The sequence below is a fragment of the Chenopodium album genome, chromosome 23 (genome assembly GCF_948465745.1).
Source record: "Chenopodium album chromosome 23, dcCheAlbu1.1, whole genome shotgun sequence".
Lineage (NCBI taxonomy): Eukaryota > Viridiplantae > Streptophyta > Magnoliopsida > Caryophyllales > Amaranthaceae > Chenopodium > Chenopodium album.
The window spans coordinates 28,687,804-28,759,892 of NC_137856.1; the positions used below are offsets into that span (position 1 = coordinate 28,687,804).

The window sequence follows — 72,089 nt, forward strand, 5'->3', positions numbered from 1 at the left end:
ATATATTGGTAGGGAACTTTTTTTTTTTTTTTCGTCTTATATAAAGTGTTGTCCAAGTATTTAATAATTCACATATTGGCCTTATTCTGATGATTAACCCATCATTAAACACTCAAACCTATACCTGCACCTACTTAACCCGTAATTTGGCTGATTTTGGCATGTAATTCGAGATATTTTTGGCATTTTCCTCATTTTTGACCTTATTTTGAGTCATAAGAGCTAAAATTACCCCAAATCGATCAAATTTCTTAGCATGCAAATCAAACTAATATTCGAGCACGCAAAAAACTGAGCCATTAATTATAACGAAAGTAGGATTATTGTTAAGTCCTTGAAGGTCATTTTAATTCTTAAGGGGGTCAAATTTAACTAAACATCTAGAAATACCTCACTTTATGTGCAATTAAAGAAATAAAGAAAGTGGGAGAAATGTTCCAAAGGTGTGCAATTATAAAAGCCTAGAGAGATCAAGTTCAAAGGACACATGACATTGCAAAGCAATGTCAAATTACTCTCACTGATTTTATGTTTAGTAGCTAGTGCATGGTTCGGTCTTTGTTTTTGTAGAAGAAAAAAAAAAAAAAAATCTCATTTTACATGCCATTATTTTTAAGCACGATAAAATTATTTATTGGTCATTTTAGCTCTTATGATCTTATGGATTGAATTTTGAGGTCAAAATTTGGAAAAATATCATAAATATCTCGTTTAACGTGACAAAATCAGCTAGATTTGTGATTAACTAGAGGTAAGTTGGTTTAATGCTTGGTTAGCCATCAAAGTAGCTAAAAAATTATCAAAAACTTGGATATCACTGCATATGGAAAAAAGGTTTAGTCCGACACCATATGACTGCATAAGGAAAAAAAAAGGTTTAGTCCGACACCATATGAAATTTCTATATGTTGAAGGTAGCCGAATTAAAACTTTCAATATTTATCCGAGTGTATAATAATCATGTCGATATATTGTTATATAGATACAAAACAGAGGAAAAACAAGCAAAAGAAAAAGTTAAAACTCAAGAGAAGTTTATGCACGTAGCCATTGAGGAACATAGGATATATAATATGAGATGAAATAATAATTACGGCGGGATATAATATAATAATAGGGATTCTCTTGAGATTTATGCCATTAGAATTAAAAATTGGTAAGAGCATCTTTTAGTGATAAATAAATGTCAGCCTTGACTTGAGGGATTTGGTTTTCATTTCACTTTACAGTATCTAAATCTAAATTCTATAAAAATACGAGTAGTAAATCCATCTTATAAAAAAACAAGTAAAAAAAAAAAAAATTGAAAAAAAAAATAAATTAAAAAATCCAAGTGTAATTCTTGGTCCAAGTCCACTTCCAGCTAAGTGGTTACCCACCATAAGTTATTTAAGGAAGTTTGTAATTATGTCTCTTCATATGAATATGAGTGTGTCTAAAAAAGTATTTTTAATGCCTTGATTAGGGGTGAACATGGTCTGGTTTGGTGCGGTTTGAGTCTAAACCAAATCAAACCGCAAAATACGGTTTGGCCAATTTTCCAAACCAAACCAAACCATATTAGTATTGAAACTAAACCAAACCAAACCAAACCGTAATAATGCAGTTTGGTGCGGTTTGGTTTACGGTTTATGATGAGACGGCATTTTTTCCTAAAAGTTGTCAAATATTAATAAATTTATAAAAAAAAGTTCAAATAATTAGCCCAAAGGGATTAAATTATACTACAAAGTTTTAATAAAAATAACAACCAACTAATCAAGTGTTAAGTACTAACACAATAACACACAATAAAAATAATACATAACAAATAAACAGTGGAAAAAAACATAATACATTTGTCCAAAAAAAAAATCATACTACATTATAGTTTTAATAATTGGCAGCAACATGTGACAAGTTTAGTTATATGACCTATTAAATTTTAAGTATTGATATTTGAGAATGAGTAATGAGTATAGAGTATAGTAGTATACTGATCGTATAGTCTTCTAATGATTTTTTTTTTTATTATCTTTTTTATAATATGTAATAACTATTTTAATTTATTTAAAAATTATATAAATTTTAAAATGCGGTTTACTGGTTTACGGTTTGGTTTGGTTTATAATTATGAAAAACCAAACCAAACCGCAAAACCGTATTTCCTAAAAAATCGAAACCAAACCGTATTTTTCCATACCGTAAACTAAACCAAACCAAACCGCTAAAATGCGGTTTGGTCTGGTTTGATTACGGTCCAGACCAAACTGTGTACAGCCCTAGCCTTGATTCAGCCAAAGTGATTATCTTAATCTTCTGATTTTTTTTTTTTTTTTGAAACATTAATCTTCTGAATTAAAGTACAAGTATTTTTCTAAGAAAAAAGATGTCATTTGAATGTTTTATAAATTGTGAAGCAAGTCTAATTTTTTTTTTTTTTTTTTTTTTTTTAAAAAAGGTATTGTTTGGGCTAAGTCCATTGTCTTAAGCCCAATATCCTAAAATTACAAATATACCCTCCATGGTCTATCCATCATTAATGGTTGCAAAGTACAGATTTACTCTTAATCTGCCTAGTTAAGTACAACTCATGCGACCTGAAAATACAACTATAAATAGCTCTTCAATCATTAATGAAGGGGATTTTTCTCTCTCTCTCTCTCATTTCTCTCCCTAATTACTCTTTCTCTCACTACTTTCTCTTTCTAAAAAGGACATTCGCTAACTTTAGTATCGGAGGGGCTTTCCGGGTCCCACCGCGGGGCAGCTAACCTTCTCAGTTTTGCAGGCCTGGCTCTCAGACTTGCAAGCGGAGCACTCAGAGTTACTCAAGCCAAGCGGAGCTAAGTGGTACTTAGGCATTTCGAACAGTAGCTCTAGGGTACCTTGATATTCCTTGTAATACCCAAAGATTCCTAGGTTTACTTCTGTTTCCAGAAACAAGTATGTTTCTATTTACATGGTTAAGAGTATGTAAATAGTGTAAAGTTACAAAGTTTTGAGATTAAATTTGTGTCAAAAAGTATTAAGTTTCAATAATAAAGTTATACCTGGCAAAGGCAATGGCATGACGGTTTGGGCAAGCTTACAAGGAACGATAGATAGTAATGTTAGTAAAAGTGAGGGCCTGATCACATTTACTGAATTGAGATGAACTGAACTAAACTGATTGGAGTTGAACTGAACTGAACTGAATAGAGCTGAAATAAATATTTTATGAGAGAAAGAAATTAGGAGCTGAACTGAATAAAGCTGAAATGAATATTTTATGAGAGAAAGAAACTAGGAGCTGTCGAGCTGATCTGAACTGAAATTAAGCTGAAGTGAACAGGCCCTGAGGCAGTAAAGAATAAGAGGAGTAAAACTTTAAGGTGGTCAAATATTGATGATACTCTAGCAAAAATTGTGATTCTTAGACATAATTTTTGAACTTGCCTAGCATTGATGATGATCTAGCAAAATTGTGAATCTTATACAATGCTTTCAAATAATCATTAATTTCTTCTAGTAAGGTCCTGTTCTTTTGAGCTTCTACGCAGATCAGAGCAGATTTCAACAGAGCAGAGCAGGTATCAGCAGAGCATATTGAGTTAGCAAAATGGAGCAAAATTCAGCAAAGTAGAGTACATCAAAACAGAGCAGAGCGACTCTAAAAAACAGGCTCTAAAGAACAGGCCTTAGTGTACAATTGAAGTATTATGAAACTTAAACAAAATCTTCAAAATAATTCAAGTTGAAGACTCATCAAAGCATATGGGAAACATGGCTAAAACTTAAAAGGATTACAGTAGTAGAAAGACTTTGATTTACTTAAGTTGGGCCTACAATTGGGCTCAATGCACCGCCTTTGATTAATGTCTTTTTGATGTAATTAGTGGTTAACAGTTGAGGAGGAAAGGGATTTTGTGTATTATTGTCTTTAAACTAATTTAATGGTGAACAGTTGAGAAAGGCAATCTGTGTTTTATTGTCTTTAATTTTATTCCTTGAAGGTTAGAAGTTGATGTAGGGTATATAGTATTATTGTGTACTCTTTCCAGCTCTAATTGTTATTCTTGTTTCGAACATGATTATCAATACAAACATTTTACCATTAATATTTCTAAGTATGTATTAATAATTCTTTATAATGATTTCGATATTCTTAAAGAGCTTTTAGATATGAAGGGAATATTACACCATATGTGCAAGCACAAGACTTTATACTTTATGAGTTTATTATATCTTTCATTCTCCAATGACACTTCCCACGGGTGTGGTTGAGATGGGGAAGTCTACGTTTTATTTCTATTGTTATAATGATGGATTTATTGAAAAATAAATGGTGTGTCTATTCCTATAAGAATAGAACAAAAATAAAAAAATTATATAAATATAAGAACTTGAAAATGTAAATGCAAGTATGATTAAAAATAATATTAATCGGAAAGATGATGCACATTATGCTCTTGAGTGCACAAAATACTGATCAAATTGTCCTATAACAATGCGATCATGAAGCAAATTCACTAATCATCTATGTAAGATATTGACCTCAACCAAAATAGTGAACATAAATGCAAACGTATTTGTGCATTTTTAAGTAGAATCAATGGAGAGGTTTTCAAATTCTCGAATTTCTTGATTTGCAGCTTTCTTGAGCTCTAGAGCCCTTTTATAAGGTGGGGCAATCGGAGGTTGTACAGGATCTAAACTCTTGTAAGTCCCTTCAGCAACTTGAGGTAATGGGTATGACCGATCCGAGTCGTATCCGCTTAGATCTCCACAAGCCAAAAATGGAATATATACCTTATTTGGCCCTTCTAACCACGCACTGCTGCAATCTGTTGTAACAAGACATTGAAGAAAAACATAAACAACAATTTCATTAAATACAGAAAACAGGTAATGCTTGTGATTCATTCTGCCCCAAGGTATAAGAGAGAACGGGAGGTGATGCTCTCCTAATCCTATGTTCACAGGATAAAGATAAGAAAAGAGAAACAAGTTGCGGGCATTAAACTAGTTGTGCACTTGGCTAGGCAGAGACAAGCAGCTTTCCGCGTACTAAAAAATAAATAATAATAATAATAATAAAATAAAAAAACCGCGAATGGCCCAATTATATGCTCGTAAGCATAAGCTAGTTCATTGCCATTGAGCTGTGAGATTTCAATACTTTTAAGAAACATTAGACAAATATTATGCTTTGTATCATTTATTACGTAGTATTAATAATTGGCACATAGAAGGCTAGTTAGTTTTCTTGACAATTTTCAAAACTAAATAGTAGCAGTGCTATCAGAAAGGCCCTAAAAATACGCACAAGTTAAACATAAAAAAAATATTAAGATTGATGATGAGCCTGCAAATAAATTGAAGATAAGAAACATCTCCATGAGATGAATTTTCCACAAAGCAAGTCTCCAGATTTTTTTTTATATCACGTTTACAATGGTTTCTACATCTGTATGTCACGGTCAAAATGTGTAGTACAGTATGGATAACAGGATATGGCAGTATCTTACTATCAGAAAAATGGATAAGAATGCCAAAAGTAGATTGTTTTTCTCATCTTCAATATTGAACAGGGATAGAAAATGGGTCTACTATGTTTTAAAGGACTATTATTGGATAAAGGAGCTCTTGTTGGAGGTAAGATAGGTACGGAGTGTGGGCACCTTGTAATTAAATCACCTTTTGTACACTCCAACCACTGGTGGACCAACTAATTTTCTAAAAAATCAAAACTATTAGTTATCTTGTCTATATCATGTAGCAGACTTGACTTTGCCATGTCAAGGATAGACATTTAAGAGATAGCAATAATATTTCTGAAGGGATGTTATGTTATGGCACTGATAGAGGGAATACAATCATGGTAATGACAAATCAGAAGAGCCGAAATTGACAGATAATGTCAGGCATCTAATCATGTACAGATAAGTAGGTCATGATGAAGATCAGCGAAGTTAACAGCTTTTAATGAAGAGAATTAGACTAATGGATTAAGGTTTTGGGAAGAGAGTGATGGTCGCGGTTAGCCACTATCAGCAATCAAGGCAAGTTGCTCTTATGTCTGCTCGTTAGTTCATCTCAAAGACCGTATAATTATGGTTTAGAATAGATATAATTGATTCAAGTCATACCCGGAGGACACAAGATTGAAAATTTGCTTCAAAACTCAAGTCGGCCACAGGACTGGTGCCGTTTTGAAAAAACAAACAACCCACTTGTTAGCTGTAACAGTCCAAGACAGATTTGGTTTGGGATGTGACAGGGCCTAACTAAGCGGGCTCAGGTTATCCACTAAGATCTCCATAAACCAATAGAGAAAAGAAAAGTATTACCCTTTGTTGGGCCTGCTAAATCACCCACTGCAGTCTGCAGCAGTCTATAGCAATAAGGTATGAAGCAAACAGGTGCAAGTTCATCTATCAATTAAAAGCTCATAAAGGGGCAACAGAGTGTTATGCTTGCACAATTATTGTTACCTAAAAATGGTGTGAATTGGTCCCTCACTATTAGTTGACTTATATGCATGCTTGCCTGCTTGAACAGAGGAAAGATACTATAAGTACTAAATTTGCCAAATTGTTTAAATTGCTTATACCATTCAACTATTGTACAATTGTTTAGTGATTAGTAGATAACCTGAGTTACAGATAGGATTCCGTGCAAATTTATTAAAAAGCAAATGAACCAATGAATGTGATAAGTCCTAAAACATATACTTCCTCTATCCTTTTTTAATTGCAACGTTCATAGTTTCACCCTTTCACGCTTGTCAATGCATATATAATACCATATGATAATCTATAATTATCTTTTAATAAAAAGTAGATATCGAGACTAATTTAATAAAATCCATCATGAATATTTTTCCTAGCATATAAAAAACAAAAGACGATCAAATAAGCGTTTGAATAGGGTAAAATTACATATGTTGGATAAACAATGAGCAGAAATGGTACATACAAAAGGCATATCCCACCATCGTTCAACATACCTTGGACATATCAGTTCCAATAGCACCAGTTGGCAATATAGTTATTCACATCAAAGAGTAACTTTATCCACGCACATATTTTTTCAAAAAGATCAGGTAATACAAAGATAAAAAGCTACAAGAACTGCTTACCTAGATTATCCACTCCCGAGGGACTGCCAACCTCCTTCAGAAGACGATATAAATCCTTCTCACTAAAACCTTCTGGAGGAGAGTAATCCTCGCAAACTGCAAATGCCTCTGCAAAAAAATTATTTGTGGATAGTTAGTTCTTCGATATCTTAAGCACCAGAATATCTTAAGTATTTTTGTACAGAAAAAATCAAGATCAAGTCATACAAATCAATACTTCATTCTTATTTAATCGCAACTTTAGAAAATTTATACTATGCACACACACTCCTTTGACTGTCTTTTGTGATTTATACGTTACAAAAAACATACTCAAGTGAGGTCTTGTTAGATTCGTTTCAACATATACTTTCACAGTATTAACCTCTTATAATTTTTACTAAAGTATAATTAAGGATATTAATGATAGAAAATGTGCAATGGCAAGCGTGATAACTCTAATGTTAAAATTGAAAAACGAATGGAGGAAGTATTATAATTCGAATACTCTCTATACAAAAGGGAACAAAGCATCACATCTAAGGTAAATGTGTGAAATTGCCAGAATATATATCCTGATGAAACATAACCCTTTTATTTAATTATAAATATAAATATTAACTATAGACACCAATCCACCATCATCTGATCATGCCAATAACATCCAGAAAAGTCCAACATCTAAACTGTTCTCATGCTCACCAGAGTCACCACTTACTATTACAAACATCCATGTAAATGACAAGTGAAGAAGCTGGAAACACAGTAGTATTTCCAATGCTGATTTCATGGATTGGTTAAAACGATGTCAGCAAAACAGGTAATCACATCTAAATTTTTCAACAAAATTGAATTAATCCTTGATTTACAAGGACGGGTATGCTAGTCAAATGCTAAAGGCCTTAGTGTATATAAGATTATATGCAATACCAAAAGAGGCAAGCAAATCACCAATGACATGAATGATAAAATAAACTAAAAATGAATCAGATAAATTTCCTTACCAATACTTGAATTACGGCTGCTTTTTGGTTTTGCAAATGTCACTTTTGGGAAAAAAAGTTTCAGCTGCAGCACAGAAACAAGAGCACAGAAAAATTCAGAGGTCAGACCTCAGACCATAATTCTCAATAAAAGCATTCGGCGAGCATATTATGCCACAATCGTTGTTGAACTATTGTACTTCAGTTTCTTTTACCCATCAAATTTCACACTTCCAACAAGATCGATGAAAACAGAAAGTTAAAACATGCTTTCAGAGATATTTCACATACAACACTTACCATATATGACTTAACATAATACTAAGGAGCAAGCTTGTGTGCTACTCATTGGATGAGGCATACAAGACAGTCGCAAGTCTACCCATCACCGAGTGAGGGAGAACCTATGTTCACCCAATATTGTTGTGGACAAGAGATGTCCACAAAACCATAAATTATTGTTGAGAAGCTTCTGATTACACATCTGATGCACAGAAACAAATGCATAACTTCTTACCTGTTTTCAATAATTATACGGTGTGCACAGCTCCATTATTCTTTACTCTTGATATATGTCACGTTAAAATATGTATGCAGTCTAATACGACGTATAAATATTGACTTTCATTATTTACACAATTATGGTTGTGCACTTGTGCTGGTCTTTACAAAACAAAGTGCAAGTTAGAACTACACAACCTCACCATAAAGCAATAATTATTTATGTAACTTACTAATATTCTTTACACTTACAATTTGCATGGAAATTAAGTCATTGAGTGTGTAAGGTGGGGTAGCAAAAGGGGAAAGAAGGGGATAAATTGCCCAACAATGCAAAGAACATTAAGGAACAAACTTATGGGGAAAGCATATAGAACATGCAAACTCAGATAGTACAATTTAGATTATTGCATTACTAAACAAAGTAATGTGAAGGCACAATTTATTAGGATTGGAGATCCCAAAGAAATTATCCAACAATTACTCCGTAAAATGATAGAGAAAGTTATGACTAATCTATCAACAGAATCTTGTGGACAATACTGCAGCATATGATAACGAGAAAAATATAAAGAACTACCTTATGTCACAAAAACAGAAGATAGTTTCACTGAGATATTCTCTCATCCGTCCTATTACTCTATCAACTTGAAAAGTGATTAATCTCTGTCCCAAACTATCCAATGAAGGGTTGTGGTTCAAATAATGGTTTTAAGGACAGATAGCATGAGACATTATGTGAAAATTACAAAAGGAAGGCAATTGTAAAAACTGAGTCAAAAGCTCAAAGTGAGCTCTAGTCTCCTAAAGTACTCATGGAGGTTAGAACTTAGAAATCAAAAGCAGTAAAGCCTGGCTAATGATGGATTCTATAAACTTTAGAGGGTCAAACTAATTGGGTAAGCTGTAACCAGTAACAGTTGATAAACTACTGGACTTTGACAACCCCTCTTAAAGACAGATTTAACACATAAGTTAGACATGAAGTAACCAATATTTAGCCATATTCTAAGTATCAACATATATGCGTATGCAACCATATTCATGGTACAAAAAATCCTCTGGCATCTGAAGTACAATGATAGCTAATTGAAACTTAAAAGACATGCTTCAATACCCTAGACGACCTAGAGTCCTAGACACTTTAATAAACAGTTAAAATAATTTCTTTTAAGTTCTCACCTGGCAATATAGGAGACTTGTGTCTTTGCCATGGAATATCTTTGCAATGAATTTCCCTCCCTTCCTCAATATGTGAGTGACAATTGTCAAACCCTAAAAGCAAAGTATCAATGATAGTCAATTCCCACATCCAAAAGAGCTAACACAAACAAAATACACCAAAAGGATGCAAATCCATAACACATGTCCCATTTCCGCCCAAACATTCCAAAGCAGAAATGAAAATTATCTATAAAACTTTGTGAAGCTTCAGCTTTTCTTAGTAAGCTCAAAGCTGACAAACAACTGACATAACATTTAGCAGAATTTTAATTTTCTTTGAAAAGCTATTTAATGGTACGCTGTACTTGCAGATATGAAAATTGGTGTATAAGCAGTCTAATCAAAATAAAGCTGGCTGAAGAATTCACATCTACACCAGCAAGTCACTAACTAATTATCTTTGACAATGCAGCGGCTGTTGGTAAGAAAGCTACTTACCGCCAGTATGAGCTGAGATTGAACAAACTCATCCATGTCATGAAGTTCAGTAACTGTGCATCACAAAGACTACATATATCAACATCAAAGATCCAGTAACAGTAATTACAAAATCATTTTCTTTTTATACAGAATATGAAATTAAACTAGGATATTAAAATCGACTTGTATAGCTTAAATAGCAAATGATTAGTGAAATAAGCTAACCGTCGGGTGCACCATCACAAACAACCAAGTCAGCCTTACACCCATCAAAATGTCGAATGACCTGGCATATAATAGAGGATAAGTTAGCTGAAAGATGGCCAACCAATAATTCAAACAATGTATTGACAGAAAACTTTTATTGATACCCATAATATCGTAAACAATTATTGAAAGGATGCCTGAAGGAGAAACTGGTTGGTCAATGGCTATTTTGGTGCCATTGCACAGCAGTGATTGGATAATATCAAGCCAGCATCTCTAGAACTATAACCAGGCCATTGACTCCTGAACTTTACCTCTATGTACAGCTATTCAGAGGGTGACTTCCTTTTGAAACCAAATAGCTATCATTATCATATAGCATATGCAAGCTTGACTACCAAGACCAAGATCAATTATTTATCAATGCAAAGGAATGAGAAGCATATATGGAAATTTTCCAGTCCCAATTCAGCGCATAACCAGACATATAACTGATAATATACTTGTTAAAAGTGCAACTTTTGAGAAATGAATGCAATACATTCCAATCAGCACTTGTCAACTTCTAGAGTAGCCACACCCCTTAATATTATAATAATCTTCAAGCTCAAAACTTCATGGGCAACACAACATCAAAACATACATAACCTGACTGAAGAAAATTGGAGACCGGCTTCATAAGTATGATCTTTTACAAGATACCCAGATAGAGCACATTGATATAAGATATAACATCAAAGGACTGCAATTCTTACTTCAATTTAAATTAACATCGTGTGTAAAAAGACTATAAACCCAAGAACACAATAATCCTACCACTTCAGCTGTTCTAGCATTCGTTATGTCACCTTGCACTTGAATCACTCCTTCTATAGGAGCCATTGGTTGCAAATCAACAGCCACTATAAGAGGAGGGTTGGATTCCCTGTAAAACAATTATTGATTACAGGAGTGTCATAATCTGGAGTTTAAGAAGATGAATAAATCACACTTTGCAATATTTTTACAACTGAAGTTAGCATCCACCTTTCTCAAGCTATTACATGTACAGGGCTTTAATCTAGAGGGGAAAGATCATTAATAAATGGTACGACGTACGAGAAACCTCTTAGGCAATTCAAGTTTATAACTCTAACATCAAACCAGTTCAAAAGATTATTTGGAGATTCATACACGATACACTCTATATTTGGCCAATAATTGGCAAAAGACAAAAAAAAAAAAAAAAAAAAAAAAGAAGCCACCTTTAGTCTGGGCATGGATGAGCCAACACCATTCTCAAAATTGGCTTTAGGTCAAACTTTGTGTGTACATGACAGAAAATTTGGTTTACAAAGACATGTACGCTAAGACAGTACTCTTCTTATTTAATTAACTCATTTTGACCCGCACATAGTTTTAGGCAAGTTAATTGATTCAGTTTTGTATTGTGTGGAGATTAGTAGTAAAGTTTTTTTTAAAACTTGTAGAAAATAGATAATGGATAGTGGGATTTTTATTTACTCTCTCTATTCCCAAATAAAAGCTCAATTGCCTTTTGCACACATTATAAGAAAATTGAATGAAAAATGAAAAGAGGTTTGGTTCATTACAAAAACAAATTTAATAGTAGGGCTTGGTTGATTAAAGGTGGACATAAAAACACAAGATAATGAGATTTTTGCTTATTAAAAGTGAATTAAAAACCAAATTGCATTACCCATGCATATTAGTAAAAAGTATTTAAGCGTAGAATTTTGGAAAACCTGAATCTCCAAAGTCACCAACTTCATCAACAAGACATTTATCATTACTTGGGCCATTTTATTTCATTTACTTGTTTCATCTATGATGCAAAGCATGTAATTTCCATGTGAAGATCATCATGACATGTTTAAGCCTAAAGGTTTTCAATTAGTAATGGACTGCAGCAATATGCAATACCCTTCCACTCCAAATCTCACCGACAGATATGTGAGGCATGAAGGAAAAGCAAAATGAGCCACATATCATAAGCTACATGAGATACCGTAACAAAAAGCAGAGTATTTAAAACTTAAAGTGTAAACTCCAATTACGATTGCTTTCATTGACAAAGATGAAGAAGCTAATCAAAAGCAGCCATGGACAAAATTTGATGTAAACTCGTCCATTTGTGAAAGAGACACTAAGAGTTGATTAAGATTTGAGAAAAAAGGGTCACAAGACCATCTAACTCCCCAGTCAAACAATTGATAGTTGCAACAACCATACATATGTGCCCCAAAAAAAAAACTCAAATTTAGACAAGGAAACACACCCAGAATCCGGTGATAGCTTTGCTGGGAGATACAACTTCCGACTCAAAACCTACATAGCAGAATCCAAACAATAGACTTTAAGTATGTAAATTCTCACAGGATTCACACAAATTTTTATCAGACTTGAATAGTTTAAATCTGTAAGCCTTAACACTAAAGAGTCACTTAGATAAAACGTACATATTTCCAGATATTAGAAGTGCAATGAACAAGTTTTAGTTAAGATATACACAGGAGCCTACCATTACTTTCAGCGATATGCCCAGTGAGTATATTAGGAATTTTAAATTAAATAGCAGCCAGGAAGCCAGAAAATTTGGCCATGTTCACACAAGTTTTTTTGCATACTATGTGTTAGAGAGGACAAAATCAAATGCATACCAAGCTAGGATATCCTTGCACTATTAATTTAATTTTTGCATCACCTTATGATTACCAACATAGACGAAGTGAAGTAAAAATAGATAAGAGAAATTGAGCAACAAATTATAACCTGACTCCAGCTACCGGGAGCTGCACAAAGATCCACCACCCTCTTCACCCCTGCAAATTCCAAATCAAATTTTTACAGCCAAATGTAAGCAGATACGCTAATAAAGGTACATTATACGGAGTACATAATCAAGTAAGGGTTACAACACACCTTCAAAAATATTGAATTCCTCATCAATTTGAAGCAGCTTAAAGGCACTTCGAGCTCGCCATCCTTCTTCTTTTGCTTTTCTGTAGTAAATATCCTGCAAGATTAAAACAACTACCTTCAACGAATACAAAAACCAAACGAAGAACACCTGAATTCATTCACATTCCATGGGAAAAAGATCAAAGGAAATGTACAAACCCTCTTATCCCTTGAAGCTTTACCCATTGTTCACTCGAAAACCCGGAAATCTGAAAATTCAGATAAGCTGTTATGTCAAATAATCAATAGAACACGATATCAACCCGAAATAATATCACATTACCAATTTCTGTACAAGCATTTTGAGTTTTTGACACATTAGTACATTACTAAAACAGGAAAACCCCATCACAATGGAGGTCCTGGGTGATCAAATGCCGCCCTCGGCCCGGGAAAACAGGTTCATTTTCACAGTTCCGTACTAATATTCAAGAGTTATAAAGAAAACCCTGCAATACATTTGCAAATTGCTACCAAATTTGACTCAAAAATCAAATAAAGCTCGGATTTTTCTTGCTTAAGAATATGAATAGCATAATTGTAGCAACGAAATCGTTCGTTGGTTATAATCTTTGATAACTTGAGTAATTATAACTGCTAGTTGAATAATCCATCTTAGAAAAATTAAAATTGATTGTACTGAAAATAAAATTAAGCACAGTGTGAAATGAAACCCTAAGTTAATAAATTGATAGATTAAGATAAATCCTACCTTATAAGCTGGTTCAATGGAGAGAGAAAACTAAGGAGAAGCTTTAATGGAGAGCTTAGAGTACGCTTTAATGGAGGAGAGAAAAGAGTGAAGGAAGGGAGGGTAGACTGGTAGACTGGTAGTGCAGTACTGGTGGTGGGTTAATAGTGTGATTGTATGGGTAAATTCTTTGTTTTTATACATGAGGGTAAATTCGTAAACATGTTTTATTTTGCGGGCGTTAATTAGATATTCGAGGGCGGTATTTAATAACCCAAACGTAATAAAATTTGCTTAATGTCAACCGCCAAAATTAATAAGTAATACTTGTATGAACTTATCAAGTGTTCGAAATCATTTAGGAAATTCTACATGGTAGCTCATACTAATGCAAATTTTAATGGGTGAAAATTGTTTTTTTGTTTTCTTATAATTTAAGTGGCCATGAGAGTGAGGGATATCTCAAGTAGGTAGAGCTCCCCTACTGGTTCCAAGAGATCTTGGGAATTGGGATCGTTTCTCATCACCTGCCCTTGTGGCTCTCTAAACACCAAAAAAATAAATAAATAAATAATCTAAGTGACCATTTATTTTTGGGCAAGTGTTACTTTTATTGCCGGTTTGGTTAGAGGTTGTAAATGATGGTAATGGGAATGAATTTATATGTAAATTTGTAAGAAATAAAAAGATTTTTTCCGTGGTGATGCTAGCTCATTCTAAGGGGTTAGTCATTTTTCTTTAGAATTTTTCAATTTTATCTAATACCTCAACTCAAGTGATAATGGGTGGAAAACTGGAAATGAAAAAATATAAAGAAAAGACATGCTCGGAGATGAGAGTGCATTAATATGAGGATTAAAATGCTGATTTTCCTCTTAATTTACACTTAAAAATTCATTCTCATTACTATTATTTATTATCGGCTACCAAACGGGTGATAGAGTTATGAGAAAGAGAATGTTGGAAAGCTTGATTATATTGATGAATATACAGGAGTATATATAGTACAAGATTAGAATATTGAACATACCAAACTATGACTAGATACAATATGTGACTAGGTACGTTAGCTAATTATAAGGGATATATTTTGACTATCAAAACTAAAGAGTAAATCAAGGGATTTACATATTCTAAACAATAACTAATAATGATGATGATATAATCATCTTTATCCTTCATACGCCCCCGCAAGACAGCCGTTCAGAATGAGAGACCGATCTTGGATATAACATCTCAAATCTTGTTCAATGTAGGAATTGAAGTGGTGGTGAGATAGGTTGCATTGCATTGTGATTCTCCAATAAGGTTTGGAGGGAGTGGAGCATTAGAAGGTTTTTTTTTTCTTTTTTTTAAAGAAGAAAAAGAAAAGGAAGTGTATTAAAGGAGCTTTCTTTTTTTTTTTTGGATGGAGGAGTTGCGTGAAGAAGAAGAAGTAAAAAGATAGTATATATATAGAGAGAGAATAAGAAGTTGTTTAATGGGTGTTTTTCACGGTTTTTCAACACATGAACCATGATTGTAAAAATTTTAAAAAATAAAAATAAAGAAATTTGCTAGCGTATGCTTGCAACAAATGGGAGGAAAAAAATATAGAGGTTCCTTCACCACCATTGAAGGCGAGATAGAAAAATTATAATGGTGGTGATGGTGGTTTAGAATGGAATGTTATGTTTCTCCATAATGGTTTTGGAGAGAATTTTGTATATGGTAACACAAGGTAGGTAAACTACGGGATATCGAAAAAGGTTTGCATGTTTATCCGTGTAAGGGGTTTGGAGGAAAAATATATATATCAATGACATCTCTTGGTATATGGAATACGGGGTGCCAAAAGAGTTGAGCGAAAAGTGTGATTTTGGTTTGAAGCTATCCGAGACGAAAGTTTGATATGGTCACCATCATTTGTCGGCGTCGGCAAAGGGTTTTGATCGATAGTGTAACCATGGTAGTAGCGGAAGCAAGAAAAGATGGATCAAAAGCTCATGATACCGTGATAGAGTTATGAGAAAGAGAATGTTGGAAAGCTTGATTATATTGATGAATATACATGAGTATATATAGTACAAGATTAGAACATTGAACATATCAAACTATGAATAGATACAATATGTGACTAGGTATGTTAGCTAATTATAAGGGATATACTTTGACTATCAAAATTAAGGAGTAAATCAAGGGATTTACATATTCTAAACAATAACTAATAATGATGATGATATAATCATCTTTATCCTTCATAACGGGTGCTGGTATTTTATGACTAATCTTTAGTTTAAATAAATAATTTTTAATTTGCCTTCTTAGGTCCAACTACTCGTAACGATTAACCCCTACACTTCATCTATGGTGTTGTGTGTGGTAGGGTTGCAGATATGGATGATACTGGTTGGTTTATGTGGGGGAGATGAGTAGTGCACACAAGAGTGGGCGAAACTATGCAAAAGTTGTCATATCTATACTTATATATTAAAAAGCGTTCCTAAAACAGAATATGTTCCACGTGTCATCTTTTTTAAGTTCAACATATCAGTAATATGTGCCACATGTCACTATAAACATGACATGTCACCTTCACAACATGGTTTGCATCTAAAAATGCTTATAACAAGACTTGAACTCAAGACCAACAAGTCTTAAGTTACAAGTCTTACCTAGGGGTGGCAATTCGGGTCGGTGGGTCGGGTTCGGGTCAGATTTCGGGTTATGTTTAGAAACAATAAAAAATAGTGTAAAACTTAATATTATTACGAAATATGAAATTTTGGTCAAATCGGGTCGAATTCGGGTTATTCGGGTTCGGATCGGGTCGGGTTCGGGTTTCTCTCAGTAACTTCGGGTCGGGTTCGTTCGGGTTATCGGGTCGGGTCAGGGACTCTTACCATCTTAACCATTTAATAATTGTGTTTTTTTATCCAACAAAATTATAGTTAACTTAGATAAGTTAATTGGTATTTTATTATACTAATTGTTTCCATTATATAATGATTGAGTTTGACAACCAAAAAAATGTTTATAGCAAGACTTAAACTCGAAACCAACATGTACAAACTAGCAACCCGGGGAATCGCCCGGGCCACACACTAGTTGTGGTTTATAACTACATAAGTAGTGTTACTAGGAGTTAGTTTAAATTGATTTCTAAATTAAAAGTTGGTTATTTAATGCTAAGTTAGCCATGGTAGTTACTAAAAACACTACCAAATGGATTTTTCAATAATAACTAGTCAAGTAGTCAACATATAGAATTTTTTTTAACTCATTTTCATTCAGTTTTGTTTTTATATAAATGGTATGACTAAGATTTTTTTTTTTTCTTCATGATTTGTATTCGTATCTAGTTTTCGGGCCTTATAAATGTAAGGCAAATTTGTTAAAAAAAACCTTTTAAATTGACCATTTTGCGAAAAAACCCTTTTAAAAGCTTTTTGGCAAAAGAAAACCCGAAGATAATTTTTTTTTGTTGAAGACAACTTGTGCCTCTAATTCACTTAATTAAGCTCTAATATTTTCCTAATTACCCCATAACTCTCTCTTATCCATTTAATAATTAAATTAATTTACAAACAAAAATAAAAACTCAACCCACCATCCCTACCACCACTCCACCAGCCAGCACCACCCTCTCCTTTTCCCCCTCCCATGGCGGCAGCCCCCCTCCCCCCAACTGAGCCGCCCTGAACCGCCGGCCAGCCTCTCCTTTTCCTCCTTACCATCCCCCGCTGCAACCCTCCCCCTTCAACCCTAACCCCGACCATCTACCCAAACACCAACGATTTCTTCTTCAATTAGAGAATCAATTGAGACAACAATTAGAGCATCAACATCAAGTGGCGGAGGATCCTTAGAGTGGTCGGGATGTGGCGGCAAGGGCGAGAAAGAGGAAAGAGAGAGAGTGAGTCAAGGAGAACAAGAAAGAGGGGGAAGAAGCGTGAGGGAACCTGCTCGAAGTTGATAATTAGGAGGGTCGGCTGGTGGTCGAGGAGGATCGCCGGAAGTTGGAGGTTTAAGGCGGCGGTATAGTTGGGGGTGGGGCTGCTGCATGCTGCCATGGGAGGGGGAAAAAAGGAGGGAGTGGGGTGGTGGGAGTGGTGGTCTTTGGGTTTTTTACTTATTTATAAATTAAGTTGATTAATAAATAGTTAAGTGAGAGTTATAAGATAATTAGAAGAAATTAGAACTTAATTAAGTGAATTAGTCGCATTAAGTTGTCTTCAACAAAAAAATTTAACAATCGGGTTTCCTTTTGCTAAAATGTTAAAATTCGGGTTTTCTTTTGCAAAAAAGCTTTTAAAAGGTTTTTTTCGCAAAATGGTGCATTTAAAAGGTTTTTTTTTTGACAAATTTACCTAAATGTAAATGATGCAAAATTTTAGTTTAACCTAGTGCACACCTAACAAGCTAACATACAATAAAATAGGTGAAAAATAAAAAAGTAACATAATTATTATCTAAACCAATAAAATTAGCTCAATCGAATTCTATTTTTTCTTTTTTTTTTCTAAAAAGTTGTATTTTTACTCTTCTCAATCAAATTATCTCTATTCTTGATCAAATCCTCTCTTCTTTAAGCTTTTTTCACTCTTTGCCATCAAATTATAAATTTTTGAGTTTTTCTTTTTCTTCTCAATACAATGTCTCATTTTTTGATTGCTAAAACCAATTGTAAACTAAAATGATAGAGAAAATTGATTTTATTTATTTCTTCGTATTTAGTTATTAAAGAAGGGTAGAGCATAATGTAAATCATTATGAAGGCATATGTTACGTCTCGATAGTTTCCCTGATATCCCGACACAACAAATCCCACATGAGGCAACCTCCTTATGCCTATGTGCTATACTAAGCATCTGTTACGGTACAAGTTAGAATCATTATGTGTTATTTCCTCTATTATTATAGCGTGTTACACATATGGAAAAGACTAGTCTTGATCGAGATTTTTTTAATCGACTTGAACTCAAACCCGACCTACAGAGCATTTCTCAAGTCGTGTTTTCTTATCGGACCTTTCAAGTAAAACGAGAATGGGCTGATCCGTTGATGGGCCTAAATAGTACTAGTATTTCCAATAACCTAACTCCATTTTATTTTACTTTTTAATTAATTTTTTTCTATCATTCCTTTAAAACCTCACATCACACCAAATCTCAAACCCTAGAAACCCTAGCCGGCAAACTCGAGGAGAGAGAAAAATCGCAGCAGCAGCAGAACAACAACAACAACAAAATCAACAACAATGGGTAATCTTCAATTCTTCTTCTCCTTCAAAAGCTTCAAAATTTTCCAGATTTTGATTGAAAATCTCGATTAATTTGATCTTAAGAATGGTGGATATCTTCTTCTTCAAAATCTTCGAAAATTTCCAGATTTTGATTGATAATCTCGATTAATTTGAGCTTAAAAATGTTGGGCATCTTCTTCTTCTTCAAAACCTTCGAAATTTTCCTGATTTTGATTGAAATCTTGATTAATATGAGCTTAAAAATGGTGAATAATTTGATGATGATAACTGGATTTTACAGGTAAGGTTCACGGATCATTGGCACGTGCCGGTAAGGTGAGAGGGCAAACCCCGAAAGTTGCTTCTCAAGATAAGAAGAAGAAGCCCCGTGGTCGCGCTCACAAGCGCTTGCAGTACAATCGCCGTTTCGTTACTGCTGGTACTCTTTTCTCTCTCCTCCATTTTTTTGATTTTTGTTGAATTTTACTGGAATTTGTGATTATTGTTAGAATATTGAGATTGATTTGTTTGTGGAAATGTTGATTAGTGGAGTGAGTGAATTTTGTTGAAGTTTATAGTTAATGCTGAATTTGATTTTTGGGGAGTAGGGTTTTGGGTGGATTTGTTTGTTAAACGTGGGTTGTGAATTGCTGCTAATTTGAAGAATAAGGTATTGAATTTTGAATCTTGCATTGAAGGTTGGCATTACGAAACCTAGGATTTACTTCGTGCATTGTGATCTATGTTATATCATTGAAGGATGGCATTTCGTGTCACCTACGGCCTTGAATCATTTGTTATAATTTGTACATTTTCTATTTTGATTAATTTAGCTGGTCTTTAATGTTCTTTGGAGCATTAAAATTAAGATATACTTTTGTAAGTGTTATATCATGTATACTTTAGCAAAAGTTATATCATGGGTGTTGTGTTCATTGCTATTGGTTGGAAATGGCTAGTCTTTGAATTTGGCCCCTGAAACTTAGGATGGTTTTTCTTGCCTTTGGAACTCTGTTCTTGTCTATTGTGATCTTAAACAAATCACTTCATTGTTTCTTTTTCTTCTAAGTTTGTAGGTTATTTTTAGGAGTGTATGTGTTCTTTATTTGCAATTAGAAATTGGCAATTAGCAGAGCAAGGGCATTGTATTTATAACTCTTCGCATGTTGATTGTGGCCTTGAACAAAACGCTACATTCTTTCTGTTTCTTTTCACCTAAGTTCATACTTGTTTCAACTTTTAAATTGTTAGTTTCATCCCCTTGAAACAAATTACCTTTGAGTGGGGAGCTTTTGAGGAATGATATGTGTTCTTTATCTTGAATTAGAAGTTGCCAATTAGCAGAGAATGACGCTATATTTATGACTTTTCTCATATTGATTGTGGACTCGAACGAACCGCTACACTCTTTCTGTTTCAAGTTCTTACTTTCTTCAACTGTCAAATTGTTGGTTCCACCTCCTTGAAACAAATTGCCTTGAGTGTGGAGCATGTATTGTACCAAGTAGGATCTTGGAGCTTTTGGGGAATGCTATGTCAAGTATTCTATTAAGTGGAGATTGATTTTTGTTTAGTGCTGGGCTGGAAATTATTATAGGTGTAATTGTCTTATATTCTAAAGGACTTAGTAGTTTAAAATTGTATTTTCAGCGACAGAACTCATTGTCAACTTGTTTTTTCGAATGTATTGTTGGAGGAATGCAAAAAAATAGTTCTTTAGTTTAATTAAATGTCTTTGTTAATACTAGTATAGAGTATAATTTTATCAGCTTTGTGCTGTAAGACTTGGGTCTTTTGGTCTTGCATTAATTATAATTTTAGAATGCCGTTCTTTTGTTCTTTGGCCTTTCCCTGCAATTCTGCGAAAACAGAAGAGTATCATACCTTGTGCTGTCAAGTTTTCTAATTCATTTAGGCCTTTTTGTTATCAAAATGGTAACACAATGAGCTGATTTGTGCTTGATTATCCTGTTCTCGTTTTAATTATGGTACTTTTGATTTCAGTTGTTGGATTCGGCAAGAAGAGGGGACCTAATTCCTCAGAGAAGTAAGCGAATGGATAGCAAAATGTGAAGTCGTGCATCAACAATATCATAATGCTTAGGATATTCTAGTATCACTTTAGATCCTTTTGTCTTTTGATATTAATGGCTTCTCAAGTAATGTATTTTGCGTATTCATAAATCACTATTGTTTTGTGAGCTATTGAGCTTTCTATGTAGTTGGTACCTTCATTTTCTATGATAGTTAAAATTTTGGTCTCATTGCATACTTGCACAAAAGCTTGGATTTATCTTACTGGCAATGGATGTATTTAACTTTGTATCCTGCATGATTTTAGCCCCTTGTTCCTGATTTCCCAGTCCATTGTTCTCTACTTCGCATTTCGCATTTCCTACTGTGCTTGTGGCGGTGCTCCAAAGTGTTTGTGCTTACTAAATACTACTACGTACTACCTACTCATACAAAGTAAGAGCAATATGGTTCCCCTTACTTTACAATGCATATAAGTACAGTATTTTAACAAGGGTAAATATTTTTGAGCCCTAATAAGGTATATAATGATTGATTCTCCATATCTAGTCATGCTTGATAATTATTTCACCAATGATGGTTGTTGTGCGTGTACACCTGCAACCTCACCCTGATGGACTTGTGAGAGGTTCAGGTTCAGGCTCATTAGGGTCATTACCAACCCATAAAAAAAAAAAAAACCAAACTACTTCTCCCTACTTTTCCTGACGCTCTCTCCCATCTACACTTGCCAATAGCCTTCCATTCGTTGCCCTTTTTCTGTTCAGCTCAGTTGATAAGGTGGATAATGAAAGGGGAGACGAATAGGCTGAGGAAGAGGCTGTGTAGATGTGTTATGATGAAGGGGTTGTGAATGTATGGCTGGAACTAGGTAAGGACAAGGGAATAGGATACGAGAAGAGGCAGCGGTTCTTCATGATGTGGTTGGGAACTTGGGGTGCAATGGAAATGAGGGTGGGGAATGGTAGGTGTTGAAGGCGGTAATTGTATTGGGGGTGGACGTGGTGTGGATGAATATAACGCGAAGGAAGAGTTGTGATGGTTGTGCGCCTAAGTAAGGGGAGTTGATGAATAGCTTTGCAAGGAGAAGATGGTTGATAAAAGGAATGGAAATTGATTACATGGAAGACTCATTTTATAGTAAGAATTATTTTCTAATGCTAGGTAGTTTCAATTATTTAAAAGCAACAAGATGTAATTGAGATTATTCTTATCAAAATTTTCATCATCTTTACATCACAAGTCTTTTTAAGAATTTGATATCCAAAAACTAAGAAATCAATAGAATTGGATGCATTTAGTCAAGAACTACCTAATTGTTGCAAAGTACTAATATTGAAACATATACTACATTGAAAGAGGTAAAGGATAAAGTACTAAGCTTGTATCTGTTCACTGGCTTGGAATAGTAGAATCCTCACTACTGGATCAGCAGACAGTAGAATCATCAACAATGATGTGAGAGCTAGGAGTCATATAGTTGAAACTTACAGAGGACACCGGCGTGAAGTTTGTGGGTTAAAATGGTCATCATCAGGCCGATATCTAGCCAGTGGAGGCAACGACAACTTAGTGCATATCTGGGATCGGTCAATGGCCAGAATTAATTCATCTACTCAGTGGCTGCACAGGATTCAAAACCACACTGCTGCAGTCAAAGCCCTTGCTTGGTGTCCCTTTCAGAGTAGTATGCTGGCTTCTGGAGGAGGCATGAACGATCAATGCATAAAATTCTGGAACATTAGTACTGGTGCATGCTTGAACTCAGTAAACACTGGATCCCAGGTTTCAGGTTTAATATGGAGCAATAATGAACGCGAGCTGCTGAGCTCACACGGGCTTCCTGGCAACAGTTTAGTACTGTGGACATATCCAGCAATGTCGCAGATGGCAGAGCTTACTGGGCATACATCCAGAGTACTTTACATGTCTCAGGTAATTTTCTTGGTTTATTGACAACTGCAGCTTCTATTTCTCAAGTAACCTCATGATTTGTATTTTACTGATTTTCTCAAGTAACCTCATTATTTGTATTTTACAGAGCCCTGATGGCTTGGCAGTAGCCTCTGCAGGGGACGAGACCCTGCACATCTGGAACGTATTTGGTGATCCAGCTCAGGCGAAGACCACGTTAGGAGCTACTCGTGAGCCATTTGCTCATGTAAGTCGCATCCGTTGATACAGGATATTATCAGTTATCTAAAATGTTTCTGTCTATATCTTTTATAATTACTGGATATACATTCTTAGTTTGTTATTATAGTTAGTCCATGTATATACCATTGTAGTCCTAGGATTAAGCTTAGGTTAGTTGTTACCATTGTACTTCGTAGTTATTTTTTGTATAACTGATACATTGCAATATACTTATGCTTTCCAACTATTCTGTTCACAACATGGTATCAAAAATTTTGGTTGTATTTTTACTTGGTCCTGAAATGCGTAAAGCACAAATCAACCACAAAAATGAACAAATAGATTTGAAACTTTTCAAAATTTCTTAATTAGGGGGCAATAAACTTAGGGGGAAATCACACCTTGATTAACACGGTTAGCTAATGAAATCGAGTCCTTTTACCTCCTATTTCCCTCTGTTTCGCTCTCCTAAATCACTGCCATTCACCACCGTTATCAACTTACCCAGCATATTGGTAACTCTGACTCATATTACATTAGCACATTGGTACCTTCCTTGTGTTTTTGAGAAAAATCTCACTCCTAGCCTCTCCATGGTATACATTACATGAATCAATAAAACATCATACTAACACTCTAACAGACTGTTTATTTTAGCGTATGTTACTTCTATCAGCATGCATAAATAAATAAAACTTCATACATTTTACCAGATCATACGTTAATTTTACTCCTACTAATAGCAACTACAACTCGTTAATAGTAAAATGATTAGACATGATAACTATAATTTATTTTATAACTCCTACTAATAGCCTTGTTTCTTGTTCTAAAGCAGCATGAAATTTTAATACATTACCTCAAGTTTAGGGGAATCAAATTACAACTTGATCAACAAAGAAGTTTGAAAGAAAGAACTACAAAAGCCACACTACTTCAAAATCATATTGTTTAATTAAATGTCCATATGATTTATATGCCATATTCTTCAATATAAATTTTAATAAACCAATACTTTTACTTTTCAAAAGTAAAAGTCAAAAGACTCATCAATATTCCACAAATCTTTGTATGATTGATACTTTCATAATGATACGTACATTATTATAAAAGACTAACACTTTATTACTCATATATACATACATTTCTTCCCTCACTCAAATTCCTTGATCATTTTCTTTGTGATCTTTAAAGAAAGAAATCGAGAGATTGAGATGAGTGGGGGTGGAGTAGGAGAAACTAACTTGCAATCGACACCAACATGGGTGGTGGCAATCGTATGCATGGTTTTCGTCCTCATTTCTTTGGCTGCCGAGAGGTTAATTCACTTCACTGGCAAGGTATATATGTACATTCGATCTCTTCCTCGTTTACACTCTAACTTGTACTGTCAAAGTTTCATGATCAATTATTCAAAGAAATATAGATATGTTATTTTAAGTTTTCTTTCGAAATAACATAAAAATTCTAATATCTTTTTTCTAAGGAATAAAATTACTTGACTGTTTTAAAGATCTTATATTTGTAAGGTACTTATCATATGAATGTACAAAATTATTATTCCTTATCAATGTATAATCATAAATATTTATTGTACTTATTTGTCTACTTTAATTTTTCTTGTATTTATACTTACTTGTTTGGTGTCTAATAAATTCAAATTCAGTACTTGAAGAAGTCGAACAGGAAACCTCTCTATCAAGCCCTCCAAAAAATCAAAGAAGGTACTAATAATCATGTCTCTTGCCATTTTGTTCATAGCTAAGCTAACAAATGTTAAACTTCATATTAAAACCCGTCATTTAAAACATCACTCCGTAACACAACACATTATAAAGTTCGTATCACCATTCAATGGTATGATTTTTTTTTTTTTTTTTTTGTTACACTTGCATATCTTGCACATGTTTGTAAACGACAAGTTTTGACTACATAATTTTATTTAATTGTACGGACTACTACAAAATTTATGACTATATATTATTATGCAGAATTGATGTTGGTGGGATTTATATCATTGCTGCTGACGGTATTCCAAGGAAGAATTGGTAGACTATGCATTTCACATAATTTGGCAAATAAATGGCTTCCTTGTAAGAAGGAACCTCAAATTGTCCCTCAAACTCATGCAACTTGGCGTCATCTTCTCTCCGAGTCTACTGACACTTATTGTCAACAACAGGTACACAATAATTATATGGTTTTTTTTTCTTTTCAATATGAGACGTTCTCTTCACTTGAAATACGGTGTCTATATAATATAACCAGATTTTATGAAGGTCAAGTATGGTTTAGTTGACTCTTTTTTACACTTTTGTTAGAAATCGTCTCAAGTATTATGGAGTAGGTAATTTTCATATTTTGACAAATATGCAAATAAAGATTTTTGTGAATGATTAAACAAAAATTGAAAGTTTATGTCTGGTGTGAACTAGTCGATCTAATTCTAACAAGAAAAAGTTTTTATACTATGTATAAGTTAAGAATATATAAGTTCTTTGGGTTCGCATTACATATTTTGTGGTCAAGCCAATTAGTTAATTTTTGTTGAATATAATGTAGTCCACAACTCCAATTATATAACTAAAGTAATACAAGTATAAAATACAAAGTAATGCTAAAGTCCAATTTGACTTATTTTCATTAGTCAATGTACAACTTTGACTATTAATACCGTTAGTTGAGTCACTGCGTGTAGAATATATATCAAAACAAATCTTACAAAATATCACTATTTTGAAACATGTAATATCATCATGCATGGTTAATATTTTATAAACTTGGGACATATATTTCAAATTAAAGTTTAAAGCACATTTAAGAGCAAACTAATTAGAGGTAGTAATTGACCCAAGTTTATGACTTAACGAGAAAGAAAGCTTTGATATAGTAATTAATCATGTATATATGAATATAATTCACGATGAATGTGTAAAGCTATTAAAGAAAGCATAAACAATCATATCTTTTGAAAAGTATAGATCACAAAATCAGAATCCAATTCCTTCAATTCGTTTAATTAGGATATATCATCAACTAACACAAAATGCACAATAATATAATAACAAGATATGCATGCATGCATACGTGCAATTAAATTGTTTAATTTATAATAACCAATTAATTTATTACGAGTATTGTTATATTTCTTTTGCTTTTATAATTTCTTTACAAAATTAAATTTTTTTTGCAGGGAAAAGTTCCATTGTTATCAGTAACAGCGCTGCATCACTTGCACATATTCATATTTGTATTAGCTGTTGTTCATGTGATTATGTGCGCCCTCACTATTCTCTTTGGCGGCTTTAAGGTTAATTCCTCCTTGATCTCTTTACATTCTTCAAAGGGTTTATTATTGGAATAATCTTTTGTACGTAATATTAGTAGTTTGAGCAAATGCTTTTCATTGTATGTATTATAATGCTTTGTAAGGAAATCTTCTTAGTATCGTATCAGTCTATAACTATATTGCCTATATACTCCCTCCGTCCTAAAAAGAACGACCCGTTTGGGTTGATTACGCGGGTATTAAGGAAGTTAAGTAAAAAGAAGTAAAAGTATATTGGAAAGATAAATTTACATGGGGTTTGTAAAAAAATAGAGAGAGAAAGTAATAAAATAACATGGAAAATCAAATTTTTATATGGGGAAGCTAATTCTGCACAAATATTGTAGCAAATTGGTGGGTGTTTTAATGCAAATGGGTCATTCTTTTTGGGACAAAATTTTGGCCAAATGGGTCGTTCTTTTTGGGACGGAGGGAGTACTAACACAGTGTTCTCTAGCGTAATAAAAACACGCACACCATCAATATATGGTAAGAGTTTGACTAAAACAATATTAGTAACATGTGTTATTGAAGAAATATAGTAGATGTAGAGACAAATATTAATGGATTTAACAATTTAACATATGCTACTAGGTCTATAGGAGTCTTAATTAATTTTAGCATCACTTATTTTAATTAATTTATAAATTGTAAATGTGTAACAAAAAATTTGTCCTTTGTACTTTTAATTTTCTTTTTTTTAAAAAAAAAAATGTTGGCAGCAAAAAAATAAAACAGTACTCATATTCTTAATCATTTATCCAATATTGATATTGTAGATAAAAAGTCAATGGCAAACCTGGGAAGAGTTAATCCACAAAAAGGAGCTTGATCCTGAACATGGTATATATTCTTAATTTACTTCCTCCGCTAATTAAAATTATTCTTTATCTTTTACTCTCTCCGTCCCTTTATTTTTGCCCCATTTCCACTTTTTGAGTCAAACTTTAAAAACTTTGACCATAATTTACCGTTAGTCTATAAAAGGTAATATAGTCATGAGTGGTCTTGTTAGATTCGTCTCATTATATATATTATTAATATCATGTTTTTATAACTTTTACGTTTATGGAAATAAAGATATAGACGTTTTAATACGCGTCTTGGAGACCGCGCACAGTCAAATGGGGCAATAAAATAGGGACAGAGGGAGTAATGGATTTTACCAAATTTTTCATCATCAATATTCTTAATTGTAATTTTTTGAAAAGTTACATGCCAATAATAAGTTCTAAATACTTATTCAATAAATCATACTACATCCGTCCCCTTTTTGATAGTTTCTTATGGGCAAATTTTAGTCCCAAAATGTTCACTCCATTTGCTTTTTTCAACAACCATTAATATATATTTTTACCAAAATTTCCTCAAATTTGCAATAATACTTGTGCAAATTTGCAAATTTAACTTTCCCATGCAAATTTTGTTTTCCCATGTACTTTTATTACTTTCTCTCTCTACTTTTTTGCATACCCAATGTCAATTTATTTTTTCAATGTACTTTTTATTATTCTTATTTATGTTTACTAATTCCCGTGAAAAATGGCCATATGGGACTATCAAAAGGGTACGGAGGGAGTAGAAATATACTATTATTGTTTAAATGCTTTATATTACAAGTACTTTATTGCTTAAAGTAAATCTAATTTTAAATGTATGCACTCTATGCAGGTAGAAAAGATGAAATTACAGTCGTAGAGCAACATGATTTTATCAAAGGTCGTTCTTGGGCAGTCCATTACACTTTGCTTGGGTGGGTGGTACGTACATGATAACCCCTTGCTGCCTTAGCCTACATGGCTACGTCCCTACAAAATATACTTCCTCCGTCTCATATTATTAAATTAGTCACATCGATATTTACGTGTGCACAATTTCATTGTTTATCAGCAAGCATTTTTCAAACAATATTATGGGTCAGTAACAGAATCAGATTATATCACTATGAGAATGGGCTTCATCATGGTAACTTTCTTCACTCTTCTGCTACTTTTTTTATTTTCCAAAATTTTGATCACAAAATCTCAATGGATGTCATTTAATCCCCAATACTGTACTAATTATTACTTATTTATACACAAGTTACCTATTTATAATAGGAAAAATTACTTGTTCCTAAAATTTCAGAGTAGTAATTTTTGTTATAAAATAAAAAAAAGAAAGAATAGTAAAATACAAGAGGAAGATGGAAGTGTTAATCATAGTTCATTTCTTCATTAGGCACTACCTATATATATATATATACATGAGGACATAATAACTCTCCAAGAGTAATAAAGAGTCATTATAAGCAAGGGTTACAAATGGAATACAATAAGTTAAAAGGAGTTACGGAAGTAATAATGCCTAGGAGGTTACAATGTTATACATAATGGACATACATTATTATATTTCATAACACTCCCCCTTGGATGTCCATTATTGAAGATTGTGCCTCGTTAAAACCTTACTAGGAAAAACCCTGTGGGATAAAAACCTAGTGAAGGAAAAAGAGTACATCATTCTTCATAATACGCTTGAGATGTTACCTCGTTAAAAACCTTACTAGGAAAACCCAGTGGGACAAAACCATAGTTAAGGGAAAAAGAGTGTAGCGCGTATTTTCTCCCCCTGAATTTTATATCATTTCATATCTTCAATGCAAGCAGCAAAATCTTCACAGACAGTTGGTATTCCAAAATTTATCTTGAATTTTCAAATCTTCACTTGAATTGTTCAATTGTCTTCATTCCATCTACCTTATAAGAATAATACACATAGAATAATGTAATGATGTAAATATCTCTTTCTTAAGAGCCAATGTTTTTCTCGAAATGTCGAATACGTATATCTTGATGATAACCTCATTTTAGATTAAACAAATTTTCTCATACAAACATAGGTTACGGTTCTTATCTATATATATATATGTATTTGATTTGTACCTTCTTCTGGAGGTCATTAATAGTTAAAAGTTCATCAATATTTGATATTCATGAATATTTGATGATGCATTGTCCTCTTAAATCATACATATCTATATCATTCATATCATTGTCAAATTGGAATCGATAATATAAAGCATCGAAATCATTGCATCGTCGTTGGTTCTTGGGGACCAAGATGAAATTATACAATTAAGTATGTCATTGTACTTATGTACACATTTTATATTGAATATGAAATTGGTCTTGCAAATTCAAAAATAAGACTTTTCACGCCAACTTAGCTATGCTCAAACTCCAGGCTGAGACAACATTTACTTAGTCAAAAATAATCTTTAAGAGTTTTATTCTTTACAAAATCTCATCAATATTCAAAAGTGAATTTGAAAGACATAGATATATAAATATATGTATATAAGTTCTTCAAGAACTCTTCTTGATCACATATGCATGGTTCATAACATGCTATCAGAACATCATTATCCCAATGGATTTTGACTCTCTTTCTATAAACTCTTATAAAGCTTGCAAATTATTCATACTATAACTGGTGTGTATATTCATTCATATCAAAATTCATAATTAGGAAACAATAATAAATAATGTCTTGATGCAATATGAAATGTGGGGCTATCTAAATAAAGCAAAATTATATAATGATAAATATGCATATATGACAAATGATGAATTTATCTACTTCCTAAACATGCATATGAATGTAAGACTAAAAAAACAAAAAATGCAAAACATTGTACAACGTGGACTTTAGAATCCATATATATTGGACTTCGGGTCCATGAGCTCATTCTCATAATCATAATTATGTCGACATAAAAATGGACGTATAAGTTTTTCCTCTTCACAAGTCCATTAGTAAGTGCATATGCAAAATTATATCGGTTCCATCGTATACCGGTATCATAAAAATTCTTTCATGTAATATTAGCAAGTTTATAAGTGATTATATCTAAATGCTTACTTCTTCCATATACTTTGCTCATATTTTAGGCCGTGCATCTTATATAATTGAGATATCTATTTCACTTTTAGGGTATCCCATACAATATTATTTCATCAATGTCTTTTGCTCTTCAAAATTATCAACTGCTCTATCTTGCCATATATCATATCTTAATTAATATTGGAACCAATCATATAATCTACACTTCAGGTGTAAATATTCAAGTAAACGTTGGCAAGATTTATCTCAAAGTATGCACATAATATCACTATAACCAATATGTATATTCTACGCCTCTGAATGAGTGGTAACTGAATACAAATCAAATCATAGAGTTATGTACAACATATCTTGATAATGTATAAATAAAATTTGACATGTAATAAACTTTTCAAATTACCAATTATGGGGATCAAGTAATAATCAAATTTTGCCAACTTTTTCTAGTTTTTCTCCCCCCTAAGTTGGTAAAATATATCAAATATAGGGGCATTGAATTTTTGACCAACTTATAATATAATTTCATGTGTAATAAATTTCATCCTTTAGGAGAACCATAGACTACAAATTTTTATCTCTTCCAGAGAATAATGTAACTTTCAAGTACATTTTTGATAAATATTATATATAATTTTATTTGTTCTCTTCAGGAGATCATTTCAATATAATCAATGGGGTGCCATGAATTGTGCAGTTATTTCTTTTTGTTATTTTATTTCTTATGTGTTGACATGCTATAGCCCCGATCAAGAGATTAATTAATAAAACACTTTTATATAATACCACCATATGGTGATCTTTAGTTACTTTCAATATTCACACATACAAGCTAAGTTATTTTGTTAAGCTTTAAAACACTTAATGCTTGACTACATGTAAGATATTGTGATGAACTTCTGGTCACCTAGTTATTACTTGTTTGCATATACTTCGTTCAAATCCAATATTTATCTCTTGATTTTATATTTCAAATTCAACTATGAAAAATCACATGATTCAGATATTGTTCAATCAAAATGTTACGTCTTGCCTTTCAATTCATATTATACATGTGACATAAGACATAAAGTCAACACATTATTTCTTCACTTCAAATAAAACTTCAAGTTTTCATATTAGGTATTTTAACCCCCAATGGCCTAATTATCCAATAATTCTTCCAAATCTGATCTTTCATTATTCTTACAATGTGATCACTTTATACAAATTGTTCATTCATGGCCATGTATATGATGCGATATAAGAATGTCATATAGTTTTTCAGCAAGACATATACAATCGACTTATTATACTATATTTGATGATGTCAATGAACAACCTTGATACATATCAAATTTATTGATCAAACATATTTTACTCTTCAGGAGCATCCTATATATAATCTTGGCATATACCAATCGTTACTTGATATAATTATTCTTAACTATGCCTTATTAATATAAACAATGATATTTGTTCATATCCATCTTCAGGATGGTGTCATGGTAAATAGACCATTAATATAACACAATATTGGTCATGTGCAAGGATTATTCAAAATAAGGTAATCTCCCCCTAAACCTTACATATCAGGAGCGAAAATTCAACAACCCTTTAAAATGCCTTGCACCATTTAATTCTTTTAGTATCTTGACAACATCATGTATCAAGTAAAGTATTCATATACACAAATTATAAAACTTATTATAATAAGATTTATATGCGTGCTTAGATTTAATAATTCAAACAATTAAAACTCTTACATGTTCCTCATGTTCAATTGCATCAATCATTGAATCATTACAATTGCTTATAAGCATGGGTATAACAAATAGATTAATCAAGTTAATTTGCTATATGAGTCATATACGGACTCTCATAGTCAGTTTCTTAAAATTATAAAATAATCTATCATTATCAATCAGATAACCTTTGCTCATATTTGAATTGCTCATGACTTTCAAATAAATTGCTATTAAGAAATATCATACAACCATGCTCAATTGTTTTTCTAATTAATAATCTCACATTCACTTCTGGGAATGAGTATATACGTAATTGGTTGTAATTATGAACAAACATTCATATTTCACTATTTTGTTCATTTAACAATAGGTAACATGTCGGTTATCTAAAATAAACTTTCTTAAAATTATTTCATTAATATTATGTCTACAAGATCATAACAATTCATTCCATGAAAGCAAGAGTATATTATTGTCAATAAATTTTAGAAAATTATGTTAACATTCATAGTCATTTCTTTCTTGTACTACTCCATAGGAAATCGCATAACTTTTCCTCTGTAATAATTTCATAATTCAATAGCACTTTTTCGTACTTCACTATACACTATGACTCAATGAAACAATTTTCTACCCAACGAAAATTAGAGGCATGTATATGGTATAATCATGAAATCATCTTGATATAATTAGAGGTAGGCTCTTAAAGTTCAATTTAAAGCACAATATATATGACATAAAAACCAAACTAATACAAAATATATATGCTTCAAACAAGTAGGAGTAAAAAAAATAATTATGCAACTCATATTATATAATCTTACTGCTATATGAAGTACATGATTATATAGCAATCTAATATATGTGCCAAAACCAAATTAAACAAGAAAGCTTGTAATTAACTAGAAATACATTATAATATGCAATTCAAATATAACTTGCCGCAAATAAGAACGAAAAACTTAATAATCTATCAAAACATATGGCATCTTAAATTAATAAACAATAAACATAAAAATTGTAGGAGTGAGATGTGATTTATGGTACATAACTTACCAATGTATAGGATTCAAGAATAAATAATTGCAATAAATTAAGACTTAGATCATAATAAAAATACACATAAGACATATAGTTCAAATTGTTGATTATGCCACGTTGAAGTCCAAAGAATATGTACATGTAATAAGTCAAACAAATTCAATTGTAAATCAAAGACAATCTTTTTCTAACGCTTTTATTAGCATAATCTACGTTAGGAATATATAGTGCAAACTTTCCTTATTGATACATATATGATATTTTCAAGAGATCAAACAAATAGCGTCATGAATCAACTCGAGCAAATAGCATCATGAATCAATTGGAACAAATTACAAAGTTCCTGATCATATTTAACAAGGACGTAACTAACAAGTATTAGAAGAATCAAAGGAACTGTAAATCAACAAGTCCCACACAAACAAATAAGCCACCACACTCACCAAGGTGAGTTACTCTAACTGTCAAACCCATAATCAAATTATCAAACCCCACATAACATAACAAAACAATACGACATAAATATATAACATGTATTAAAAGGGCCTATATTTTGTGAAAATAAAATTCAATATAATTAATGAAATAAGGAACTTCCCTGTTAATCATAATGACTTCATGATACCTCCTGTCAAAACTTAGATAGCACCGCTAGAAATTCTTGATCCATTAATTTGTAGGGTGTTTCTTGCTATTCATATACCCAGGTTTTAAAAGCAATCTTATGATTTCTTTCTCTTTATGTGTCAAAAGAAATTAGACAAATCAACTTTAGAGGATTAATGGTTTCAAGAAAACTAAGAAAATAATCAAAGACCAAAATAAACTTTGGTTTATTAACAGGGGAAGGCACGAAGAGAAGCAGAGGAAATAAGAAAAGAAAAAGGGCTGCAATCTAGCCGCCGGTTTGGAAGGGCGGTGGTGCGGTGTAGAGGCGGCGGTGCCGGGATGTTAGGCGACAAAGTAGGGGGAGATTTGGGGATTTTAATCGGCTTTTCTTGGCTTATTTTTAACAATAATTTGATGCTAAATTCGTTGTAACAATATGATGATTACCTTTGATTGTAATTGAATTCTAATCTTAATCGGTGTTTAGAGCTTTGGTGCTGATAACGTGTTATAAAATAAAGAAAAGAAAGAATAGTAAAATACAAGAGGAAGATGGAAGTGTTAATCATAGTTCATTTTTTCATTAGGCACTACCTATATATATATATATATATATATATATATATATATATATATATATATATATATATATATATGAGGATATAATAACTCTCCAAGAGCAATAAAGAGTCATTATAAGCAAGGGTTATAAATGGAATACAATAAGTTAAAAGGAGTTACGGAAGTAATAATGCCTAAGAGGTTACAATGTTATACATAATGGACATACATTATTATATTTCATAACAATTTTATTTTTTTTAATTAGCTAATTTTGTTTGGCAGACACATTGCAAGGGCAATCCCAAATTTAATTTTCACAAGTACATGGTTCGTGCCTATGAAGCTGACTTCAAGAAAGTTGTTGGAATTAGGTAAGTTTATAGATTGATTTGCATATATATATATATGTATATATATATATGTATGTATACCTACTCCGTATTATATAAGCATATAAGCGTTAAATACATTTTCTTGTAATGTTTGGCAAATTTAGAGAATTAATTTAATTTTGCCATGTTTTTTTTTTCTTTTTCTTTTAACTCCATTCTTATTTACGTTTCCCTTAGCTTCTAGTAATCTATTTAACTAATCATTAATTTGATTGGTTGCAGCTGGTTTCTTTGGTTATTTGTGGTGGTCTTTTTGTTTCTAAATGTTAATGGTAAGTATATTTTTACGTACTGTATTAGTTACATAATGTTTAAGTACACTAATTAAGGCTAAAAATTCCACAAATTAACATGTTTTTTTGGCTTTCATCAATGTGCAGGTTACCATGTTTATTTCTGGATTGCTTTCATTCCACTCATAGTAAGTGATTGTATGAGGGAAAAAAAAAAATCTAAATATATAATTGCACAATAAGACTTGTATATTTGTATATGGAGGACTCTTATTTTTATTTTTTTTTTAATTATTGAAAGACGATTAATTTTAGGGTAACTTTGACAATTTTTATGGTAACTGTAACCCATATTAAAGGCTAACTTTTAATTTGTAAGATTTTGATTGTAATTTAATGTGTATTTTCTAGTAAATACATGTTATAAGGCTAATATGATTATCTAATATATTATGAGTATTTTTAAAGGGTAAATTTTATGTTAAAAGAAGGTAACTTTAAATTTTTTTAGAGTATGTTACAATAAATTAATGAAAGTTTGTCTTATTCAAGAATTTGTGTAATCGTTATAAATTTGGAGTTCCTTGTCGATAGTTGGAGTCATACCAATTGTTTTTGTTGTTATATAGTTTAAGGGCATGTTCTCATTGACTGAACTCAACTCAACTGAACTGAACTGAACTGAATTGAACTTATTAGAGCTGAGCTGAACTGAATATTTTATAAGAGAAGGAAATTAGGAGCTGAACTGAACTGAACTGAACTAAACTAAACTTATTAGAGCTGAGTTGAACTGAACTGAAAATAATCGTATGAGAACATGCCATAATAGTAATCCATGTTAACTAATTAACTTTCCTTTTGGTATAATTTACATGCAGCTATTATTTTGCGTGGGTACAAAATTGGAGCACATAATCATCCAACTTGCAAAGCAGGTTGCTCAAAGTCGAAGGCATCCTGTAATTGATGGCAATGTTGAAATCCATCCATCAGACACTCACTTCTGGTTCCACAAACCTCGACTTCTCCTTCTCTTGATTCATATCATCTTGTTCCAAAACTCGTTCGAAGTTGCATTTTTCTTCTGGATTTGGGTTCGTTACGTTCATCTCTAACATCTCTTTTGCCCACATTTCAACAAAAATTACATTTTCTATTTTATTGTGAGATCGAGGTGACTTTTCTATTTTTAAAATTAGCTTCTAACGGCTCAATGAATTAGTTATTATATATAAATCTGTCAAATATAAGACTTGCTTACCTTTTAAAAAGTTATAGATTTCAAATTAAAGAGAAATGATTTAAAAATATGCTCTTTTTTACAGGTACAATATGGTTTTGACTCGTGCATTATGGGTTCAATTGGCTATACCATACCAAGACTCGTGATTGCGTAAAGATCAATCAACTTTCACTCTAAATATATCACATTTTTTATATTGTTATGTTTCTTCTGTTCTAAAAACATTGCACCACGTTGACTTTTACACTATTCACATGCTCTCCTTTGAACACTTTTGCAGGGCATTTGTGCAATTTGTTTGCAGTTATAGCACATTACCACTCTATGCAATTGTTACCCAGGTAAAATTTCTCATGTTCATACTTAACACCTACCTATAATTGATTTATGTAGACTTTCATTGTCTCAAATTTTAATATAAATGTTATTCATACTTCAACATTGTTCTTTACCTAGCTAACTCATACAATATACATACATGTAGATGGGAAGCTCCTTCAACAAGGCGATATTCGAGGATTACATACAAGAAGGCCTAATACATTGGGCACAGAAGGCCAAAAAAACCACGACATCTTTGCATACTCCTAATACAACTAAGAAAGTAACACCCAAAAGAACTATGTCTATGCCTGCTATAAGACCATCTACAACGAGTGACAAGCTACACGATCAAGATTCGACTATAAAGGAGATACAACTAGAGAATGATCATGTTAAGTAACAATGGATCGACAATGTAGTAATTTTTGGACGTTTAGAGCTTTTGTTCTTTGTTATGGTACGGTTGATGTCTTCACAAAATAGCCTTTTACGTACCATATTATCCTTGGCGTTTTCAGGTGACGCTGCCTTGGTAGGTTGCTTGTATGTTTTTTATGCAAGGAGCGAGCCTTGCGAGTTTGAGTTGCTGGTTAGGTCTTGGATTTTTCGTGTTATCTGCCTTCCTATGTTTCATTTCTTTCTTTAGCAGTTTTCATGTACTCCCTCCGTTTCAATTTGTTAGTCCCATATACTATTTTGGGCGTTTTAAAAAGATCTACCCATGTTGAATGTATTCTACTTTTAACTTAGTTTTTATTTCCTATTTTATACATAATAAATTCTAATTGCTTAGATTAATTGATTGTGAATTAATGAAATGACTCTAAGTAAAGAAATTACTCCCATGATTTATGCAATTATGGCTAATGCTTTCCTAAAAAAATTAAATAAGGCAAAACTATTTGTGAATTGTTTTTGCTTTAATTCTAGATTCCAAATATTCCTCTTTACTTATTTTATGTGATTGATTCCATATGGGACTATCATATTGAAACGGAGGGAGTAGTAGATTTAATGTTACAATTTCAACTCTAAGTCTCTAAGATAAAGTAACTAATGGTTGTTTCTCTATGTTATAACTTATACGGGAATATATTGACAAATGTAGAAAATGATGACAATACGATTACACAAAGTATTGGGTGAGTTTGTTTCACCGTGAGTCCATGCATCCACCCAAATATAAAACAAAAACTTTTGCATTCCCCCGGTTTACAATAATTTAATTGTACGTCAAACACTTTGCGAAAAGTGATTTTTTTTGTACAAAAGTGACCCTTTCTCTTCTACAAAAGTGCTCCATATTTTCACAAAAGTGACCCTTTTTTTTTCCACAAAAGTGACCCTCTTTTTTTACAAAAGTGACCCTTTTTGTACATAAAAATAACCTTTTTTTTTCACAAAAGTGACCCTTTTTTTCACAAAAGTAACCCTTTTTTTTCATAAAAGTGGCTTTTTTCACAAAAGTAATTAAACTACATATGCAAAACAGAGTATTCAAAACTAACGAAACAAACACACAATTAACAATAGTCACGAAAAAACTATACAATCACTCAAAGTCTCAAACAAATCAAAAGTCACCGCCGGAACCATCGTTAGCGACGCCGATCGCGTTGAAACCATTGTTGATTCCAACATTTCCGACCATCTCACCGAGCAAAGCGACAAAAAATTTACAAAAAAAAAGTACAAACATTAACCTAGAGCAGAAACATCGGAGAGAGAAAAAACAAAAGAAGATGAGAACTAGAGGAGAGAGAAAAAACAGAGAAAAAGAAGATTGAAGAAGAAAGAGAATCTGTTGAATAAAGAGGAGAGAGAAAATAAGATTTCATTTTTTCCTCGCCAAAATTAGGCCACCAAACTCACGCTTCCTTTCGATTTTCACTAAAATAGTGAACACCCGATTTAATAAAAAGTTTGTGAATATAAAATACTAGATGAAGCCCGTGCGATGCACGCTTTGTTACTATTTTTTTTTTAAAAAAAAAATCATATTTATGTGATTAAAATTGTTATTATATTAGTTTTAAAATATTAGATAAAATTCCTAATCTCAAAAGATAATATTTTGTATTTAATTAATTTAAACTTTTAAATCTCATTGATCAATTTTGCTTACGTGACATTTGAATTATTTAATTGTAACTTATTTAATTGGCTACAACTCAAATTTATAATTTTACGTGGCGCCCTAACAAAATTAAATCCTACGTGGCTCTTTAAAAACTCGGGGAAAAACTCCCCTATATATATATATATATATATATATATATATATATATATATATATATATATATATATATATATATATATATATATATATATATTGGGAGAGGCTCATGTGAGAACACCTCTCTTATATGAGAACATTTTATATGTGAGAATAATTTATAACCATTGGATCAAACAAGATCCAACGCTCCACACATCTACCCTGGCCAAAATAATGGCAATATTGTAAATTTTAGATTGTATACAAGAAAAATTAAAAAAATTATCCAGCTTTTTCTCTCTCTAGAAATTGAACCAGCTCTTCTCTTTCTCTCTCTTCTTTCCCCAAAAAAATTTCTAAACGAACACTGGTTTGATCGATCTTAATGCTAAGATATCTTTGAATTTCGACTTGAATCTACAAATATTGTTAGGTATTTGCCGTTTTAACTATTTTTCCTTTGATATTTGGCTTCAATGTTCAAATTTTTGTATTGAATAAGGTTTTTATGATTTTGTTGAAACCCTAGAAATCGCAAATTCTTCATCAAATGGATTCAATCTAAGCTATTACTACTTATGAACGAAGGATGTAAGTATCAATTTATTGATTTTGGGCATTTTACTTTGTTTTTATGTGAATTTTGGTAGTATCAATTTAAATTGAAGGATAATAATATTGGTGCTCTAAAGCTAAGCTCTTGAATCTGTTAGTTTATAGGAAATTGATTGTTTATTTTGGGATGTTTACTTATTGGATTTAATGGATCAATAATATGATTATGATGTATTTCTCTCTCTTCTTCATTATCATCATTGTTTATAATCTGCAATAGTATTCTTGATGTTTGATTTTTTGCAAATTTAGAAATCACTTTTAGATGCTCATAACCTGTTCGATAAAATGCCAAACTGAAATTTAACTGCATGTTGCGTGTATGATTATGTAAATCAATATTGTTGTTTTGACTATCTTAGCTTGGATTAGCAAGTGTAACCTTGTTTTTAATCTCTGTTTTAAGCTTCCAACATACTTTTTTTTTTCAAATAGAGATGGTGATGAAGCACTTGTGAAAAAGAAAAAAAAAGTAATGGTGATGATGAAGCTGTAAAAATTGATGATCAGTGGTCTAGAAGTCCAATTGTGGAGTCATCTTTACTAGAAGCTATAAACAATGATCAAATTCTAAGGTTGGTTATCATCCATGGATATTGTTCAATTTTTTATGAATGTTAGATATGTTCTAAAATTTTACTCATATGTTTTTTTTTTTTTTTTTTTTGAGATTAAATTTTACTCATATGTTCTAAAACTTTACTTGTATGTTCTAAATTTAATTCAATTCTAATTTTAATTCTTATTTTACTCACATTTTATGTTTTCTACTAGAATTTTGTTGAGTATGCAGTATATATACATTCTAGTTCAATTGTTAATTTTTGCTACAACTTTATATATGTCTAAATTTTTTACCCATATGTTCTAAATTTTTATACATATGTTCTAAATTTAAACTCATAAGTTCCAAATTGTATAATGTAAGTAGCAGATTTAATTGAAACATGTAAGAAGTCTAATGATTTTATCTTATTATATTGCAGATCGATCAAATGAAAAAATCGAGGGTGGATTTTTGTGCTAAAATATTATCACACAAGGAAAATGAGCTACATCATGAGATTACTTCAAGATCACGGAAATGGGCGAAAGAAAATAATTTGTAATAAAATTTTAGAAATAGCATGTAGAATTTTATATAGTATAATTATACTAAAACTATTTTTCTAAAAGATTGTATTCGAATGTATAAGCTTGTCTTGTCTTTCTTGTGATCTACTTCATTGTTATGCATGCAAGAATATAAAAATACAATTTATTATATATTAATACTCATATGTTCCAAATTTTTACCCATATGCTATAAATATTAATGTGAAAATATATAATGTTATATAAATTTTTATGTTCTAAATTGCTATTTAGAAATCCCCTTAGAACAAAAATATAGTATGTTATTGTAAAATATTAGTCATATGTTCTAATTTTTTTACCCATAAGCCCATAAGTTCTAAATTTTTATAAATATGTTCTAAATTATTACTCATATGTTCTAAAATTTTAGCCTTATGTTCTAAATTATATGTTTATATATGTTTTAAATTATAACTCATATTTTTTATATTAAAACTCATATATTCCATTTTTTTACTCATATCCTCCCACCCAAATGCATCTGAATGAAATTTAAAGTCATGCAGCACACCCTCCCACCAATTTAAATCATTATGGTCTAAATTTTTAATCCCATCGAAAACATACAAAACACATGAATTAAAAAAAAGTACTCATGTATTCAAGAACTAAGAATTTAAGTGATAAATTTTAATCATATAGTCTAAATTAAAATTTTGAAATCGCATCGGAAACATACAACACACATGATTACTAATTATAACTCATATGTTCTAAATTTTTAGTCATATGTTCTAAATTTTTAGTCATATGTTCTAAATTTCAATACATACGAAGTATATATATTAAATTCAAACTATAATCATTTTATACTACAAAAAAAGTGTTATTCAATACACAAATTCAAAAAAATGTTCTAAAATCATTAAGTATCATCTAACTTTCTTTGGACAATTTTGAATATCATGGTGACTCAATTCCCCACAACATATGCTAGTAGCATTATTTTCAATATTACTTCTTGCATTCCTCTTAGCTTCCAAATTCAGCCTCAATCCTTGAAGATTAATCACAAGGTCTTTGATATCTTCATCATCGCCCTCTGCCAAACTAACACAATCATGTTTTGAACAACCACTCAAATGATTCAATATCTTCCTTTGCTATGAAACCAGCCGCAAAAGTGATGCAACTCTTGTGATGATCAACCCTTGTAAATGGAGTAAATGCCATGTTGTATTTGTTTAGAACAAGAAGATCAAATTTCATTACACACGAAATATAGCGGTACCTATTTAGAACATGTAAATAAAAATTTAGAACATATGAGTAAAAATTTAGAACACGTGATTAAATATTTAGAATATATGATTTAATATTTAGAACACATGATTAACGCAGAACAGAAGATATTATTTAGAGAATAGATTTAAGGCTGAAGTTTACTTAATTATTTAGAGCATAAAGGTAATGAGTTTATAAAACATAATTTGGACTATTAGACTAAAACTTTATAACATTAAAAATAAATTTTACAACATGTGAATAAAATTTAGAACATATGATAAAAAAAAATTTAGAACACGTGATTAAATATTTAGAACATATGATTTGAACAGAAGACTAATTTTTAAGAGCTTAATTTCAATAATGAAGTTTATTTAATTGTAATCGGAATATAAGAATCACTATTAAGAACATTTGAATGAAGAGTTAGTTGTTAAAGTTTATGAGCATATAAAACATAATTTGGAACATTAGACTAAAAATTTAGAATATTAGAAACAATTTTTAGAACATTTGAATAACAATCTTAGATCATGTAAGTTTTTTAGAAAAAACAATTTAAGATTTAGAACATATAAGTATGAAATTAGAACAATATTTATAATAATTAATTCAAAGTGTACATGCAAATTCGATTTAAAACAAAGAGATTTATTATATATAGAGCATAAATTCAAGACTAAAGTTTACCTAATTAAGATGTTTGTTCTAAATTTTTACTTATATGTTCTAATTTATGACTCATACGTTCTACATTGTTATTTAGACACCCCCTTAGAAAAATCAGAACATTTTCCAAAATTTTACTCATTTGTCCTAAATTATTTATCAAATGCTCTAAATTATTCATCAAATTTTACTCATCTACATCCTCAGTTATTACTTTCCCTTGCTTTTCTAACATGTTCTAAATTTGTACATACATGTTAGAAAAATTTCAACCATGTTCTATGATTTTTGTTCATCCATAATTTTCAACCTAATATTATGAACCTGCAAAAATTCAGATTACAAATTTCAAATGAAATACTAATAATATACACAAATTCAATCCAAGCAATCAAGATCAATAAATTTAACCTAAAGATATATATATATATATATATATATATATATATATATATATATATATATATATATATATATATATATATATATATATATATATATATATATATATATCAATTTAAAATAAAATTGAAACCATATTTTTGATTGTAAGAATCAAATTTAAATCAAAAATTCGAAAATAAGATGGAAATTCGAAAAAAAACGCATATAAATCGCAAAAATCGAACAAAAACCGAAAATCGAACATAAATCAAACATAAAACGAACAACCTCGAGCATAAAAATCGCCAAAATCAGGGAAAAATTGTGAAAAAACTAAGAAAAATTGCATAAAAATCGAAGCAAAAAATCGCTTAAAAAATTGGGAAAAATCGCATAAAAATGCTCAAATAAATCACAGCAAAAATATAAGAATATAATGAGTAGAAAGAATTAAATCATAAGAATTGAATTACTTACCTAAGAACAAGAGGAGAGAGAAAGTCAAGCTTTATGGAGAGAGAGAAGCTGGTAATTTGAGCATGGGTTTGGAGATGAGTTGAATGTGTGGGTAGGAAGGGTTTTATTTGAGTGCAAATTTACACTTTTGCCATTACTCTTGGAGTGATCTCAACTGTTGGATCTTGTTCTATTTAATGGTTGTGATGTATTCTCATATATGATAGATTTCTCATATAAAGACCTATTCTCACCGGATCCCTCCCCTATATATATATATATATTAGATTGATATTATGTTTATACATTGGATCATTTGGATGACAAACCATACAATTCATAGACGTTACAAAATACATGGATGTCCTTCAGTTTGTTCAACATATGTCATAAATGAATAAATAAACAATACACTAAATTTGCTTTTTTTTTTTTTTTTTACAAAATTCACTATAATTCAAAATTATATGCCTCGATGAAATAATACTATTACTCTATTAGCCAAGCAGTATTTAAACAGGTTATAAACCCAAACAAAAGTCCATTAAAATTGAAAAACAATACCCTTGAATTCTTGATATCTTATGATAATTGACTGAGTTTACTGTTTTCTACTACGTATAACTGTTTCATCTCTCTTTATGTTTAGATTCATTTCCGCTTTAACCCTTATTTCCAATAGACAAAAACTAATAAATTTCCAATACCCATTTCAAATACGAATATTAAGATCCTTTTTTTTTTTTTTTTTTTTTTTTTTGAGGAAAATATTAAGATCCTTGATCGCACACTACTAATAAAATAGCTAATCGTGATTATGATGATTAGCTGTCACTAAAGTATACCAAACAAATTCTAAACCAAACATGTGAATCATGTGCTCTAAATTTAAATTATCAGGAACGCATGCTTTTACAAGGACCAAAAAAAAATAACAGGACATTTTCAGTCATCCAACACTAACAGCCCAACAGAGAAGCACAGCAAGGTCAGCAACATTAGTTCTCCCTGCGCATTAAAATTCATAACACAGCAACAAACTTATTACATGTTGATCCAACGAGTTTCACGGCACAAAGCCACGAACCACAGAAGATAGATTGGTATGTTTAGGAACAGAAGGAGCAATACATTGTTCACACCGCTAAACTGAGTTTCACTCTTCAGCTGCACTGGCAGCATTAAGATCCACATTAAGGTCTAACACCTGTAGTTCAAAATAGTTAAATGTCAGTAATCAATAAAAACTTAGGCAAATGAATACAGCTTACAGAGAGCAAGAGGGGGTATATATTAGGTACAAGTCGTACAACAGATATGAAAGGAACAAAATGTACACAGGAGTTTCTAGAAATTAAAATCGCATCATGTTTCATTAAACAAATCTCATCAGTGAAAGTCTCTAGATGAACACTCCTAATCAGATAAATTTCTTCCGAGAGTACCTAAATCTCTGACTAAACATAGCGAGTCCTGGATAAATGATCCAGTCACATAGTTTTAACAACCATCCCACAGATGCAGCCAAATTACAACCATCTATGTTTGACTGTCCCAATTTTATTGCTATTTTTAGTTTTAGAAATCCAATAAATACTACAGAATATAGTGAAGTCAATACTTCATCTGTTTCCTCGTGATTGCAAGACTTTGGCAGTATTCAAAATACTTAGGTTAATGTTGTTGGATTAATCTCAATGTATATTTAAGGAAACAGAGGAAGTAATTTTCTTGACAGTAAATAACCTACTGCAGTCATGGCTTTTACTATATATTTTTTTCATTTTATTCTGGAGGGGAGAGGGTGGGGAATACAAGGTTATTTACTACATTCTTTATTTCAAAATTGTTGCACCACTCAACATTTTTATTAAAAATGATTTCTACTCCTTAAAATTTTGTTCCATCATTAAGTAGAATCTTTGATTGATACCATGGATATGAAAGCATTCAAGTGAATGGAACAAAAAAAAAAAAAAAAAAAAATTCAAATTACTGGGGTGTTGATGTAGAAAGCATGAAAAACAATCTAGCATCCCAAAAAAAATACTTCCTTCGTTTCAAAAAATTGCAACACTTTACTAAAAATGTGAGAGCTTTATACCTTTCCAGTTATCATTGTATACATGTTGAGCACATCTGTGACAGTGGATTCAAAGTGTGTTGTACCATCATAACTCTGTATCACATAAACCAAGCAATCAAACTATTAATGATTCCAAAATTTCTACATGAGCATCATGAAAGAGGTCACAGAAAAGGGGAAAAGTACTACCGTAGATATAAAACAATTGTCCAAAGAAGGTTCGTTGACAGGCTCATATCTATCATAAAGATCAAAAAACATCTCATCAACTGGGCCTAGAAGATCAATTCCAGGCTTTAATTCACTTTGAGGATTGTCGGTTTCAGCCTCTGTTGATACAAAAGCAATGAACTTTCCCTTTGGCGCAACATTATGAGTGTAGGAACAGCAGAAGACATACCTGTAAAAATATACAACAGCACAGAAGCAAGCAACTTAATGTTAGAAGTCTTAAAACCTCAAGAGTATTACGTAATGCAGCAGATATTCACAAACATATTTTCCCTAACAAGTTCTAAAATCTACATAGCAAAAAATCCATCACCATTCACCAATCTAGCTACATATATGTTTATAAAGTGATTACAGCAGAGTAGCCCCGATACAAGATTATCACAATAAATTTTGATATAGCAGTCAGAACCAGGATATTCAAACCCTAAACTGAAATATCCTAACAAACAAATACTCCATTTTTTATTTAACTTATTTCCTTAAGTGCAAGTGTGCAACACTGGCCACCACAAAGTTTTAGGAGGTTTATTTGAATGTGTTAAAATAATATGCAATATTACAAATGGAGTTTATTGGGGAGTAAACACATTTTCTTTTTCCCAATTTGGCGAGTTTAACATCAAGTATTTCAAATCGGTTTATGAATATTGATGAATCAATCACCAAAGAATATTGAGAATTGATAGACGAGAAGGCCTCAAATCCAATGTCTGGCGGCCATCTAGCAGACTTTCATAGATGAAATTGCACAGCTTATATCTCATACAATAGTAACAATATGTGTCAAATAGTAACCTATTTCTCCTTGTAGTTGACCAAATCAGACATTGATAGTATAGATAGTAGATGAGGAACCCGACAAGTATAAAAGAAAATTCTGGTACATCGTAAATAAATTATTAAATTGGCTAGAAGTGGCTAATTAAGCAACTAAACTGATAGTTTTGTGACCTTGCCGGTAGAAAATTCGTAAATATTTTAAGAAGTGATTGAGTAATGGCAAAATTGAAGAAACTATAGCAGCCTGGCTGTGTTACATACTTATATCAGTGGGCAAGGTACGTGGTTCTTGGTTAAGTATGATTTAAAGACATTGAACTATATTAATTGCAATAACTACGAATTTTTACTGGCTAGATATAACCAAAATGTGTATACAATTAATAAAACAGGTAGAACCTTTTTTCTTGACCATCAATCACCATTATTTGACATCTCAGTGCACGATAACGTTTTAACCCCATCGATTCCTTTCCATCATTATATCTCTCACACAGTGAAAAACACATTCAAATAAGTGTCTAGAGATCGAACGTTACTTTGTCAAGATATGAAACTTACATGTCAGATCTACGTCCTAATTGCTTCTGGGGCAGAATAATTTGCACCGAGTGTGAATCATTTGTGTTAGGGATTGGATGGCTCATAATGGCAATAGCCCTCGCAACCTTTCCCACCTTCCTTGTCTGAACACAAACAAAAAAGAATAAAATATATATATGAATAACGATTGGCTAACAGTATAATAAACAAAACTTCATAGAAGAATCTACAATAATTCACCATATGTTTCCTATGTACTTAATCATTAATATTTAAACAAAAGCCAATTATTTCCTCAGCAATTTTTTGGTTTTCAGAATGGGTTTGATGGCTGAAGATCAATTAAACAGAAAATCCAGATACAAAGTACAGAACGGAGCAGTAGTGTTTAGACAAAAAATTTAAAAAAAAAAAATAAAAATCCACCCATTTAAAAAATAATGATACCACCTATTGCGAGCCTTTATGATAATTGCAGTGTTTCTGACTCATAAGTTTTACAAAAGTAGCTAGAAAACAAAATGGATATACAATGTCATTTTACCAAAACTCCAAGAGTACTAACAAAATTCAAGGATATACCAACATTTTTGCAAATCAAAAAATCTATTTCATGACCCACAATTATTTACCTTGTTAGGAAGATAAGATGGATCACAGACAACTTTTTTGCACTTAGCAGTTTCTCCCTCGGATGTTACACCTACAACTTTCCCCTCGGCATCAAATTCAACCTAACAACCAAGGAAAATCATCAATGTCCCAACTAGAAAATATAATTTGCAGCAATGTTTATTATGACATCACATAAAGAATGTTAATAAAATGAGGAACATTACCTTGCATTCTGGCTTATTCAACATGTATGTTCCACCATAAACAGCACTCAGCCGTGCAAATGCCTAAAGGAAAGATGCATATTAATTAAATCAAAAAAGAAATTCGCAAAGAGTGAGAAAGTCAACATATCATACATGTCAAAATAGTTTAACAAGAACACAATCAGATTTTAAACCCCTCCCCCTCCCCCTCCCCTCTTCCAACACCACACACACACACACACACTGACATACAGATAAAAGGTAGACATATTTTTAAATTATAATAAGATAGTCAATTGACCTGAGGTAGTTCTCCTAATCCGTACAAGGGATAGATATACGGTGATCCTCCCTGGAAGCGTGCCAGAGATTCGGCATATAGCTGAAGCCAAAGAGATAAAGGTAAAACATAATGCTTATGAGTACTAAATAAGATATCAAGGAGAAACTAGGTAGGGTATGGAATTATGGACAAGCAGGATTCTCACCTTCATTCTTTTCACAGTATCTATAGCAGGTTCATTCAGGTAGCGATCATCTCTTTGAAGGGCCAATGCATGACCAATGAAATCTATGGTGTTGTCATCAAGGCCATATTTTCTGCCAAAGAAAAAATTGACAGTTTTGACACAAAAGCACATTAACAATAATTATAAATTCTTTTTTGGTGCATAGAGAACAAAGGGAAAATGATGTAGACGGAATTTGATCCCAAATCTTGGGTACAACCCCCTAAGACTTTAACTAGCTAAGCTAGATTAAAATTCTTACAGCAAAAGGAAGTGTGATGTCTAAGCATTGAGCAATACACAGACGCAGTAAAAAAAAAAAAAAAAAACAATAAAATAAATGGTGACACAAACTAAGAAGGAAAGCAAGTTCGTGCACACACAGATGGAAAAGACACGTGGAACCATGGAAATATAACTATGGAAGTACAGGGAGAAAAACTGGGAAAAGGATTTTAAAGTTAGATAAATAGTCTGCTCTTCATGAATCGTGAGAAAAATGATGATTAAGTCAATTTAAAAAACAGCAATGTTTTTCAGATCAGCATAAGTATTTATTAGGTGTGCATTTAAAGGAAACAACAATATTCTCAAAGTGAATAGATAAAGAGCTTACGCTATAAGTTCTCTTGTAGTCACTCTGGTCAGGTCCAGTCCATCGTGTGTCTTGGGATCATTCTCCACATAATCTTGCACAAAAATGAAAAACTTACGAGCACGACGCTTCTCAAACAATCCCATCAATGGAGATTTCAGGGCCTCCATGTCAGTAGCAGGTACTTTGTGAACCTATCACATGGATGATTAATAGAATGATGAAATCAAGGTCATTCTTCTGATCCTGCATCAGGCCAATCTTAAAATCAGCTGCTACATTTGATTAAGAAGTCATACCTTTCCTTTGTTGAACACAAAACTACCATCAACTGCTTTAAAGTAGAGATATTTTGTGACGTCTGTGTGTATCAGAACCCGGACAAGAGCACCATTTGCCATTATGAACTAAAGGTTAAAAAAAAGAAATTAATTAAATAAAGAAGTTACAAAGAAACTAGCACAGGTAGATGTATTGAGAAATAATATAATAAGCATTAAACACCTTTGGCATCATATCCACATTATAGTCTCTGCTGGGACCTAACTCTGCTGGAGGCTTGTCATCTCCCCTAAACTTCTTCCAAAGCTACATTTATATACATATAAAAAATTAATATTAATAAAAGGTTAATAGTTAGTATAAAGTATTTATATAAAATTATAAATTTAGCCAAAAACTCCAGAGCAGTATAATACCAACCTGAATGAGATTAAGTGAAGTTGACTCTCCTCCATAATAGTCATTTCTATCCATGTGTAGGACCTGAATCATGAATTTTTGCTTATCAAAATCCAAAATAAGCAGAATTAACACAGGGAATAAAGTACAAGACTAAATGGCAAGAACATTCCAGCTGATTACATAAAATATCGAGTGCTTTTGTACATCAACTTAGCTAATTGCGGATTCTGAGCAATGAAAATATGAAGATACACTCCCTTAATGCGCAAGGGATATTTGCAGATTGAGTCTTAATGTAAAAACTACACTGACAGTGTCTGACTTCACATTCATATAGAGCAACACGCCAACACCCCTATCCTAGCTTGTATTGAATTTCTTTTCAATCAGTGGCTAAATCCACATTCCGCCTAAACACTATTTGAGGAGCACCTAAACACTCCCCAATCCTTCCACTTGTACAGGAAAGCATTTAAAATTTTCAAGCAACAATTTTACTGGCAGTGACAGCAATATTACAGAAAAATTCAGATACGGAAGATAGTATAGATGTAATTAGTCTTTTACCAGTTGACATGGGTATTGTGCCAGAATATTTCTTTTTCCTACATTTTGTTTTACAATGCAATCTACATCCACATTCTAAATTGCAAAGGCAGCCTTCAAAAGGTTGATCAGAAAGAAAGAGATGAGAGATCAAGAGGTTCATGAAAACATTAAGAGGATCGATTTCTTCATCAATCTGCACATTCCGTGAATTCAAGTACGAAACCATATATAGTTATATACTTGTATACCAAACCTTGCCACCCATCCAAACTCTCCCCCAATAACCATAACAAGGACTGGAGGGTAACCTATAGAATGCTGCGTATTGCATTGAATCCGTAATCAATGGAAAGTTACTTTTGAGTCTTTGGCTCTTTGCTCACCATAAAAATGTGATCTTTTGTACAAAGGCTGAGCTACATCTATGAATGATAGATGGTCAATACGACATACGGTTTTCTATCTTCTCACAAGGAATCGCCAATGCTTGGAGGTGATCAAGACTCTTTATCATACATTAATCAGTGAAATTCTCTTGCTAATGACAGCAATGAATAGGGTCTCACACATTACACATTCTATCAGTGAACCAATTAAACCACTAAGCATAACTACAATTTAAACACAACCAAATCAAACAATAATCATAGGATATTGAGCTCCCAGAAACACCCTTTACCATTTCAAAGCTATCATTCATTCAACAAAGATAACCATCATAAAATCCGATACAACAGATTAACCCAGCCAATGCATCAAAACAACAACAATCATAGAAAGCACAAAACAAGAAATTAATTCAAAATAAAAATTACAGGGATCCCATAATCAAACACACGATTACAGAAAAACCCAATTCAATTAAACATCTAAATCATCCAATTATCAACATAAATCTCAATAATTCAATCGATGATTAAACTTCAACGAAATCAAACCAAAATTGAGAGGAAAAAAGGGGATGAAAACCTTGAGACCATCAACAGAGAGTAGACCACTGAGAATGCATTCCTTGAGACCAGTTCCGAGGACTATGACATCGTATTCTTCATCCATGGCGATTCAAGTCAGATCAAATCGAAGGAAACTCAGATCGGTGGAAAGTTGAAGAAGAAAATGGAGAAAAGAGAGATTAGAAGAGTTAGGGCTCTAGATTTGTGAAGTCAATATATAAATGAGATTAAAAGGAGCACGACAGATGGAGAGAGAGAGAGGAAGATGCCTTGTTTGAGGTTTGAGAAAGATTAAAGTGTCATAACACACGACTTGGATTATGCTAATGTGCTGCCATTGTCAATTCGGGTGTTTGACTCGGGTTTGATTGAGTTAGATCTATTTTGAATTTGACTCATTCTTAATTATCGAGATTATACAAGTCGGAATCTTAATTATTCTTTTCGAGATGGGTTGGTTTTAACACCTCTATATATATGCTTCTACGGGTATGATGCGCATTATGTTATTACTTATTAGCGTTGTTTGTTGTATCGTTGACTTTATCTGTTCATGGAATTTTCTTTTTTACATTATCATTATATAGGCTCGCTTCCTATTTTTCCAAGAATTTATGCACTTTCCTTTACCACAAAGGGCCTTCTCTAATAAGGGAAAGCCTTTCTGTCAAATGACCTGACCTATCTCGGTTCTTCCACCATCCAATTTTCCCCCTATGTTATGCTCACTCAGCCCGGACCTACCGCGTTTTGGCCAGACGATCTTTGGCACTAGTACCATCCTCACTCCCTGCTGGTTGTATGGGTGGGTTGTCCTCACTGTTGCGTTCTATTAGACTATGGATTAGAGGAACAAGTGTAGTTCAATGGGACACCGGTCATCAGGCGGGTTACAAGTTCCACTGCCAAGCCGAGATGTGACTCGGCATCAGCGGCTTCATGCCGCACTAGAGTAATTCAATATGTGATTCTGCACGTTCCACCACTTCTCCGTTCATTTCCAATACTAATCGTGAAATACCATGAGCAGCAGGATGTTGAAGTCCGTAATTCGAAGTGAAATTTTTTATTTGTCTATTCCTAGTAGTCATTGAAAAAGTGAGGTTATAAGAAAGAGATTATTTCGTAAGAGCTTGTCCAATACCATCTATACCTAAAATGAAAAAGTGATTTTAGGCGAGGGCAGGATTGGAACCTGCAATCTCCAGGGCATGAGCCTAATGTATGTTTCTTTCACATTTCGTTAAGTTTCTACAATTTTTCAAACCAATGGTTTCCCATTCTAGATCTTTTTTCTTCACTATAAAAGATGATACAAATTTGATTTATCTATTTCTTGAAGTTTGAGCAATAAAACCCCCTATTAGCACTTACTAGCTAATATTTCTATTAGTCTCAAAATTATTTTTGAAATGTTTTACCTATAGTTCATGATTTGGTCTCTTATAATGAAACTTAAATTAGACTTAAAGTTGTATAATACTCCCTCTGTTACGTATTACTCGCAACAAAAGGGAGGAATGTGGACTCCTAGGCAAAAGTTCTTCTGTAGTTATTGAAAAAATAAGGGCATGGCATCCACAATAGAACAAACCTTTAAGAGGTTTGTTCACTTGACACGTCATCATTACACAAACCTCTCCCCTAACAAACCTCTCATCAACAATAGATAAACCTATATACAGGTTTATGTAGGGAACCCACTATCAATATAACTCATTAAATTCATCCAAACCAAAAGTAAAGAAAAATAATGTTTAAAAATAATAATTCTTATTTTAATAAAAAAAAAGGAAAAATTGACATGAATATTATGACCTTTGCTCGATCCGCCGCAAATAAAACCACCTTTTGATAATTCCCCTATAAAACGACCTTTGACACTAATCTTCCAAAAATAGGATAAAAAACCGGTAACTTGTTTAATTGGTTGAGGAAGGACACATGTCACATTATGATTAGTTGAATTTTTAATTTCAATTTTAACATATTTCTGTTTTTAAAAAAATCAATTTATATAAAATTAAATTAAAATCAAATTTGAGAAATTTGATTTTAATTATTTAAAAAAAAAAAGAAAAAAAAAACCATCACCTCCACCCCTTCACCGTTCAACCGTTCATGCCATGGAAGCTCTTTAAAACCCCCTTGCCATGAAAGCTCTTTACTGACTAGTGACCACTACACCAAACCCCACCAGCTCGAAAGTTTTCTCCAGCCACCCAACCACCAACACCATCTTTAAAACCTCCCTTTCAACAAGGCGTCACCAACATTTCGCCATTATCATCGGCCCTTGCAGCGTCATCAGCCCCCTGCCCCCCACTAGTCCTCTCCTGCCCACCGTGCAACCCAAACCCTTGCCAGACCACGTAACCCTCCCATCTTCAACCCGACCCTCGCCAATCTATGAAACCCTCCCCCTCTCCACCCCTTAATGGTTTCAAGCAATTACAATATAATGACCAGTGGGTAAGGTTTTGGGCTAGTGGTGGTGGGATTGAGGTTTCGAGTTGGTGGGGGCAAAGTGGGTAGTTGGAGAAAGGGTTTCAGGCAGGGTGGTCGGTGTAGGAATTCCGGGAAGGCGGTGGGTATGCGCAAGTGACGGAGTGGGAGGTGGCTGTTGGGTTTTATTATTATTTTTTAATAATTGAAATCAATTAATTCATAATAAAATATTAAAAAAAACGGAAATTTCATGAAATGCCCCTGAGTAATTTTTTTATTCACCAAATACCCATGAAAATTTTCAAATTCACCAAATACCCATCAGTTACTGTACAATATCATTAAATGCCCTTTTACCTAACTGACGTTAACTCCCCGTTAGTGGTTTTTTGTATTTCACCATATAACCATACTATAAGAATGTTTTTCACCATATACCCAAACTTAAAAAACCTTTTTCACCATTTAGCCCGAAAATGTTGCTGGCAATTTTTGAAAAAAACTAGCCGTTGGCCTTTAAAACAGAAAAATAACGGCTAATTCCTTTTGCTTATATATTGAAGCCTCTCATACTTGATATTTCATATCAAATACAAGCATGAATTCACAAACCTCTTCTTCCTCTTATGAATCTTCATATGTTAGAGTTCCTAATAAAACTTGTGGTTGTGGAAAGAAATTTGCAATTCGAAGTTCGGAAACAACAAAAAATCCCAAAGGTTATACTACAAGTGCGATGCATGTGACAACTTCAAATGGTGTAGAGGTGTTGTAGAGCACAACCCTGCCTTTAATGAATGCCAAAGCAAAGAAGTAACAGCAGGGGAAACTAAAATGAAGCAAGAGATGAAGGTGCTCAAGAGAAAGATGCAGCAGCAGCAAAGATTAGTTAATGCAGCAATCAAAATAGGGGTTGTAATGTTTGCAATCATTGTATTTGTAACATTTAAGTGACTTAATAAAATGTTTACAACAATGTGCAAAATAAAAAGTGTTGTAATTACATATGATTATGTTTTTGTCCAAAAAAAAAACCACATTCTACCATCTACTGACAGCAAATCTAGGGACTTGATTTCAATGTCATTACAAAAAAATATGGCAGTGGTGGACTTCCAAAAAATTATGGCAGATGTGAACTATCCATTTTTAGTGCTTCTTGTTTTCCTCTGTTTTGATGAAGGTTGGTGAGAGGTGCTTCCACCATCAGTTTGTGCCTTCCTCTTCCCTCCCTTTCCTTTTCCTTGTCCAGCAGCACCACTTGCAGCTGTGCTCTTGTTCTTGCAAGTTAAAGCATTATGCCCCAACTCCTTACAGATCCCACATTTGTTGTTCTTGTGCCTTTTGCCTTTCCTTGCTTCATGTGGGGCCCTTTTTCTCTGTTTTGCTGGTCTGCCAGCACCTCTCTTGACTGGTGGGGGCAGAATTGCAGGAACATCAAAATTTGGCCACTGTGTGGGGTCAGCCATAGGGTGGATGTGCTGGGCATAAGTTGCTTTGTATGCGGCCCCTTTGAAGTATGGTGAAACAAATGTGGTGGGTTCTAATCTTTGGTGATATATCACCCTTAAGCCATGCTTACAGGGAATGCCAGAACCTTGCCATTTGCCACACCCACATGTCATCAAATCTAGATTGACAGGGAATTTCACATGCTTATCTCTGACCTCAAACTCCCTTCCCCCACAAGCAGTAACATGACACAATCTAGAGTCATCACTTCTACTTTGGAGTATGTTTTGTGCATGCTCTGTCAGTTGATGAGGCTCCATGTCTATAGCCTTGTCAAATCTTGCTCCCACTCTCTTCATCACCCAATTCCTTACAGCTTCATTATACAACACATAATTAGTTTCATATAAAAACAACAATGCATAACAACAAACATGGATACAGTAGTTCTACCTTCAAGTAGTGTCAGCACAGGCATGTCTCTGAAATCCTTTGTCTTGGAATTGAAAGACTCGACAAAGTTTGTTGTGTTGTGATCACAACAGACTCTGGTGTCAAACATCTTCCTTGACCATTGTTCTGGTACTTCCCTTAAGTACACCTCAGCTGCAGCAGCATGCTCCTTGATTTTTGTCATTGCTTTCTCAAACACATACTCATTGTATGCATCTGCAGCTATCCAAAATAGTTTGTGAAAAGCTGAACCACTCCACCCTGCTGACTTACAGTTGGAGTATAGATGTTGGCAACAAATCCTCCTTGTTGCCTTTGGGTACACATCATGAATTGCAGCATCAACTCCCTAATTAAGCAACAAAGATAAATATACACACATTTAGGAACTCATAGCAATTGGTTGATGAAAATATATGATCAAAATGAACATAAACACATAATATGTAAGCTTACCCTCATTCTGTCAGAAATAAAGGTCCAGTCATCTTTATGACAACCTTCAGTTGCAAACAGGCATCTCAGGTTTCTGAAGAAATATGTCCAGCTCTCAGTGCTCTCAGTGTCAACTATCCCATATGCAATCACAAATATTTCATTGTTGGCATCAATACTAACTGCAGTCAACATAATCCCCTTGTAGTAACCACTCAAATGTGCTCCATCTATCCCAATTATGGGCCTACACCCACCAAGAAATCCTTTGACAGATGCAGCAAAGGAAAAAAAGCAAGCTTTGAACTGAGGTGCTTGGTTGGCAGTGTTTGCTGTCCATGTTATGAGTGCATAAGAGCCTGGGTTTGTGGCCTTAATCATCTCAGCATATCTAGTCAGTAAGGCATAGCTCTCAGCAAACCCACCATGAATTTGAACCCTAGCAACTGCCTTGACCTTGTAAAACAACCTTTTCTTCACATTCAACCTATATCTTTCCATACAAATCTTTTGTAATGACTCTACAGGGATCTCAGGATTTGCCTCCAGATCTTGCAATAGATGTCTGCATAACCAGGCTGTTGAAACCATGGGATTGTCTTCCAATCTTCCACATGTAGTGTGCTCCCCAGTTAGAGTTTTAATGGCCCAACTAACATTGTCAACCAAAACAGCAGCATGTATCCTCCAGTTGCAAGTCTCAACCACACACCTTGCTGTGTATCTCCAGCTATCAGCTCTGTCCACAGTCACTGCAAACCCTTCTTGAATGCAGAAATCTCTAAACACTTCCAGAAATTGAGCCTTGTCCTCAAAAATCAACCATGGCTCTAAAACTATTGAACCAAACTCTACTCCTGCCCATATTTTTCCATTTTTATACAACTTATCCAACTTGTGACTCCCATCTAAATAATCTTCAAACTTTTTCTCTCTCAACTTTTCAGCATCATCTAAAACATTATCATCCTCATCTTCAATGAAATCTTGGTCACTCAAGTTCTCTTCATCTTCATCAATCTCAGAAAGCACATAATCATCATCATCAGAATCATCACTCTCTGACTCACTGTCCTGCACATCTCTGCTAACATTCTCCTTTCTCACTCTCTCAACTCCCTTACCTCTCCCTTGTACAAAGGACTTGCTTTTTGGCACTCTCCAGTTGGAAGGCCTAGCTCTATGCTTTTTCTTTGGTTGAGAAGATGAGCTTGGATCTGTATTGGTTGGTGGAGGTAGAGGTGGTGGTGGTGTTGGTGCATGTCTTGGTGGAGATGGTGGTTGAGGTGGTGGTGGACAGGGTGGTGGGGATGGTGGTTGAGGAGGTGGTGGTGTTTCCTGTCTTGGTGGAGATGGTGGTTGAGGAGGTGGTGGTGTTTCCTGTCTTGATGGAGATGGTGGTTGAGGTGGTGGTGTTTCCTGTCTTGGTGGAGATGGTGGTTGAGGGATTGGTGTTTCCTGTCTTGGTGTTGTATTCTTTTTTGGTGTTGTTTTCTTTTTCCTGGGTGTCATTTTCTTTCTTTTACTTGGCTGTTTGGTAGTAGGTGATGCAGTGTGGGTGGGTCCTGCTGGTTCAGGTTCAGGTTGTGAGGGTTGAGGTTGAGAGTTTCCTGGGAAACACTCATCAGCTTCTGCAGTATTAAACACTCTCACATACTCCACCCCCAAGTCCTCTGCACTAACTACTGGCACCTCAACAGCAACAGTAAATTGATGTTGCTCCCACAACTCCCTCTCAGCTTGCTCTCTTTCAGCCTCCCTCTGATTCTTTTCAATTTCCCTCTGCACTCTTTCAGCCTCTTCCTTTAATCTTCTCTGCCACCCCTTTTCAGCAGCCTGGAATACAATCCCTGGCTCTTTAGTTTCCTCAACCCATATCTCAATAGTATCCTTACCCTGGTTCCATTCCCACATTTTCAGCATATCAACATCATCATTAAGCTCCAACTTCCTATTTGTCCTAGGCTTAGTCACAAACAAAGAAAAGAATTTTGGTAGAAACACATTCTGTTTCACTGAGAACTCAAACATGTCTTCATATAACCCAATTAGGTGACACATATCAGTGTCTTCAACCCTAACATCAAAATCCTGAGACTTATCATCCTTCTTACCATGGACTAACAACCATACTCCACTCATCCTATATACAATAACATATTAAGTCACCAATTACATTCCACACAAATGAATAAAAATGAAACATAACAAAACTAAGCAGCAAACAATAGTTCAAATACCCTAACCCTAGATCATCAAAATCACTTCAATCTACCAAAATCAATTACGGTACACCAACATCAATTACCAAAGTAATCATATCAATAAAAGCAACAACATTTCATATAAACACAACCCATTCCCAAATCCATTCAAACCCTAAATTGCGTGCAAAATTTTGACAAAAGATCGAAACTTTAAACTTCGAAATACTAAACGATTGAAGAGAACTTACCTTACTTGATATTACACAAGCCCACACTTCGAATTTTTAGAAATTTGCTTTCTCCAACCTCACGCGTTTATCACACCTTTAGGAATCGAACTTTTTTGCCCGATCAAAACATAAAATTTATCCTGGGCTCCCAATTTTCCTAAAACCAGATCATGCAACACCTTCGACGCGAGAATTCAGAGCAGAATTTCAATGGAGAACGAACGAAGAACAGGGGAGAGATAGAGAGAGAGATACTGTGAAGGGGGAAAATATGAAGACTTTTGGTCTTCATCATTAAGTCAAGAGGGAAATGGCGCACACATTAATTAAGGGCATTATGGTAAAAACACACTAACGGGGAGTTAACGTCAGTTAGGTAAAAGGGCATTTAATGATATTGTACAGTAACTGATGGGTATTTGGTGAATTTGAAAATTTTCATGGGTATTTGGTGAATAAAAAAATTACTCAGGGGCATTTCATGAAATATCCGTAAAAAAAACTTACCAATTACAAAGTGACACGTGTCATGCTAACCCATTAAACAGGTTACCAACCGGTTTCGTCCTATTTTTGGAAGATTAATGTCAAAGGTCGTTTTATTAGGAGATTATCAAAAGGTGGCTTTATTTACGGTGGATCGAGTAAAGGTCATAATATTCATGTCAATTTTTCCAAAAAAAAAAAAACAGATTAGGTTTGTTCAAACCGGTTTGTGTAGACAAACCTTTAGAAAACAAACTTCAACCCACAACAAACCTCTTATTTCTATTGCCCTTAGCATTAATCCAACAAAAAAAAATCAAAATCAAACACAACCAAAACCACCCAGCACCGTACCACCACCACCTAGCAGCACCACCATCCAACACCACAAAACCACCCCGTACCGTACCACCACCACCACCACCTAGCAGCACCACAATTAAAACCACAAACCCATAAACCCACGAATTTGAACCCCCAACCCACGAATTCGAACACCAACACCCACTACCGACGAACCACCAACCCACGAATTTAACCCCAACACCCACAACCGATGAACCACCAACCCACGAATTAGAACCCCAACACCGACGAACCCACGAACCCTAAAACCCGCAACCCATAAACTTGAACTTGAACCCAAAACCTCAACATCCATAACCCACGAACCCAAAACCCGATCCCACAAAAAACCCAAACACCAATCCAAAACCAAAACCCACGAAAATTGTCAGATCTAGAAAACCCACAACGAAAGGGGGTTAATGACTCATTTTTGTTTTATATAACTTGCATTTTTGTAACACATAATTGACTATATATTAACTTGCAATTACAATCCCACCTTTTAATAATATGGGAATAAGCCCACCTTTTACCCCCATATTCTTAAAACAATCCTTTTTATCTGCTACTTGTTTAATCATTTTTTTTCCTCTCACCTCACCACTTTGACAATCTCTTCCATGGCAATTGGCAACCCACCATGATACCACCACTACCTCATCACAACCACCACACCGCCACTTGATAACTTGTTATTCGATATGATTTTAGGGTGATTTTGAACCTTGTTTACTTGATAAATTAGTGTTTTGGTTCGCTTTTACTCTATTATTATGCAATTTTTGTGTATCATATGCTTCGCGGGTTGTCAGTGTTTTTGACTTTTTGATGAAATTTCAGGTCCAAAGACGACCATTTGAAGTATATAGATGATAAACCGAGGTTAGAAGCCAAGACAAAGGAGCAAAACCGAAGAAAAGGTGAAGAAAAGGGCCTAATAGACCCTACACGGCCGTGCCACATCTTGCACGTCCGTGCAAGAGTGTTCCAGCAAGATCAGAACCGTTTGCCAAGAGTTTTAGAGCATGCACGACCATGCAGAGTTGAGCATGTCCGTGCAGTTCACTTAGGCCAAATCAGTAGCAAACTAATTCTGCACATCAAGGCATGCACGTCCGTGCCTTACTTGGAACGTCTGTGCAGGTTTGCCAGCCCGAATCAGTAGCAAAACTGATCCTGACTCTCTGGCTCTGCACGACCGTGCATAAGGTGGCACGTCCGTGCAGACCTGTAGACGAGCTCGACTCTTGTTTTCTCCATCCTTTTTATTTAATTTGGGGGTCTTATAAATACCCCTTTGAGCTCATTTATACGACATCCAAGTTTTTAGAGCTTTTCTCTTAGTTTGTAATCTTAGAAACATCAAAACTCTCAAATCATTAGTTAGATCTTAGTTATTATCTTGGAAATTTCAATTCAATCATTATTGAAGACAAATTCCTTCATTGTTGTTCAAAAATTGAAGCTTCTAGTAACTATTTCTTACTTTTCTCTTCCATTTCATTTGCTTTAATTGTTAATTACTTGCTTAATTATTTTTGTACGCTTAGATTGTTATTTAGCTTAATCCTTAGTTTGAATCTATTCATAAATTGCTTGAAACCTTTTATTGCTTTATCTTCCATGGATTGTGAGTAGTCTAATTTTCTAGCTTTGGAAATAACCCTTAATGTAGTCACTAATTACTTGTTGCATGTGCTAATTTGGTAATTGTTGGGTGTTAATTAGTTGGGCTTAAGTGGTTTCATTGCTTAGTTCTTGTATATGGCCATTGCTAGAACTATTTATCCAAGCTTTCTTAACGAAAGATCGAGAGATGAACTTGAGTTAGCTCCCTTATGCTTAATTGACTTGAAATGCCATAAGAATAGGAACTTTCAGTCAAGGGAATATTTATGTTATCGTGATTATGCTTTAACACTTGCTTTATGCTTTGTAACCACGAGAATAGGTTGTGTTCATGAGTCAAGTAATCCCTCTAGCTTGAGAGAGTAGTTGGGTGCCTTAGATGACTTTCCCTATATTATCCCCTTATTTTACCTTGATCGTGCATGCTAATTGTGATTTGTGATGAAGTTGGGTGGTATAACCCGAGCCCTAGAATCCTTTAGTTATTGTTAATCTACCATTAACTTAGTTGATTTGAACTGGTACATGTTACTTAAAACCAACCCAATTTCGAGTTCATTTAGCTTATTTAAACGGTAGTATCTCAGTGGTTGATTTAACGCCTCTCTTGGGGTTCGACTCTTACTATTAGTTAGTGAGACCAAGATAGGATTTACTTTTGGTAGGCTTGACGATGGCCTATCATCACTTAACCCCTACCACATTGGAGATTTAGAAAGCTACATCCCTTGGCCAAACAAGAAGCACTACAAGTCTTGCTAACTCTCTGCAAACCAAGCTTGATCATTGATTACACCAACCTACCAATATTAATTTCTAAAAACCAAGTTGTGTTACTTATTACGCCATCCTAAACAAGATTACAATTACAATGAAAGGAGAAGGGGGGAGGGGTTGATTTCTGGTGGTGGGAATGAGTGGGAGTGCAGGGGCTGATTTTGGGTAGGTGTCACCGTGTCGGGTGTGTGATGGGGTAGGTAATTTCAGGTGGATGAGTGGTGTTCATGCTTCATGGTGGTTAGGGTGGGTATGTGCGATGTTAGGTCAGTTAAGGTTGTAGGTGGGGGGTTGGATGGATGGCATGTGGCAGCCTTGGAAGAGGAAAGGGACGGGAAATGGCAGGGTGGCACCGTGGCAGTGTACGATACACTCAGGTGTATAGAACAATTATTTCTAGTCATGGGAGGTGTAAAAGAAAGAAGAAGGCTAGCTGGAAAAAAAAATCATCCGATTTTTATTATTAAATTAAAATATGACCAATTATAAGGTGACACGTGGCAGTCACCTTCTAAAACCGGTCACCAAATTTTCAAATCGGTTAAGGGATTGTTTTGAGTAGATGAGGGTTAAAGGTGGGATTATTTCCAGATTTCGAAAATGTGGGATTGTTTTGAGCAGAAATGGAAAAGGTGGGATTATTAGTTTCCATTTTTCATTTATTTTAGGTTTTGGTCACTTGTTGTAATAATGTTGACACTAATCCAAATTAATTGGATACCTTGAATTTCATTTGTCTTGTTTTATTTAGTTCTTGAAGGCTTGATCCTTCTGTGGCTTAATTGTTTAAATTTTGTAGTTTCTTCATCCCTATCAGTGTAAAACTCATCATGAGTTTTCTTTTTATATAAAGAGAATTATTATTTATATTAATTAGTTCTAAAATAGGCCTTTATATATTTGGTATCTATCAACTTGTTAGATCATTTGCTGATTTGTTTTTATTTTACGTTCTTTTGTATGTTACTCAGTCCTTTATTTATTTACTTTTTTTTGTTTAAGGAAATTTTGCAAAAACCACCTTTTATAAGAAAAATTTTGCAAGAAACCACCTTATATTTTTTTTTTTGCAATGACATACCTTAATCAAATTTTTTTTTTTCCAATGACACACCTTAATCAATTTTTTTTTTTTTTTTGTTTTTTTTGCAATGACACACCTTTAGTCGGAAAGAGGGTTTGACCCTGTTTTTCGCGTGACCTCTTAAAATCACTCTCCAACTACGCCAACCATCAGAACGCCATTGAAACCGCCTTACCCATCCCATCGAAACAACCTTACCCACCCCACCACCACCGAAACCACTATCTCTGGTGGCGCGCGTTCTAGTGGGTGGTGTAGTTGGAGAGTGGTTTTAAGAGGTCACTTGCTTCGTATGTGGTCGGGTCAACGCGAGAAACAAGTTCAAACCCTCTTTTCTGGCCAAAGGTGTGGCATTGCAAAGAATTTTTTGATTAAGGTGTGTCATTGCAAAAAAAAATTATAAGGTGGTTTCTTGCAAAAAATTGTTTATAAAAGGTGGTTTTTTGCAAAATTATCTTTTTGGGAACTTTTTACATATCTTATATGATTGTCACTATTCCTACCGACAAGCATTAAATCGTGGAAGCATTTAGAGGCATTTCTAGGGGTGCTTATGATGCAAGTCGAGTTCAAGTTTAATTGGGGTATCTTGACTCGACTTGTTAACAAATCGAGTTGAGCTTAATCAAGTCGAGTTTTGACCGAGCTTTGATCTAGTCGATCTCGAGTAGCTTGCTAATTGATTCAATCTTAGTATAACCCCCTATTTAGTGTAAAATTTGTTCCTTCTCTTAAATTTTGTATTACAAGAAATATACATGTGATGAAATCATTGATAAGAGTACATAAAAGTTATATATTTATTAATTATTACTGTAAAATAAAGTTTTTGAATCAAAATATTTTTATTACTATTAAATATAATAATGTACAAAGGAATTCGAGTTTCTCACGAGCTTTTGACTACTCAATTTGACTCATTAATATTTTGAGTCAATCTCGAGCTCAAGTCGAGCTCATTCGGGTCAAGTTTTGACCGAATTTTGACCAAGTCGAGCTCGAGTAGTCCGCGACGAGTTGTCTCGTCTCATAAGCACCCCTAGGCATGTCCCATGTCCATGTTACTTCATGACATGAGTAGGGCAGGGATATAATAGATTAAACACGGGAGCCTGAAGGCGCTACCATTTTCTTGTTTGATGACACGAAAGCTCTATACACCATTGCCTTCATCTCACTCACCTTCTATTTGTAGTTGTCCTCATCCCCCACATAGATTTTTCTTTTAATTTGTCTCTTCTCTTGTGCCCGACTTCTTTAAGAACATTTTTTTTAACTCGGATTTACATATTTTTATTTATCTCTAATGCATTTTTAGTACGTTAATATTTTGTTTCATCTATTGGGTAGTCATTCCTTGAGACATTTATATCATTGCACCTTTAATTTCAATTAGAAAAAACTAAAACATAAATTCATCGATGAGAAAACTAGAAACAAAATATAGATACAAAGTGAAATCTCAAAACTAATAGATTTTGTAAATACTTTACCCTACATAATAGTATTTAGATTCAGGCAAAAATCGAAACATTCAAGTCCAAACCAAAAACCAAAGTTTTGTATTTTTTTATTAAGTGAGTATGTAACTTATCGAGGAGTGAAAACTGAAAAAGGAACAATCTATTGTAAAAGAGGTAAAATAAACCTAGTTGCCAATATGGTTTCCTTCCTCAATTCCCTTCTCCTCATTTCTCCTTCCTTCCTATATTTCCTTTTCTACTGTTTTCTCATTCCTCTCAATATCATCTTCAGTCATAGCAAAAGAGCACAAAACTAGGTTTGGTATTCAAAACATATTAAAGCAACAATGATCATCTAATTCAAAGGGTAAATCAAATTCATTTTAAGCAAGTACATGGTTTCAATGCTTGGCGTTGGAGAGGAGAAATTGTTTCTGTTTATGGTATGTATATTTTTGCTATGGAATTCACTGTCTTTACTTGAGTCATAGCCTTTGGCACAATATGTAGTTGGTAGCCCTTGGTGCACATGATTTACTGTAGCCCAAAAGTTGTATTTACATGCACTTATGAGGGTAATTTGGAAGATTTGTCAACCAATATCATACCAAATACAACATGAGACAAATAATATGACATTTTTAGATTCAAATTTAACTTGTTCATTAGCAATTAAAAAAAAAAAAGCTAAAACTACAGAAATAAGAATTATTTTCAATCGATCTAAATTCAAACCAAAATAAGTTTGGTCTGATCTTAGGCCCAACAATTGGTTCTAAGTTCCGGTCCATTCTAATCCTGATTTGATCTGATTCGATTTTAATTTGGACAAGGGCACACATCTAAATCCATTATTCCTGTTTTTTTAATAAGTGTTCCATTAACACTTTTTGTACTAAGCTACTTGACATACTTTGACTAATGTTTGTGATTTATAAATAAGAAAAAATATAAGCTTGTGGGTACTTATTGAAATCATTTCAATGAATAGTTTAATTTTAAATTGTTACCGAGTATATATAGATTATGCTTATTGATAATTAAAAATATTGTTTGTCAAATTTTTGCATTTGCATATATGCCCAGGAGAGTTAGGATAGGAGAAATCTATTATTACTCAATACTAAATTGGAATTCTTTTGGTGGGAATTTTCCCTCCTAATTTCTTTTTCTATAGAAGCATTAGTTTTCCTAGGAGTTCCTTTTTTATTTTTGAAACCAGTTTGCCTAGGAGTTCCTTATAGTATTTAATATTGTTATTTTGTTTGAATATTATTATTATTATAATTACCTTTGTGTTATATTTCTCTTAAAACTTGTATATTTTAATTATCTATCATTAATTTGCCTAAAATGAAGGGAGTAGTTTTCAAGAGTGACATTATTAGAGGTTAAAGTTCGGTTTCGGTGTGGTTTATAGCCCTAAATCGAAACCAAATCACACTAAACCATATTAATTCAGTTTGAGATTTTTTTAAACCGCACCGCATTATTTTATTATTCAATCCAAATCAAACACATCGTTTTTAATTCAATTTAAAAATCGCATCGCAATTTTTTGGCCAAAGTGTTTAGGGCTTGATTTGTAACTTTGTTTGTGTCTGACAAACGTAACTTGTTTTTGACCTTATATAGTAGGGCTGAAAATTAAAATTGGTCTATAATTAGAATATGGGTCTATATTTCGGTTTGGTTTTCGAATTTTCAAATCCTAAAAGCTAAATCAAACCGCACATTTTTTATTTCTCAAACCGCCCCGAACTATATTTTTTTTTAAAAAAACAAACTGCATTATTAAGGGTCTGTTTTAATTGACTGAACTGAATTGAATATTTTATGAGAGGAGCATATTAAGAATTGAACTGAACTAAAATTAATCTGAAGAGATTAATCTGAAGAGAACAAGCCCAATTCAATAACCGTATTAGTTTCAACACTAGGTGACATAAACGAAAAACGGTGAAGAAGTGAGAATGGAGGGTTAAAAATGGAAAAAGCAATGATTAAGAATAAAAAAGGTGGAGCCCACGAAAGGGTATCCCAACCTAAAGCTTCCAAGTGGTGAGGTCCTTTGGCGTAGCTGGGTGACTCTCATTTTCATGACTCATTCACTTTCTTTTTATTTATTTATTTATTTATTATTATTTTTTAATAATTAAAATTACTTTTTTTTCCCCTCCAAACATAAACTACGTCATCTAATAATTACAAAGCATCATAGAACATTATTACTATTATTAGTATACTTTTTTTTTTTGAAATCCTATTATTAGTATACTCTACAGTGTATGAGTGTATCCGTCCTAAATATTTGTACAAATTCTTAAAAGGACCTGGTTCACACTAATTTATTGTGGACCACTAACATTAGAGAAACTATGATTGTTTTATTAAAAAAAAAAAGTCACTATAATAAAATGAAGGTCACTATATTGAAAATAAAAGTTTTTTTAGTAATATATAGGCTATAAGAGGTTAATTTTTTTAATAAAATATTTTATAAGGTCAATATTAATAATAAAGGTCACTATGTTAAAATTAGGGTCATAACGTCGTACTTCAAGTTTACAATAGTATTAAACATTATACAACTTTTAATAAAGGTTACTATGTTAAAAATAAAGGTCACTATATTCAATATAATGTCAGTTGCGTGTGTATAAACCTTGGGTCCACAATAATATTATTGTGAACCAGGTCCACGCAAGTATTTCTGAAATATTTGTCACATACTCCCTCAAAGCCATGTACACAATTTTTAGGGTCTCTCTACTTACTTTTGTTAGATCTTAATTTTGTATTTAAAATTTTTTAAACTTTATAATTAATATTTTGAAACTATATGTTTTAAACTTTTAATATGAAAATGAAACTAACTAAGAATATGTTCATTGAATCTAACTTTACATAGTTATACTTTTTGTTATACAGTAATGACTTTTTTTTTTTTTTTTTTTTTTTTTATTTTTTTTTTTTTTGCGCACCAAAAAAGATGACTTTTTTTTTTTTTTTGGGTTTTTCTACATGGTACCCTTGAGTTTTTGAGTTTTCTACCTTGTACCCTCCTAAATTCAAATTTCTACAAGGTGACCTTGAGTTATTAGTTTATTTTACATTATACCCTTGAGTTTTTGGATTTTTCTATATGGTACCCTTGAGTAGTAAAATAAATGGCTCTAAATTAATTTGACTCAAACCCACACCATCTAAACAACTTATTTAGCACCATCAAAGACACAACTAGCATGTTTATTGAAAAAATAAGGACTAACAACTTGAGTCCCTCTAAAACAAGCTCTTTTAGTTAAAGTAGGAGCAAAAAAAAATTCTTATCTTCCATCTCAAATAATCATACAAAAGTTCCACTAAATAGCGAATAATGAAGATTGGTGATTCCTCCATCTAAGATAAATATAGAAGTGGTAAATAGAACATTTAGATGGTATCGGTTTGAGTCAAATTAAGTAAGAGTCATTTAATTTACAACTCAAGGGTACCATGTAGAAAAACCTAAAAACTCAAGGGCACCTTGTAAAACTTAGGATTTAGAAGGGTACAATGTAGAAAACATAATAACTCAAGGGTACCATGTAGAAAAACCCTTTTTTTTTTGAGAGAACATTAATGACTTGTAATATTTTATGTTCATAAATGATGATTTTGACTCCAAAATAAAAGGAAAAAAAAAAAAAAAGGAAATGGATCGGAGCTTATAATTAAGGATGGAAGATCATTCCAAAAAAAAAAAAGGGGATGGAAGAAGTAATAATTTTTGATCTGTACATCCTATTTTAGTTGTGTTTATTTTTGATGCACAACTTATTTTAAATTAACATCATGTTATCATTTGTTAGTAAAATTTTACATTACTCAACCTCCTAATGTGTGTAATACCCATGGGCGGAGCCAAGGGGGGGCTGGGGTAGGCCATGGCCTCCCCCTTGGCTCAAGATAAAAATTAAATTATGCTCATATTTGTCATAAGTTTAAATGTAGATGAGTTGGTTTTTGCCATGTGATGGTGGATAAAAGGTCAAGAGTTCAAATCTTACAACTAACATTTTGTATTTTTTTTTATAGTAAAGGTAATCAATGAACTTAACTATAGTTGCGAAATTATAATTATGATCTTGGCCCCCCTCACTTTAAAATTCTGGTTACGCCACTGGTAATACCCATGTTATCATTATACTACGTATAACTTATAAGACAACTTTAGTGAGACATTTTTTTTTTATTGGTCCAAACCCTTTATGGTGATGAAGTGATTTTATAATGATAAAACGATCTTATTTACGAAATATATGTAAAATACTCCATCCGTATTTTATAATGATAATATGACCGTATTTTATTACTTGCCCTATTTTCATTTTTGAAAACCTTTTACAATATTTTACTAATTTTTTTCTCTAACCCCAACTATCATACTTTATATTCTATTTACTCCTAACTATCATACTACCTTCGTTTTAAATTATTTGTAACAGTTAGACATTTTAAACCCACACTTTACATCAAAGCGTTGTAAATAATATGAAGAGGTAGTACACTTCCCTCATAATTTATTACTTTATACTCTCTTACAAAAACTCTATGTATAGTTTATTTGATGCGAGAGCAATAGACCAATATGGGTATTCTTGAAAATTCATGGAAATTTATTTAATTTGTAGGCTTTAAGAGTTTTAGCCATTAAGATATTTATTTATTTAATTTATTTATGTTAGGATAGATTTAGTAGTTGGTTAAAATATGATTAGTAGATATATTAGGATTAAGATTCTTAATATTTTATCTTGTTTTAGGATATAATTATTAGTTTCCTATCTTAGCTTTGTACGATTTGTCACTCTATAAATATGGGTATATATCAGTAATTTGTTATGGGAATTAATCGTTTGAGCGTTGCTCGTTTGATTGTTATTATTAAAAAAATCACTTGTTGCGAGTTGTGATCATCTTCTAGTTGCGACTAGATTTTTGTAGTCCTTATTAAAATTCGAAGATCCACTGTTATTATAGCTTGCGAGCCTTGTGAAGTTGTGACAGTCTTGACTCTTGAGAGATCCACATCATAAATAGAGCAAGTAATAAAATACGAAGGGAGTATTTGTATGGAACAAGGTTATAATTTAATAATTATTTTAATCTTAATAAAATACAGTACAAAACAATTTGGTGTCTGACTTCACTAACAGTTCGTCTGCAAATGCAAACAAAGAATCAATAATTAAAGAATGCCCACCCAAATAAAATCAAACAAGAGGCGCAAAATTAATTTTATTATAAAAATAAAAACCCCCTTTTTCAATATTTTATTTACTTTTTTATTTTCGAAAGAATAAAGGAAAGATTACCCATTTTAGTTTGTTTTTCTGGGTTTTTTTTTTCTAAGCCAACCTTTCATTCTCTCTCCTCTTCTTTGCCAAGAAAATTTTCAGGTTTGCAAGAACAAACCCATTTCCCTTTTTTGATTAAAATCAAAATTTCATGCATTTTAATTCATGACCTTGTTCAAATTTCACAATTTTGAATTGATTGATTGCGTTAGCAAATGGGTTTTTATTTTTGTTGAGTTTGATTGATTTCTTTATTATTATTTTTTTGATTATTTTTTTGATTTTTTTTTTTCCTGATTAGATTGTTGTTTTGGGTATTTCAGGGTGATGCTGGATCTTTGAGAATTTGCTGTAGTATCAGAGAATTGAAGAGATGATGCTCTAGGGTTTTGCTTATATGGTACTGTTCAGTTGAGATCCTCTGGTGCAATTTGATTTTGGTTTGCTCAAATTTTCATTTGGTTTGATCAATTTTTATCGTTTTTATGGTTTGATGTTGCTACTGTGGAAGCTTTTCTGATTATCTCAAGTGAAGGGTGTTTGAGGATTTGCATCTTTTTTCATTTGATTGCGTTAATCTTAGTGATCTTCAATAGGGATGTCATAGTCCTGAGTATTCGTTTTTCGATTCCGGTTTCGATTTCAGTTGGTTGTAACTTGGAGTATTCGTTTTCGATTTCAATTGGTTCAAGTGAAGGGAAAGTAGAAGCTGATGAATTAGATTACTTTAACAAAGTGTTGGGATTCAGGAAGATAATTTCCGGGTGTTTTTGTGATTGTTGAATGTTTTGTTATAGTTTTGATATGGTGGCTCTGTTTCATTGTTAACAACAGACTGTAGTTGATCAGTCTTTTGGGTGGTTCAAAAAGTTAGTTTTTTCCTGTATAAGATGGAAAGTGACATGGGAAGGGAAGGATTGAGATTGAAGGTTGAAATTAAAGAGGAGGAGCAGATGCCTTCTGAGATGGAAATCGATTACGGTGGAACTGATAGTCCCAAGTTCGAAATTGAAAGCAAAATTTCCGAGCTAGGTGAGGGAAGTAATGTTGTGTTTGCAAGAGAAGGACCGCTATATATGGAGGGCACTGGAATGTCCAAGGTTGGATGCTATGGATCTAAGAAGCAGAAATCGAAGGCGGTGACGACAAGCTCTCAGGTGGGGAAGAAAGGTAGTGTAGGAAATGAGAAGAAGCTCAGTAGACAAGATAGGATTGAGCTGGGAAAACTATTTCAAAGTGCTGTGAGTTCTCATGATTGGGACTTGGCAGAAAGTTTGATTCTGTTTGCTGATCCACTAACTCTTAATGATTTCCTTTGCATCTCATTGGATTCGATATGGTTTCTTACTACACATGAGGAGTTACATGGTATAACGGGACTAGTGAAGAAGATAATAGCTAATGGAGCTTATGACTTCACAAGAGCAGCTCTTCGAACTTCGTTTCTTGCATCTTGTGTCTCTGCATGTCAGAGCCGAACAATGGACCTAGCAGATACAGTGACTGTGATGGCCCAAAGGTAGTTTCATTTGATTGATATAATGAAATTAAATGTGTATAAGGTGTAGACTTGTGGTCGCTGTAGACAACAGGAGCTACATGTTATTGTCATTTGGTGAAAAGAAAAGGGGTTGATTAAGCTGTTTTTGTCTATCCACTTAGTGAGCATAGCACTTCATTTCTTATTGTCGAGGTGATATCTTGGTACAGTAATAGTTATGCACTTAAAGAATTAAGCTCTTGCAATTATTGTCTTGTAATATTAATTATTATTATATAACCAAAGTGTTCATTCTCTCCCCTCCCATAGCTTGGTATTATGAGGTCTTTCCAGGTATTAGATAAGATGATGTCTTTCTTTTGCCACCTTAGCATCTGATTTTGCATCTTATTGCTACACTGCAGCAGGCATCTAATTTATTTCCTCAATCTGTGCAATAAAACTTGGTTAGGTTGCATGAGCGACTTCAGGAATGCAATGGTGATGATGTTTTGAAGGCAGAGGCTGGTGCTAAGGTCCAAAAGTTCACTGAATGGGCATTGAAATGCATTGGCTTTCATTCTCGGTGTCATGAGAACAAAGAGAAAGTGCATCGTGATTCTGCTGCTGAGATACAGCTTCAATTGTCAGCCTTTAAGATATTTCTTGATCTTGCTGGTAGCAATCTCACCGGAAAGGACTTTACTGAGGCCTTTGATGCTGCTTGCTTCCCTCTTACTTTGTTTAGTAGTTCATTTGATCCTGGATGGTCTTGTGGAGCATCAGCTACTGCTATACAAGGGCTCCTTGGTATGCTGGTCGAGGGTGGTGCTGATAATGTAAATCAGTGTTTTCTTGAAGCCTCACGGTTTGGCAGCACTGAGTTAGTGCGCATTTTGTTGCAGGTATTGCCTTTTGTGTTTTGTTTACAGTAATTTATCTTTTGTTGCCTGAATGCCATTTGTTGTTTGTTGTGCACAAGTTAAA

At 33.1% G+C, this 72,089-nt stretch overlaps 5 protein-coding genes across 6 annotated transcripts in view; 3 read left to right on the plus strand and 2 right to left on the minus strand.

Annotated features, from left to right (window-relative positions):
* Positions 1 to 4,364: 4,364 nt before the first annotated feature.
* LOC145606813 (uncharacterized) lies at positions 4,365 to 14,225 on the minus strand. Of its 2 annotated transcripts, XM_081662646.1 has the most exons (13): positions 14,090 to 14,225; positions 13,537 to 13,586; positions 13,339 to 13,432; positions 13,189 to 13,238; positions 12,695 to 12,744; positions 11,233 to 11,341; positions 10,435 to 10,495; positions 10,228 to 10,280; positions 9,748 to 9,840; positions 8,086 to 8,149; positions 7,103 to 7,210; positions 6,456 to 6,510; positions 4,624 to 4,805 (listed from the first exon to the last, which is right to left on the minus strand). In XM_081662646.1, the coding sequence occupies exons 2-13, from the start codon at positions 13,561 to 13,563 to the stop codon at positions 4,772 to 4,774; spliced, it is 798 nt and encodes a 265-aa protein (XP_081518772.1). In that variant the 5' UTR covers positions 13,564 to 13,586; positions 14,090 to 14,225; the 3' UTR covers positions 4,624 to 4,771. The 2 variants fall into 2 exon arrangements, with proteins under 2 accessions (XP_081518771.1, XP_081518772.1); XM_081662645.1 differs by lacking the exon at positions 6,456 to 6,510 and having other exon boundaries at positions 4,365 to 4,805.
* A 5,082-nt stretch (positions 14,226 to 19,307) lies between these two features.
* On the plus strand, positions 19,308 to 23,505 carry LOC145607283 (cell division cycle 20.2, cofactor of APC complex-like). The gene is made up of 5 exons (XM_081662992.1): positions 19,308 to 19,311; positions 19,594 to 19,731; positions 22,198 to 22,290; positions 22,708 to 23,261; positions 23,368 to 23,505. Exons 1-5 carry the CDS (start codon positions 19,308 to 19,310, stop codon positions 23,503 to 23,505), a joined length of 927 nt encoding a protein of 308 aa, XP_081519118.1.
* Positions 23,506 to 24,676: 1,171 nt separating this feature from the next.
* LOC145607284 (MLO-like protein 1) lies at positions 24,677 to 37,208 on the plus strand. The gene is made up of 14 exons (XM_081662993.1): positions 24,677 to 24,802; positions 25,129 to 25,186; positions 25,454 to 25,644; positions 26,656 to 26,772; positions 27,570 to 27,633; positions 28,462 to 28,550; positions 28,681 to 28,755; positions 34,896 to 34,984; positions 35,228 to 35,277; positions 35,386 to 35,426; positions 36,120 to 36,335; positions 36,567 to 36,634; positions 36,765 to 36,825; positions 36,969 to 37,208. The coding sequence occupies exons 1-14, from the start codon at positions 24,677 to 24,679 to the stop codon at positions 37,206 to 37,208; spliced, it is 1,485 nt and encodes a 494-aa protein (XP_081519119.1).
* A 7,159-nt stretch (positions 37,209 to 44,367) lies between these two features.
* On the minus strand, positions 44,368 to 51,544 carry LOC145607936 (guanosine nucleotide diphosphate dissociation inhibitor 2). Its single transcript, XM_081663528.1, has 13 exons — positions 51,285 to 51,544; positions 49,785 to 49,847; positions 49,587 to 49,670; positions 49,382 to 49,489; positions 49,104 to 49,276; positions 48,467 to 48,578; positions 48,280 to 48,360; positions 47,997 to 48,059; positions 47,790 to 47,891; positions 47,176 to 47,300; positions 45,790 to 46,000; positions 45,619 to 45,693; positions 44,368 to 44,721 (listed from the first exon to the last, which is right to left on the minus strand). The coding sequence occupies exons 1-13, from the start codon at positions 51,369 to 51,371 to the stop codon at positions 44,671 to 44,673; spliced, it is 1,335 nt and encodes a 444-aa protein (XP_081519654.1). The 5' UTR covers positions 51,372 to 51,544; the 3' UTR covers positions 44,368 to 44,670.
* Positions 51,545 to 69,584: 18,040 nt separating this feature from the next.
* The window catches only part of LOC145607896 (ankyrin repeat protein SKIP35-like), an 8,054-nt gene continuing 5,549 nt past the window's right edge, over positions 69,585 to 72,089 (plus strand). The window contains exons 1-3 of the mRNA XM_081663492.1: positions 69,585 to 69,724; positions 69,946 to 71,141; positions 71,575 to 72,007. Of these exons, the coding sequence (XP_081519618.1) occupies positions 70,513 to 71,141; positions 71,575 to 72,007 (1,062 nt within the window). The 5' untranslated portion in view covers positions 69,585 to 69,724; positions 69,946 to 70,512. The remainder of the gene's footprint in view (positions 69,725 to 69,945; positions 71,142 to 71,574; positions 72,008 to 72,089) is intronic.

Excerpts from the sequence above, each read along its gene's own strand:
- LOC145606813 (XM_081662645.1), bottom strand. The coding sequence starts at position 13,563 with ATGGGTAAAGCTTCAAGGGATAAGAGG. Across the intron at positions 12,745-13,188 it reads CTCCCGGTAGCTGGAGTCAG|GTTTTGAGTCGGAAGTTGTA; the intron begins GTTATAATTTGT and ends TCTGCTATGTAG. Across the intron at positions 11,342-12,694 it reads AAGCTATCACCGGATTCTGG|GGAATCCAACCCTCCTCTTA; the intron begins GTGTGTTTCCTT and ends ATTGTTTTACAG.
- LOC145607283 (XM_081662992.1), top strand. Across the intron at positions 19,732-22,197 it reads TCGCCGTTTCGTTACTGCTG|GTAAGGACAAGGGAATAGGA; the intron begins GTACTCTTTTCT and ends GGCTGGAACTAG. Across the intron at positions 23,262-23,367 it reads GAGTACTTTACATGTCTCAG|AGCCCTGATGGCTTGGCAGT; the intron begins GTAATTTTCTTG and ends TGTATTTTACAG.
- LOC145607284 (XM_081662993.1), top strand. The coding sequence starts at position 24,677 with ATGAGTGGGGGTGGAGTAGGAGAAACTAACTTGCAATCGACACCAACA. Across the intron at positions 34,985-35,227 it reads AAGAAAGTTGTTGGAATTAG|CTGGTTTCTTTGGTTATTTG; the intron begins GTAAGTTTATAG and ends GATTGGTTGCAG. Across the intron at positions 35,427-36,119 it reads TTGCTTTCATTCCACTCATA|CTATTATTTTGCGTGGGTAC; the intron begins GTAAGTGATTGT and ends ATTTACATGCAG.
- LOC145607936 (XM_081663528.1), bottom strand. The coding sequence starts at position 51,371 with ATGGATGAAGAATACGATGTCATAGTCCTCGGAACTGGTCTCAAGGAA. Across the intron at positions 49,490-49,586 it reads ATGTGGATATGATGCCAAAG|TTCATAATGGCAAATGGTGC; the intron begins GTGTTTAATGCT and ends TTTAACCTTTAG. Across the intron at positions 48,060-48,279 it reads GATTAGGAGAACTACCTCAG|GCATTTGCACGGCTGAGTGC; the intron begins GTCAATTGACTA and ends TCTTTCCTTTAG.